The sequence below is a fragment of the Gossypium arboreum genome, chromosome 6 (assembly GCF_025698485.1).
Source record: "Gossypium arboreum isolate Shixiya-1 chromosome 6, ASM2569848v2, whole genome shotgun sequence".
Classification (NCBI taxonomy): domain Eukaryota; kingdom Viridiplantae; phylum Streptophyta; class Magnoliopsida; order Malvales; family Malvaceae; genus Gossypium; species Gossypium arboreum.
In genome coordinates, this window is record NC_069075.1 from 4,162,285 (window position 1) to 4,234,373 (window position 72,089).

Genomic DNA, 72,089 nt, shown 5'->3' on the forward strand with positions numbered 1-72,089 from the left:
GCCAAAACTTCAACTAAAGCTGGATCCGCAAGACCTGCAGATTTAGAGAAAATGACTAGCGAGGAAAGTATCCCACCAATCCCCGCTGTACCATTATTGCCTACAACACCCGCATCTACATTGAATTTAACAGCACCGCAGGGAGGAGGCGTCCAAATTACCCTCTTAGTCTCGTTCTTATGTGTATTTGGTACACGAAAGTTCTGAGGGGTACGAAGAAAGTCATCCAAGGAAACCCCGGTTGACCCCCACTTAGCACGGAACCACCGGCCCAATCGAATCAAGATGGACTCAAATAATTCTTGTTGATCAAGAACCTCTCCGGTGAACATCATCTTATTCCGAAAAATCCGTATACTCCAGATAATGGCAAAAAATGTCATCCAACACATTTCAATAATGCATCGAGGGAATGCACAAAAGGAAGAACGATGGGGCATCTTTAGGCCACACGGACTGCAGCTGCCAAACCACACGAAAAATAAATGCTCAGTCATTTCCGGTTCAAGGTGACAGAATGGGCAAGTTGTCACTCTATCCCACATCAATAACCATACAAAGAACTCAATTTTTGGGGGAGCATATCCTAACCATACTTGTTTCCAATATATTTATCAATGTGCATAATTAGAAAAATAGTTAAATGCATAAATGAGTAATTACATATTCGACAACACTATCATATCTAGAATTACACTGCTATAATTTTGTGCCTTGAAGAGGACTCGAACTTCCACACTCGAGATTTTGAATCTCACGTGTCTAGTATTTCACCACCAAGGCATCTTGAAAGTGAATTTTATTTCATGAATATGGTATCTATCTAGTGCGATGTATAGAATATACAAAGGTAAAGTGTTGGAGTATTTCTATTGATCGGTCATGTTGTATAGGCCCTAGTCGAAGATCCAATTGTTTCGATTTGAAGTATTCAGAGTATGTCTTATATATATTAAGATTAATAATGACATCAAAATCCTATTTTCTTTTCTTTTAAAAACATCAAATAGTTTTTTATACAATATCTAAAAGTACCCATAGCTCTTTCCAACCCTTAAATAGGAGGATAAACGCACTTCAACATACTCGAACTCACATCTTCCTCTACTAGAAATAATATTTGTAGAAGCCCAAATTGCCCGGGCCCATTTACACTTTAACCCACAAAACCCAAATACATTACAACCTAACCACTACCCCATACCCAACCAACATCATCAAACCCAAGCCCACCTAAAATAAAACCCAAACCCTTACAAACCCATTAGACCCATTTACAACCTACCCTCAGCCCAACACTAACCCAAAACCCAATTATCCCCTAACCCAACTAACCTAAACCCATAACACCAGCCCAAACCCGAATGGCCCACTAAACCTAACCCTAGCCCCCCACTTGCATCTGACCAGCGCCGAACCCCACCTGCCCTCTGACAGCACTGCAACACCGGCCACCAACTGGTCATGTCTCCACCGCTCGCCCATCCCCTGCAATCAAACAAGACAGAAACTAATAGAAAATAGATTTGTAAAGGCTATAAAAGCCATGAAAAAATGTAAAAGGGGGCTTTTTTTTCTTCGGCAGTTTAAAGAAAATAAGAAATACATCCAATTTTGTTTGAGCAAAAACATACCACCTTCATCAGTATCTAAACCCAAGGACCTCACCAAATTGAACAAAAGAGATCAAAGATATCAAAATCAAAAAGAAAATACCTAAAGGTGATTTTATCTTCTTTATTATTTTACTCTTATTTTTATTTTTATTTTATTTTTTCCCTTTTTCGAATCTATTAATCTATATATATATATATGCATCATAATAAAAAATATAATAAAAATATATATACAAAACAAATATTAAAAAAAAAATTACCTTGGCAAGACCCATGTGACATGATGCCGATTGGTCGGTCGGATTCCCCTTCCCCGCTCCCTTCTCTCTCCCTGGCCGGATTCCCCTTCCCCGCTCCCTTCTCTCTCCCTTCTCTCTTCCCTCTCTCTTCTTTTTTTCTTTCCCTCTCACCAAATGATTTTTTTTTGTTATTTTAGGCCTTATATAACCCTCCAAAACGACGTCGTTTTGGCCATGCCCGACCCATCAGACCCGACCCGCCAAGAGGATCCGCATGTTTTGTTTGAATGGGTTATTTATGTGCGCGGTCCTTCCGCTTTTTCAAGGTTTTGCAATTAAGTCATTTTTTTCTGTTTTCAATTTGGCCCTATAATTTTTCGCTTTTGATTTAGTCCTCGCTAATGTTTGCGTTTTAATGGGAAGGAATAATTGCTGTTTCGGTCCCCCTATGTTTTGTGCGCGCTCAAATAAGCCCTTTTCTCTTTATTTCCTTTCACATTTACCCCAAAACTTTGTTATTAGTTCAGTTTTAGTCCTTTTTATTTGTTTTTGTTTCTTTATTAAATATTACATTTTTTGTATTTCAATATTATTATTATTATTATTATTATTATTATTATTATTATTATTATTATTATTATTATTATTATTATTATTATTATTATTATTATTGTACATTAGTGTATATCTTCATGTATGTATATATATATGTAGTAATATTTTTATTACTTTATTTTAATATTTTTATTATAATAGCTTTTGTATTTCAATATTATTATTATTATTATTATCATTAACATTACTATATATTCTTATTAGATATATATATATATATATATATATTACTGTTTTTAATGACTTTATTTTAATATCATTTTATTATATTTACTTTTTGTATTGTATTACATGGTTATTATTATTATATTTATTAGTGTATGCCTCTTATCCCCGTATATATTTTTAGTACGTATTAATAGTCAATTTTTTAATATATATTATATGAATAATTTATATATAATATTATGTATATATTTTAATATTATCGTTATATATCTTTATACTATATTATTTCTAATACTATTATTTATATATATATATATATATATATATGTATAAGTATGTGTGTAGTGTACAAAATAGTTTTATTATTATTATTATCATTTCTAAGGTATGTATGTATTGTATATGTTCTATATATGTTATATATATTTTTAATATTACTAGTTATATATAGTTCTTATACATTTCCATGTACATATTTTTATACTATCTTATGTATATATTTTAAATACTATATTGTATATATATATATATATATTTTCTTAGTACCACATTATGTATATATCATGTATATATTTATTTTTACCCATATTGTATTTATTATTAATTTTAATACATTTATTTTATCATACGTATATATATACCTTTCTTATTTGTATTATTTGTGTATGTCATATTATTAATTTTGTATTTATTATTTCCCTATTGCTACTTATTATATTATTATTTGGTGTACATACATCTTTTACTATTATTAGTATAAATGTATTTTCCTTGTCCATAGTATTCCTAATATTATTGCATATGTTCAATTATACTATGTGTACTTGTATCTAGTACGTATATATTTAGTAATATTGTACATATATGTCTATTAGGCATTATATTTTCATACATCATGTATATATGTCATATATTATATTTTTGCATATTATCTTATGTATATATTACCTTATATTATTATTACTAAATGTACTTTATATTTGTTCATGTTTGGTTTTCTTTTAAATATTATTATTGTTTTGCTCTTGCTCTAGTATTATGTTAACATTTTTCATTGATAATGTCATTGTTTGCATCTTTGATTTATTTTAAATTCTTATTTCATGAATATTTTTTATGTTTAATTACTAATCGAGGCAATATATCGATTTAACATTAAGTCATAAATTTCATCGCTATATTGGATGGAATTTGTCGGCTCATGTTAAAACGGTATATCCTTCTCAAAAATCAAAGATTGAAAGTTCTTGTTTTTTAAATCAGATCACGATTGGAATTTAAATTGAACTAGTATTTTTGAAAATCAAGATAACACATGTTTATAAGATACCAATTTTGGGCATCGCGAGGGTGCTAATACCTTCCTCGCGCTTAACCGACTCCCGGACCCTACTTTACTCTGATTTTAACGTAGACCTAAACTCGACATTCTTTTGTTTTAAAAATAAATTTATTAGGTGTCCGATCACACCTATAAAAAGGACCGGTGGCGACTCCTGTAGCACCCCAAACCCGGCCCAGACGTTATGACCGGATCCGACATGCCACATCGAAGCATTCAAAACATTTTATATTGTTGATCCAGAAAAACTTACTTAGTGTTTTAAAAGATAATTTCATTATAGGTTAAAGTGAATGGAAGCTGTGCACCGGGTAGGAAACCGGAAAAGAGGTGGTGAGTCCATCGGATTGCTATACCAAGCTCCTTCGGATCCAATCCTAGACATGCATACCGCCATTGCCACACCTTAACGTCATGGATATTTCTAGGAAATCGATTTGATTAAGTCATTTTTAGGAAAAGTGATTAATTTTGGAAAATACTTTCATTGCGGAACCATTACTTGTTGTCGGGTTATTTTGAAATCAATTGTTGTTTTTGAAAACGCGCCCTAAAGGTATCCAATTTCAACAGTTAAAATAAGTAATACTTATCTTAGTAATACATATTAAAACCATCAAAAATAATTAAGCGGCCTTATTACATTTAAAAACCCAAACCTCAACGTAAATAATAGGATGTCCAGATCACCAGAAGAAAATCAAACTTTCGAGCGGGTGGCCACTCCGAATTCTCTCACGACTCAAGCCCACTATGGTTGGGGATTTCTGCGTAGATGAAAATAAAAGGGTGAGTTTGGGGAAACTCGATGTGTAAGGAAAACCCATTCAAAGCCCAAGTCACTCAAGCCCATTGGGCCTAAGCCCATTCAGTAATAAGTGGTACTAGGCGAGCCATTTTGATTACAATAAACCGGGCCTTAGCCCTTATTCAGATAACAATATGGCCCATAGGCCCATTTCAAAATACATGCAACATCAGAAACATATGCAAGCCCATTTGGGTAGCAGTGGTATCGGGCCGAGCCCTTTTCAGATTACAATAAAGCGGGCCTTAGTCCCTTATTCAGATAACGAAGACGCCCATAGGCCCATTTCAAAATACATGCAACATCAAGAAACATATGCAAGCCCATGTGGGAATAGCTCAACCCACCCATTTAACACTCTCCACGATTGCGGCCTTTGCTTTCGATTAACGAAGAATTGAGGCAAAGCCTCCAAGACGTGGACAAGCCACTTTCAGTACTTCCTCCGTCAATATCCCATCCCATGCATCGATAATAGCAACATGGCATGCAAGTGAATAACAACGATCGGACATGCATTTAGGTCAATTTAACCCAGGGGTATTTTGGTAATTTATCTACTAAGGGTAAAGCGTAAATTTTCACTTTTAAAGGTATTTCATAATTTATCTATTTAGGGTTTTTCATACATATTCCTACTTTTCACGTACTAACAGAATCACGTACTGAGGGTTCTTACCGAATTGGGCCCGTTGGCCCATCATTCCAATTTTGGCCCATTAAGCCCAAAAATATCGAGGGCACAGAAATCATGCACTTTGCAGTCCAAATTTTGCAGTTTACCAAAAACATTAATCGATTTACCTCACGAGCATTCGCACACTCGCAAATCTACAAAATACTGGTTTTCGGCATTTCGGCTTTTCGACTTTTGCCGATCCAGACTAAGAAAGAGGGTGTTAGTTACACACCTATTTGCGACGATATGTTGACAAGATCCACACACGAACCGCCTACAATTGGATTACTAACACGTTAATCTAACTATTCAAATACAAACTACATATTAACCCCTTACAATATTCGGCCAACCACACCTACAGATTATAGTAAGCTTATAAGAAATCAATAAACAACTCATTAACAAATTTTTGTCAATGTTTACCACATAATCATAATTTCACTGCAAGCTGTCTTCCTGAGCAACAGCCACTAAATCATTTATAAATGGAGCTACGAAACTCCAAATCAAGTGCTGTTAATTTTCCCTGAAAATAGACTCATATATCTTATATCCATAAAATTTTCAGAATTTTTGGTTTGGCTAATCAATACCAGATTTTTCTCAAAGTTTCGCATGTTTCACTGTTTGACTAATCTGACCACTCTTCATTACGAATCAAATTTCTCATTGTACAGAATTCAAAATATGTTCTCGTTTATTTCATTTGAAACTAGACTCAACAAGCTTTAATTACATAATTTATTCAGCTTCTAATTCATCTCCCACAATTTATAGTGATTTTCCAAAGTCACATTACTGCTGCTGTCCCAAGCAAATTTATTACCAAATTCACTCTTTCACACATAACTTGCATGCATGTTATTTAAACATGTATATCACTAATCAATCATCACATATCTATGATTTTACTTAAGTATAGTCTCCATTTCATCATTTTAAAGCACAACATGTTAGCCGATTTTTCCCTTTAGCATCTAAGGCACATGCATGTTCATTTGTTTGGCTCAACTTCACCTATCTTCCATTTTTCATCAAAAGAACATTAAACAACAACCATTTCCTTCATTTTAATTCATGACCAAATGCTCACAATACAACCAAAAACCAAAATATGCTTCAAGAGTTAAGGTAGAATCAAGAAGAACTCATGAACATCAAGATAGAAGCAAACTACCATGAACTTACCTTTAATTTTCTTCCCCAAGTGACCAAACATTTAAGAGCTTTCTCCTCTCCTTTCTCTTCTCTAACTTTAGGCTATGATGAACAAAGATAGACAAAACTTTGTTCTTTTCACCCCTTTTTCTTTTAATAAAATTTCATATTTCATCCATTTAATTCTTTAATACAAAAGATATGAAATTCCCATCATGGAACATTTACCTAAACCATTATCATGGAACATTTACCTAACCCATTATCATGGAATATTTACCTAATCCATTGTCATGGAACATTTACCTAACCCATTATCAATTTGTATCAATTTGTACCATAAATTATGGATATCAAGTGCTCATATTGTCTACAACAACATGATGGCTAGCCACTTCATGTAAAATGGAAGGTTTGTCATGCAAATTCTCCTATTTTGCACTCCTATTTATTTGGCCACTTCAATTTAGCCTATAGCATTTTCAAACATTTTCACATAGGTTTTATTTTATAATTTCACCCCTTTTTTCTTATGGAACAAAAATTAACTAAAATTGCCGAGTTCTATCTTAAGCTTGGGCCTTCTAGAGGCCCACTAACATAATTAAACCTATGCCAACATTTACAGAATTCCTGAAAATTGGGGCGTTACAACTCTACCCCCTTAAAGAAATTTCGGCCTCGAAATTTACCTGATCCAAATAGTTGAGGGTAATGTTGATGCATAGTCTCTTCTGATTCCCAAGTAGCTTCTTCCCTTCCATGATTACGCCATAGTACTTTTACCAACGGAACCGACTTCCTTCTTAGAACTTTAACCTCTCGATCTAAAATTTGCATGGGTTTTTCCTCAAAGGTCAAATCAGTCCTTACTTCAATCTCCTCCACTGGCATAACATGTGAGGGATCCGATCGATATCGTCTTAACATAGACACATGAAAGACGTCATGGATTCTGTCTAACTCTGGTGGTAACTCTAACTGATACGCTACTGGCCCTACCCGCTTAAGAACCCGATAAGGCCCTATAAACCACGGACTCAATTTGCCTTTCTTGCCGAATCTCAAGATCTTCTTCCAATGTGAAACCTTTAAGCAAACCATATCCCCAACCGCGAACTCTATCTCTTTGTGCTTTAGGTCCGCATACGACTTCTGTCTATCAGATGCCTCCTTTAATCGATCTCTTATCAACTTAACCTTACTTTCGGTATCTGCCACCAACTCCAGTCCAAGCACTTGTCGTTCACCCAACTCTGTCCAACACGTAGGCGTACGACATCTCCGCCCATAAAGTGCCTCATATGGAGCCATCTGAATACTTGCTTGATAGCTGTTATTGTATGTAAACTCCGCCAATGGCAAGTAGTTCTCCCAACTCCCATGAAAATCGATGATACAACCCCTTAACATATCCTCCAAAATCTGAATAACCTCTCTCGATCGTCCATCATGCGTGGGTGAAAAGCGATCTTGAAATCCAAACGTGTACCCAATGCCTCCTGTAACTTCTTCCAGAACCAAGATGTAAACCTAGGGTCTCGGTCGGAAATAATCGACACTGGCACTCCATGTAGTCGCACTATCTCTGCCACATACAACCTAGCCAACTTTTGCAAGGAGTAATCAATACGAACTGGTATGAAATGGGCAGATTTTGTTAACCTATCTACCACTACCCACACAAAATCTTTCTTGGTGGGTGTCAAAGGTAGCCTACTCACAAAGTCCATAGTAACTCTCTCCCACTTCAACAATGGAATTTTCACTGGTTACAGTAATCCAGAAGGAAATTGATGTTCAACTTTCACTTGCTGGCATGTCAGACATTTCCCCACGAACTCCGTTACTTCTCGTTTAAGTCTAGGCCACCAATACAATTCTCGCAAGTCGTGATACAACTTGTTCCCTCCAGGATGCATAGCACAAAGTCCTCCATGAGCTTCCTTTAATATTGTCTGCCTCAAATCAGAGTCCTTCGGAACACAAATTCTTCCTCGGAAACACAGAACTCCTTCGCCATTTAACCCAAACTCAGATGTTTCCCCTTCCTTAACTTGTTGGAAACGAGCGACCAAAGACTCATCGTTCAACTGCTTTTCCTTAATCTGATCCACCCAGGTTGGCCTCACTTGCAACTCAGCCAACAAACTTCCATCATCATACAGACTCAGACGAGCAAACATTGCTCTCAGATTAGATACAGCTCTACGACTTAGAGCATCGGCTACCACATTAGCCTTGCTTGAGTGATACTCGATTGAACAATCATAATCCTTAAGTAACTCAATCCATCTCCTTTGCCTAAGGTTCAGCTCCTTCTGAGTCAACAATACTTAAGACTCTTATGGTCAGTGTATATAATACACCTTTCTCCATACAAGTAATGTCTCCAAATCTTAAGTGCAAATATCACAACTGCCAACTCTAAATCATGAGTCAGATAATTCCCCTAATGAGGCTTAAGCTGTCATGATGCATATGCAACCACCTTACCCTCTTGCATTAACACGCAGCCCAAACCCACGTGTGATGCATCACTGTACACACTAAAATCCTTCTCAGACTCCGGCTGAATTAACACAGGTGCTTTATTCAGAACTTTCTTCAACTTCTCAAAAGCTTCCTGCTGCTTCTCAGTCCATACAAACGGTACTCCTTTCTTTATGAGTTTTGTCAGAGGTGCTGCCATCACAGAAAAACCTTCCACAAACCTTCTGTAGTATCCTGCCAACCCTAGGAAACTTCAAATTTCCGACACCGTCTTAGGTGGCTTCCACTCTAAAATTGCTTCAATCTTTCAAGGGTCCACCTTAATCCCTTTGGCAGAGACCACATGTCCTAAGAAGGTTACCTCCTCAACCAAAATTCACACTTCTTGAACTTCGCAAAGAGTTCCTTCTCCTTAACACTCAAAGACTATACGGAAATGCTCATCATGTTTCGCTTCAGTTTCAGAATATACCAGGATATCGTCAATAAAGACGACTACGAACTGATCTAAAAATGGTTGGAACACACGATTCATCAGATCCATAAACGCTGCAGGAGCGTTTGCCAGTCCAAATGGCATAACCAGAAACTCGTAATGACCATACCGAGTCCTGAATGCCGTCTTATGGATATTCGCCTCCTTGACCCTTAACTGATGATATCCAGATCGGAGGTCGATCTTAGAAAATACAGAAGCCCCTCTAAGCTGGTCAAACAGATCGTCAATCCTTTGGCAGTGGATACTTATTCTTAATTGTCAGTTTATTCAACTGGCGATAATCAATGCACATCCGCATTGTACCATCCTTCTTCTTCACGAATAGCACCGGTGCTCCCCATAGAGACACGCTTGGCCTAATGAAGCCCCTATCCAATAACTCTTGAATTTGAGCCTTTAACTCCACTAACTCCTTCAGTGCCATCCTATACGGTGCGATGGAAACAGGTGTCGTTCCAGGCAATAAATCCATTCCAAACTCAACTTCTCAGTTCGGAGGCAATCTTGGAAGCTCCTCTGGAAAAACATCTTGGAACTCCTTTACGGTCCTAACCTTATCCACTGTCAGTCTCTCCTCTTCTGACTGACTTACAAATGCCAAATAGGCCTCACAACCTTTCCGAATCCACTTTTCGGCTCTTAAAGCTGACACCACATTGGACAAATAATCCATTCGCTCACCTATCACTATAACCTCCTCATCCTTTATGGTCCTTAACACCATTCGTTTAGCAGCACAATCCAGGGTCGCCTTATGCTTAACAAGCCAGTCCATTCCCAAAATGAGATCAAACTCTCCGAACGGTAACTCCATCAGATCTCCAGGGAAAATCTTACCTTGAGTTTCTAAGGGTACATCCCTATACAGTTTGTCTACCCTAACCGAGTGACTCAAATGACTTAGTACAAATACTCCACTCACGATCTCCTCAGAGCAGTCCAAGTTGTCCATAATCCGTTCTGTGGCCTCCAACCAATATTCCGCCACATTCGGGGCTATACTAGACGCACCCCTAAAGATCTCCGCTCCGTTGGCCCAGAGTCGTTCAGAAATCGATCCTCGAATTTCGTTGTCCGAACTTATCCCGGCAACCCTTTCCAGAACATGAAGCATTACTTGTGATAGGGCATCATCCTCGGCACCGCGGTCATGAGACTCTACCTCTGTTGCCGGTGGTACCGGTGCATCCACCGCCGGCATATGTCTCGAAGACAAAGATCTCGCTCAAGCACTTTCTCGGCTCCGTCCACGGCCTCTTCCACGAACGGCTCTTGTACTCATATCGTATTATCTTGATTACGAATTTTTATGCATTAATTCAATATTCCAGTGTTTATTACAGATGTTTTATGAATCGACGATGAGTTCGAGTTTGTTTTCGTAGAATTGAAGTCTAGCTACAGTTTCAGTCTCTTATCAGATTTTCCTATGGTTTCAGTATCATCCTATCTAGAGTATCCTAGTAGGATTTCAGTACAAACAGATAAGTCAGAAAAATATCCAGAAGAGTTCAGAGTAATACTTACAGACTTGAGTCGGAGATTCGGAATGCCACCTTCTAAAGATCTAAATTTTGAAAATCGAGTTTTTTTTGCATTCTTTATAAAATTTTCGTTTTCAAAAATCTTTGTTTTTGTAAACCCATTCCACAGCCGTGTTGTTGCAACCTAGGCTCTGATACCACTAAATGTAGCACCCCAAACCCGGCCCAGACGTTATGACCGGATCCGACATGCCACATCGAAGCATTCAAAACATTTTATATTGTTGATCCAGAAAAACTTACTTAGTGTTTTAAAAGATAATTTCATTATAGGTTAAAGTGAATGGAAGTTGTGCACCAGGCAGGAAACCGGAAAAGAGGTGGTGAGTCCATCGGACTGCTTAAGTACCAAGCTCCCTTCAGATCCAATCCTAGACATGCATACCGCCATTGCCACACCTTAACGTCATGGATATTTCTAGGAAACCGATTTGATTAAGTCATTTTTAGGAAAAGTGATTAATTTTGGAAAATACTTTCATTGCGGTTATTTTGAAATCAATTGTTGTTTTTGAAAACGCGCCCTAAAGGTATCCAATTTCAACAGTTAAAATAAGTAATACTTATCTTAGTAATACATATTAAAACCATCAAAAATAATTAAGCGGCCTTATTACATTTAAAAACCCAAACCTCAACGTAAATAATAGGATGTCCAGATCACCAGAAGAAAATCAAACTTTGAGCGGTGGCCACTCCGAATTCCTCTCACCCAAGCCCACTATGGTTGGGGATTTCTGCGTAGATGAAAATAAAAGGGGTGAGTTTGGGGAAACTCATGTGTAAGGAAAACCCATTCAAAGCCCAAGTCACTCAAGCCCATTGGGCCTAAGCCCATTCAGTAATAAAGTGGTACTAGGCCGAACCATTTTGATTACAATAAACCGGGCCTTAGCCCTTATTCAGATAATGAGATGGCCCATAGGCCCATTTCAAAATACATGCAACATCAAGAAACATATGCAAGCCCATTTGGGTAATAGTGGTCTTGGGCGAGCCCTTTTCAGATTACAATAAGCGGGCCTTAGTCCCTTATTCAGATAATAAGACGCCCATAGGCCCATTTCAAAATACATGCAACATCGGTAAACATATGCAAGCCCATTTGGGAGACTACTCAACCCACCAACCACTACACTCCACCGTACCACCATACACTCCATGTGGGGAATAGCTCAACCCACCCATTTAACACTCCACGATTTTGACCTTTGCTCGATTATCGAAGAATTGAGGCAAAGCCTCCAAGACGTGGACAAGCCAGTTTTAGTACTTCCTCCGTCAATATCCCAGTCCCATGCATCAGATAATAGCAACATGGCATGCAGTGAATAACAACAGTCAGACATGCATTTAGGTCAATTTAACCCTAGGGGTATTTCGGTAATTTATCTACTAGGGGTAAAACTGTAAATTTTTCACTTTTAAAGGTATTTCAGTAATTTATCTATTTAGGGTTTTTCATACATATTCCTACTTTTCACGTACTAACAGAATCACGTACCGAGGGTTCTTACCGAATTGGGCCCGTTGGCCCATCATTCCAATTTTGGCCCATTAAGCCTAAAAATATCGAGGGCACAGAAATCATGCACTTTGCAGTCCAAATTTTGCAGTTTACTAAAAACATTAATTGATTTACCTCACGAGCATTCGCACACTCGCAAATCTACAAAATATCGGTTTTCGGCATTTTGGCTTTTCGACTTTTGCCGATCCAGACTAAGAAAGAGGGTGTTAGTTACACACCTATTTGCGACGATATGTTGACGAGATCCACACACGAACCGCCTACAATTGGATTACTAACACGTTAATCTAACTATTCAAATACAAACTACATATTAACCCCTTACAATATTCAGCCAACCACACCTACAGATTATAGTAAGCTTATAAGAAATCAATAAACAACTCATTAACAAATTTTTGTCAATGTTTACCACATAATCATAATTTCACTGCAAGCTGTCTTCCTGAGAAATAGCCACTAAATCATTTATAAATGGAGCTACGAAACTCCAAATCAAGTGCTGTTAATTTTCCCTGAAAATAGACTCATATATCTTATATCCATAAAATTTTCAGAATTTTTGGTTTGGCTAATCAATACCAGATTTTTCTCAAAGTTTCGCATGTTTCACTGTTTGACTAATCTGACCACTCTTCATTACGAATCAAATTTCTCATTGTACAGAATTCAAAATATGTTCTCGTTTATTTCATTTGAAACTAGACTCAACAAGCTTTAATTACATAATTTATTCAGCTTCTAATTCATCTCCCACAATTTATAGTGATTTTCCAAAATCACATTACTGCTGCTGTCCCAAGCAAATTTATTACCAAATTCACTCTTTCACACATAACTTGCATGCATGTTATTTAAACATGTATATCACTAATCAATCATCACATATCTATGATTTTACTTAAGTATAGTCTCCATTTCATCATTTTAAAGCACAACATGTTAGCCGATTTTTCCCTTTAGCATCTAAGGCACATGCATGTTCATTTGTTTGGCTCAACTTCACCTATCTTCCATTTTTCATCAAAAGAACATTAAACAACAACCATTTCCTTCATTTTAATTCATGACCAAATGCTCACAATACAACCAAAAACCAAAATATGCTTCAAGAGTTAAGGTAGAATCAAGAAGAACTCATGAACATCAAGATAGAAGCAAACTACCATGAACTTACCTTTAATTTTCTTCCCCAAGTGACCAAACATTTAAGAGCTTTCTCCTCTCCTTTCTCTTCTCTAACTTTAGGCTATGATGAATAAAGATGGACAAAACTTTGTTCTTTTCACCCCTTTTTCTTTTAATAAAATTTCATATTTCATCCATTTAATTCTTTAATACAAAAGATATGAAATTCCCATCATGGAACATTTACCTAAACCATTATCATGGAACATTTACCTAACCCATTATCATGGAATATTTACCTAATCCATTGTCATGGAACATTTACCTAACCCATTATCAATTTGTATCAATTTGTACCATAAATTATGGATATCAAGTGCTCATATTGTCTACAACAACATGATGGCTAGCCACTTCATGTAAAATGGGAGGTTTGTCATGCAAATCCTCCTATTTTGCACTCCTATTTATTTGGCCACTTCAATTTAGCCTATAGCATTTTCAAACATTTTCACATAGGTTTTATTTTATAATTTCACCCCCTTTTTCTTATGGAACAAAAATTAACTAAAATTGCCGAGTTCTATCTTAAGCTTGGGCCTTCTAGAGGCCCACTAACATAATTAAACCTATGCCAACATTCACAGAATTCCCGAAAATTGGGGCGTTACAACTCCCTCTTTATTTTAAAATCAAACTTCAATTTTCAAACTCTCAATAAATCGCCACAATTAGCGACCGAAAGCAAATTTTTACGTCGCTACAATATTAATACCAAATGAACTAAGAATCAGCCCATTTTTTAATTTCAAAAAGTGTCATTTAAAAATTAGTGGCTTAATGGACCCATCTTGGCCAATTTCATAAATTGAGCTTAGCATAGTTTTGCCGTCATGAGCATCCTCCATCCTTGATTATTCACTCAAAGGATCCCGTTGTCAAAATTTAATTTTATATTTTCCCCAACGTCGTGATATTATGATTTAAAAGGTGCTTGAAATATTTCATGGAACAAGTAGCATATCATCTAGTGCTAGCTAATGTTTATGAAACTAAAATTTGCAAAAGCCTATGCCTAAAGATTAGATTGCTACAACGGTGCATATCATCTAAGTCCCCATACTTCATTTTACATAAACAAATACCGGAAAATGAGGAAAACATTTCCCGTAAAATATTTTGTTTGAAACAAACACAGCCTAAGTTCATTAAGCTATGTTTTTTTCCAAAATTTGATGCACCAAGCATACTGTCATATGTGTAACGTTATATCAACTTATTTTTTTTCACATTTTACTAACTAAAATTCCAATTAATAGATTAATGACTGACATTTGTATCAAGACTGGAATTTTAAGATTTGAAAAGTATAGGGACTTAGTGATTCAATTGGAGAATATAGATCAAATCTACAACTGTGCACATGGTACAGAATTAGTAATTGAATTTAACTAAATGAATTTAACTGTTACTGTTTAGGTTAGGGCAGGGGCGAAGTCAAGAGGTGGCTGGCATGGGCCCCGGCCCCCCCTAAAATGTAAATTTGTTCTTTTGGCCATTAAAATTTTTTAAAGATTTTAAATTAGTAAAGGTAAAATTACACTTTGGCTCCCCCTAAAATTATAAAAATTTGATTTAATCCTTTACAAATTATAAAGATATAAACTATAAAAAATTAAAATTTTATCCGGCCCCCCTAAAAATTTATTCTGACTTCGCCCCTGGGGTCAGGGTTAAAATTTCAAAATTTAAAAAAAATAAAAACTAAATACAAAACTTTCACAAAATACAAAGCTAATAGCAAAATTTAACAAAGAAAACTCAACATAAAATCAAGTCAAACAGCATTTTGAAAATCAAAAAACACAAATTTTGTTTATTCAGATGTACACTATGACGTAAACTGACTCAATCCCATCTTCATTCTTTCTATTTTTATAATTACAAACAAAATTGCGACCTTTTCCCTCATAGTTTTTGCTTGTCCAATGTGCAAGAGGAAATTTGACTTTTAGCTATATGTTAAAACGTGACCACAACATTTTTTTCAAACAATAAAATTACTTCTTTTTTTTATATAAACGAATATCCGATATGAACTCTAACTAGAGTTTCATACAATTTAAGGCGATATTATTAGTGTATTATCTTTATAATACACTTTTTTACACATTTACTAGTAAATCTTTTTAAAATTGTAGGATCATAAGTTAATACAGTGGAACTTCAGTATTTAGTTTATTGGTTTTGGGTGATTATCTATAAACTCTTATTGTGAGTTCGAGTCTTAAGGATTGTCTATGTGTAGTTTGTGCGTGTGTGATAGTTAAAGACTTATTGAGTTATTCTCCTTCATGAATCGTACACAATTTTCAACAGAGTAAAAGATAAAACTCTTCTATGTAAAACAATACTTTCTGTTGTTGAAGAACCAAATTGACGTTCTCGAAAACGACACTTCAAAAATCTCCCCTAGATAAGCCAATCCCCTTCAACAAGATCCTACCAAAGAAGTGTAAGTTATATACATAAAAGATATGCAATAATAAAATTACATTTTCAACTTAAAATAATGTAATTTTGATTCCCATAAAAGAAAATCTTTGACTTTTTATTTGTTAATACTAACCACTAATTTATTTGTTAAATTAATATAACACCCTTTTACACCACCTAAGAGGTCAAGTGGCCTTTTCCCTAACTTTGGTATTAAAAGTTTTTCCTTAAAAGAAAATCTTGCATTTCTTCTTTCAACTCTTTTCCAACAAATACTTGCAAGAAATGTGTATATAGGGAGGAATCCATTTATATCAATGTAAAATTTAAATAGATTTTCATTTTTTGTAATTTTTATATAAATAATATTTTAACAATCAACTGTTATGTTTCATATTCTATTCATACAAACTATGCATGTCAAGTTTGACATAAATTAAAATTTTCGACTATTCATTTTATGTAAAAAAATTTCAACCATTAAATATATTAATATAAACAATATTTTATATCAATATAATTGAGATATCAGATTAATTAAAAATTAACATACATTACAAATACAAATATCTTAATAAATTCAACAGTTTAATCATTAAAATATTAATCATATAAAAATTATGAAAGAATATAAAATCACTTAGTTTTACATCATTTTTGCACATGTAGATAAACCCATGTCTACTTTTCAAACAAATATCTACAATATATTTTACTACTTACTATTTTTTTTTTAATAATTTCATTATAGGTTCTTTTCATATATGCTCTTTTTGATACAATGTCTAAAACTATCCATAGTCCCTCCCCAACCCATAAATAGTAGGATAATGCGTTTCAGCGCACTCAAACCTACGTTCTCCTATATTAACAACAATATACATACTAATCGTGCGAAGATTTAATCGAGTACTATTTACTATTTCTTGGTGAACGGGACAACTTTCTGTCTTCTTCAAATGTAATCGATTATAAAAATTATTGATTTTCCAAGAAAAGATAAGAAAAACAATTGACTATACATATTTTTATAAGAATTCAACATTGCCTTAATTTCTTGACATAAAATAAAGTGGACTAGTTTGTTTCCCAAGAATATTGCGTGTTAAAAAATCTTAAATTTACATTTGAATTTTATATAAATTTTGATATTTTTTAATATTAATTTAATTTAATTTTTATAAATTATTAATATAATTATTGATATAGTATCATTTTAAATATACATATTTAATATATAAATACTAAATAAAATTGAAGTTTTATATATACATTTAAACTACTATCAAAGTTTTATATATATAATTGTACCAAATCAATATTTATGTATCAAATTACAAATCGAATCAAAGTTCATTTACAATTTTAATATTTATCCCTAAAATTATTTATTTAAATATGATAATTGTTCTTATTTTTAGATGGTCAACATTTACATGTCAATTTTTTTTTATCATACATAGGCACTATTTTTATAATAGTTAATACATGGGGCGATAGAGGGTTCGCTCAACCGAGCTTTTCTCCATGAGGCGCACCAGTATTGTTTGTGAAAAAGAAGGATGGAACCATGAGATTGTGTATCGACTATCGTCAGTTGAATAAAATGACAATAAAGAATAAATATCCGTTGCCACGTATTGATGATTTGTTCGATCAATTAAAGGGAGCCTCAGTGTTTTCAAAGATAGATTTGAGATCGGGTTATTATCAATTGAGGGTTCAAGACTCGGACATACCCAAAACTGCTTTTAGAACGAGGTACGGTCACTACGAATTCTTAGTGATGCCGTTTGGGCTCACTAATGCCCCTGCGGTATTTATGGATTTAATGAATCGAATTTTCAGGCCATACTTGGATCGGTTCGTAGTTGTGTTTATCGATGACATTTTGGTCTATTCGAGAGATGAAACTGAACATGCTAAACACCTGAGACTAGTGTTGCAAATTTTACGAGATAAGCAGTTATACACAAAGTTCAGTAAATGTGAATTTTGGTTGAGAGAGGTTAGCTTTTTGGGGCACGTGGTGTCCGCATCGGGTGCCAGAGTGGACCCGAACAAAATTTCGGCCATAGTCGATTGGAAACCTCCAAGGAATGTTACTGAAGTTAGGAGTTTTTTGGGGCTTGCCGGATACTATCGACGATTTGTAAAGGGTTTTTCGATGATAGCTGCACCGTTGACAAGACTACTCCAAAAAGATGTTAAGTTCGAGTGATCGGAACACTGTCAAGAAAGTTTCGATCGACTAAAAACCTGTTTAACCGAGGCCCAGTGCTAGTACAGGCGGAGTCCGGCAAAGAGTTTGTCATTTACAGTGACGCATCCTTGCTTGGGCTAGGTTGTGTGTTGATGCAAGAAGGTCGAGTTGTGGCTTACGCGTCGAGACAATTAAAGCCGCATGAGAGAAACTATCCGACCCATGACCTTGAATTAGCAGCCATAGTGTTTGCCTTAAAAATATGGCGACATTACTTGTTTGGAGAAAGGTGTCATATTTATTCGGATCACAAGAGTCTTAAATATTTGATTCATGACAAATTAAATCATTATGAAATATATCCATAACATCTTGACTCAATAACAAGAGCATTATATTATAGATGTTGAGGATTGATGTAGCACCCCAAACCCGGCCCAGAAGTTATGGCCGGATCCGACATGCCACATCAAAAACGTTAAAAAAAAATCCATTCTAAGTCTAGAAAATCGTACTTAATGTTCAAAAGATTAATTCATTAAGGGTTAAAGTGAATGGAAGTCGTGCACCGGTAGGAAACCGAAAAAGAGGTGGTGAGTCCATCGGATCGCTAATACCAAGCTCCTTGGATCCAATCCTGAACATGCATACCGCCATTGCCACACCTTAACGTCATGGATATTTCTAGGAAACCGATTTGATTAAGTCATTTTTAGGAAAAGTGATTAATTTTGGAAAATACTTTCATTGCGAAAGGTTTGCTTGTTGTCGTGTTATTTTGAAATCAACTGTTGTTTTTCAAAACGCGCCCTAAAGCTATCCAGTTTCAACAGTTAAAATAAGTAATACCTATCTTAGTAATACATATTAAAACCATCAAAAATAAATAAGCGGCATTATTACATTTAAAAGCCCAAAACCTCAAACGTAATTAAAAGGATGTCCAGTTCACGGAAGAAAATCAAACTTTCGAGCGGGTGGCCACTCGAATTCCCTCACGACTCCAAGCCCACTATGGTTGGGGATTTCCTGCGTGGATGAAAATAAAAAGGGTGAGTTTGGGGAAACTCAGTGTGTAAGGAAAACCCATTTAAAGTCTAAGTCAGCTCAAGCCCATTGGGCCTAAGCCCATTCAGTAATATGATGGTGCTGGGCGAGCCCTTTTCAGATTACAATAACCGGGCCTTAGCCCTTATTCAGATAACATGATGGCTCATAGGCCCATTTCAAAATACATGCAACATCAAGAAACATATGCAAGCCCATTTGGGAGACTACTCAACCCACCAACCACTACACTCCACCCGTACCAGCCATACACTCCATGTGGGAATAGCTCAACCCACCCACTTAACACTCCACAGCCAAAGCAAGATTGCTCGATTATCATAAATTGAGGCAAAGCCTCCAGTATGTGGACAAGCCACTTTCAGTACTTCCTCCGTCAATATCCCAATCCCATGCATCATATAATAACAACATGGCATGCAGTAAATAACAACAGTCAAACATGAATTTAGATCAATTTAACCCTAGGGGTATTTCGGTAATTTTGCACCTAGGGGTATAACAGTAATTTTCCATACATAGGGGTATTATAGTAATTTAGTTGCTTTTAGGGTTTTTCATGCATATTCCTACTTTTCACGTACTAACAGAATCACTACCGAGGGTTCTTACCGAATTGGGCCCGTTGGTCCATCATTCCAATTTTGGCTCATTAAGCCCAAAAATATCGAGGGCACAGAAATTATGCACTTTGCAGTCCAAATTTTGCAGCTTACCAAAAACATTAATCGATTTACCTCACGAGCATTCGCACACTCGCAAATCTATAAAATACCGATTTTCGGCATTTCGGCTTTTCGACTTTTGTCGATCCAGACTAAGAAAGAGGGTGTTAGTTACACACCTGTTTGCAACGATATGCTGACGAGATCCACACACGAACCGCCTACAATTGGATTACTAACACGTTAATCTAACTATTCAAATACAAACTACGTATTAACCCCTTACAATATTCGGCCAACCACACCTACAGATCATAGTAAGCTTATAAGAAATCAATAAGCAACTCATTAACAAATTTTTGTCAATGTTTACCACATAATCATAATTTCACTGCAAGCTGTCTTCCTGAGCAACAGTCACTAAATCATTTATAACTGGAGCTACGAAACTCCAAATCAAGTTCCGTTAATTTTCCCTGAAAATAGACTCATATATCTTCTATTCATAAAATTTTCAGAATTTTTGGTTTATCCAATCAATACCAGAATTTTCTCAAAGTTTCCCATGTTTCACTGTTTGACTAATCTGACCACTCTTCATTACGAATCAAATTTCTCATTGTACAGAATTCAAAATATGTTCTTGTTTATTTCATTAGAAACTAGACTCAATAAGCTTTAATTACATAATTTATTCAGCTTCTAATTCATCTCCCACAATTTATGGTAATTTTCCAAAGTCACGTTATTGCTGCTGTCCCAAGCAGATTTATTACCAAATCACTCTTTCACACCTAACTTGCATGCATGTTATTTACACATGTATATCACCAATCAATCATCACATATCTATGATTTTACTTAAGTATAATCTCCATTTCATCATTTTAAAGCACAACATGTTAGCCGATTTTCCCTTTAGCATCTAAGGCACATGCATGTTCATTTGTTTGGCTCAACTTCACCTATCTTCCATTTTTCATCAAAAGAACATGAAACAACAACCATTTCCTTCATTTTAATTCATGACTAAATGCTCACAACACAACTAAAAATCAAAATATACTTCAAGAGTTAAGGTAGAATCAAGAAGAACTCATGAACCTCAAAATAGAAGCAAGGTACCAAGAACTTACCTTCAATTTTCCTCCTAATGACCGAATACTCAAGAGCTTTCTCCTCTCCTTTCTCTTCTCTAACTTTCAGCTATGATGAACAAAGATGGACAAAACTTTGTTCTTTTCACCCCTTTTTCTTTTAATAAAACTTCATATTTCATCCATTTAATTCTTTAATACAAAAGACATGATATTCTTATCATGAAACATTTACCTAACCCATTATCATGGAACATTTACCTAACCCATTATCATGGAACATTTACCTAACCTATTATCATGAAACATTTACCTAACCCATTATCATGGAACATTTACCTAACCTATTATCAATTTGTATCAATTTGTACAATAAATTATGGATATCAAGTGTACATTTTGTCTACAACAACATGATGGTTGGCCACTTCATGTAAAATGGGAGGTTTGTCATGCAAATCCTCCTATTTTGCACTCCTATTTATTGGGCCACTTCAATTTAGCCTATAGCATTTTCAAACATTTTCACATAGGTCCTATTTCATAATTTCACTCACAAATGACAAAATCAAAGCATGAAATTTTGTCAACATTCACAGAATTCCCGAAAATTGGGGCGTTACAATTGACTTGTATAAACAACGAAATAAGAACGAAAAGAGGAAAAGAAAATTGGGCACACAAATATTTATGTGGAAAACTCCTCCAAAGATAATAAAAACCACATGCAAATGAAGTTTCGACTTTTCACTAAATGGGTAAACAAACGAGAGTACAATATGGAGAAAATAAACCTAAATGTACGATGCGTACAAACTTAAACCCCAAAAACAAAGCTGTAACTCTCATAGAGTTTTCTCAAAAGAGGAACAAAATTCTCCCCATAATTACCACGAAAACTCTTACCAAAACTCATCTGCGGCTACATCTTGTCACCCAAAAAAAAAAGTTCTATAGTACTACATCTTTAATTGTCTTATAAAATTGGCCTCTTAAAACAGAGATACAAGGCCCTTTTAAATAGGCTAAGTTTAAAGGTCTAAAACAACTACAATATCCCTAAAGTAATCAGAGTTTGACTGGGAAAAAATATCAGAGTTTAATTGGGAGAAAAAATTTGATTTATGTGGAAAACAGGTCACCACGTCGCAACATCCTCATTCGTGTCGTCATGACTTCGTCCGTCATCGCAACGTGTTGCAACATCGGGAAGCTTCTTATTATGACGTCGTCGTCTGTTCAGCCAAAAATACGAGGCACACCCCACAATAGGCATGAAAACTTGAGTTTAATCCCAAACAACTCCATTCCCCTATCCTAATTATCAAAAAAATATCATTATCAAATATTTTCTTTCAATAAATATGTATAATTTCTTTTCTTATTACCTTTAATTTGAAACCAATACATAATATTTTCTTGGAAACAACTTCATACATAAAAGTCGTACAACATAGATTAGATGCTTTTCTCGCAAGTTTACGCATGAATTTGCATATCAAACTCTACAACTCAAATATTATAAGTTTGATCAAATGGAACGACTCATTCCACATTGAATACGGCCTATATCACATAATTTAAGTTTTATTCCGCTTTTAGTCATTTCAATTAATATTAGTTTTTATTGATGTACTGATCCATACTAGTTAGCACAGGACAAGTTGTTTTAGGGAAGTCAAAAAAAAAAATTAAGGAGTTAAAGTGTAATTTTACTACATATTAATTTGTAATTTTATAAAAGTTGAAAGGATTATATAGATAATTTTTTTATTGAGGGCAAAGCCACAGTTGATTTTGATATTTTAAACCAATTTTGAACATCTATTACTATATTTAAGTGTTTTACTGAATTGGTGTTACCCTCAATCATGTCATCAATTCAGTAACGAATTTACTAAAAGCCTGTCATTTTTAATAAGTAATTTATATTATTTTCAAGGCAATTCTATCTTTTCATATAAAATCTAAACAAATAATTTTGCATAATGGGATTTGAGCTCAAAATATTGATAACAATGCTCATGTCAATCTAACTAAAACTCAATCAATAATAATTTTTTAAAAATATCATTTGAGAACAAAAATAAATAAGCAATATCAGCAATTTAAAGAAAAAACATAGGTTTGCATTAGTGGATGTATGTATAATAAAATAAAATCTTCAAAATCAACTATAGTGGAATAATCTGGCATTAGTCAAGGTGTCTCCAACAAAATTAAATCTTCAAATTCAACTATAGATGGAATAACTTGTAGCTGCCAAAATGGAATTACTGAGCAAAGTAGTATATAAAAAGTAAACTGTGGATACATCAATAAAAATAATTTTTCAAGTTGCAATTATATTAAATATTGTCATTAAAATTAATTATTATAAATAATGTAATTAAATAATTAAGTTAATAAGCTAAATCAAATTCTCGTAATTAGTTTGATTGTAAAGAGATGTTCATTTAAAAAATTTATTTGAATTCGAGTTTTTAGGAGAACAAATAAAGGTATTTATTTAGACAGCATTCTTTGGATATAATGTTTGCCCATGTTTGTGGAACTTGAACTTGATGGTTGAATTATTCTCAAGATTCAATAAAATATTACTTAGGTCACTGTTACTTGCAAACTTAAACCAAAAATTTAGCCTTGGTTATGGCAACAATATTTATATTGTGAAAGGGCGTAATAGTTGTGATGGAAAGTCATAACACTTACATCTGTTTACCATTTCATTTTGATTCTTTCATTGAAGTCAATGCTTGGTTGAGAAGCTTCACTAGGGAGCATCAATGGCGGTTTTCAATCTACTCTTTGTTGTGTTTCCTTTCTTCTGTTTGTCAATAACCTCTCTTGCGGCGGACACCATTCGTGTGAATCAATCCATCAGAGATGGTGAAAATGAAACCCTAATTTCAACGAACGGGACTTTCGAGTTGGGATTTTTCAGCCCTGAACTATCGAGTAATCGTTACATAGGAATATGGTATAAGAAGATATCTCCAAAGAAAGTGGTTTGGGTTGCCAACAGGAACAACCCTATCAATGATACAAATGGAGAATTGTTACTTGCAGAGCAAGGAAACTTGATCCTTATGAATGCTACCAAAGGAACTGTTTGGTCTACTAATTCACCAAGCTTAGCTACTAATCCAACTGCTCAACTTTTAGATACCGGAAATCTTGTTGTCCAAGGCAATGGAAATGGAAATGTTGTGTGGCAGAGTTTTGATTATCCGGCTGATACATTTTTACCAGGCATGAAGCTCGGGATAAACTTGGTTACTGGCATGAATCGAAAGCTAACAACCTGGACGAGCATCAACGATCCTTCATTAGGTGACTACACGTTTGAGATCGATCCTGATGGACTGCCTGAGTTTTTCCTCGAGAATGATTCGGTGATGGTATACAGGACTGGATATTGGAATGGTATAACGTTTAGTGGGATAATCTTTCTAGGGCCGAATCCGGTTTTTACAATTGATTTTGTTTCCAATGAGAAGGAGATCTATCTCAAATATGAACTTAAAAATAAGTCGGTTCTTTATAGGATGGGTGTAACCCCAGATGGCACCATCGAGCGATTCATATGCGATGATCCCGCCCGAGGATGGAGGCCGTATTTGAACGTAATGACGGATACATGTGATCAATATAAAATATGTGGTGCATACGGTAGTTGCAACATCAAGAATTCCCCAGTATGTAGCTGCATGAAAGGGTTTGTGCCTAAGGATCCCAATGATTGGGAAAAAGCTGATTGGTCACACGGATGTGTCCGGAAAGTCCCATTGAGTTGCGAAAGAGGAGAGGATTTTCTCGAGTACCCCGATATCAAGTTGCCAGACTCGAGGAAGGCTTGGTACGACCGGACCATAGACCTTAAAGAATGCAAGAACCGATGCTTGAGGAATTGCTCTTGCACTGCCTTTGCAAATCTTGATGTTAGAGATGGAGGAAGTGGATGCATACTTTGGTTTGGTGATCTGATTGACATCAGGGAGTACGAAGAAAATGGACAGACTATTTATGTGAGGATGGCTGCCTCTGAAATAGGTACAATATTTTCAAATTTATATTTTATATACCACAATTAAAGTTGTCCATGGACTAGGTGGTCTATTCTACCCGGTCAGTCCAACTCAATTTGGATTAAGTTTGGACAAAAAAATTTGTCCTAGAGTTGGTACAGCCTAATTCAAATTTAAATTAAATGATTTTTAAACAGTTTTTTTATTTAGAATTAATATTAAAGTGTATAAATATTAATGCGGAGGATCAACTTACATAGTGTAAAACCAAAAGTAATTTTACACACTTCCGTAACTATTTATATAATTAATATTTTAATTATCTAATCGTTGAATTTATCAATATTATTGTACTTGTCATACTTGTAAATTTTCAAACCAATCCAATTTCTCTATCATGTCGATCTAAAATATTCTATATATTAATATATATTCAACGGTTGAACTTTTTACAAAAATAAATAGTTGGAAACTTTAAATATTAATCATATAAATAATTATGATTATGAAAGCTCGTAGAACTACTTTAATATTTATACTATGTAAGTAGATCCTCCTTATTTTTAATATTTATTATTTTTAAACAACGATATAAACTATTAAAGTAGGTCGGACTTGAACTTAAACTTTAAATTTTTTAAAAATCAAGTCTCAACTTGTTCGATCGATTCCATGATCGCTTCTATTCGAACATATAACAAAGATACCTTGTTAAAAATAATTTTTTGCATTTATTTTTAAAATCTTTTATGAGGTGGCATTGTTGATTTATTAAGTTTATCAAATATAAACTAATTTTTGCAATTTAAAATTCTTATATTGACCAGTTAATAAGTCAAACATTAAGAATGGATTTGAATGAACAATTTTTCAAAATTTTTGATGATTTTAAAATACACTAGATTAAAATATCAATGTCTAATTACACTGTTTAGATAAAAATTGAAAAAAAAAATATTTTAAATAAAAAATTAGAGAAACAAAACAGTTTGAATAAAATAAAATCAATATTCAACAAAAAAAATTACATAATGTTGGTGTACTTATGGGTCGGACCACTCGTCCAGGCTCGAAGTCCAGCTCAAAAGATGAGAGGATTTGGACAAAAATATAATGCCCGAAAAATAGGTTGGGTAAAATTTAAGGCTCGTTTTCTATCTGGGATGGATTTTGGGTAAGATTTTTAGTCCGAGCCTGCCCGTCCCAAATATTATTATGTTATAAAAATTATATTATTTATATATGTTAAATAATGATTATATATTTATACTTATATTAAATCACTAACTTAATTACAATTAAACCCATTACTCAAAGCCTAAAAAACTTACCACTAAACAACCCAACCCAAAATATAAAATTTTAAAATTATATTTAATAAAATAAAAATATTTATTATATTTATATGTATTTTTTAATATAATAAAATATTTATTATATTTATAGTAGTGTTTTTAATATAAATATTTTTCAATGTATTTTTAATGTGTTAGAAAACTTTTATTGTAGCGTTTTTTTAGTGCCTTTTTGTGTATTATATTTTTTTTAAAATTGTTTTTAGATAAAAACTAATCTAAAAAATCAAATCTGGACGGGCCAGTTTAGACCTAAGTTTATGTTTCTTAACTTGGATCAAGTTTGGGTAAAAAATAAGTGAGTTCATTTTTCTAGTCGAGTCGAACCCCAGCCTAAAAAATTAATCTAGATATCTTGCACGACCCAACTGACTATATATATACTAATGTTGAATGACACTTTAGTTTGATTTATCCTATTTTGCCCTTCGAGCTTTTGCTTTCAATATATATGTGTATTTTATTTAAGTGTCTAACATAAGTCAATCGATACTAAATAAAATTTATAAAATCGATTTAAACCTGTAATAAATTTAAAAATTATACATCATTTCAACTAAAATTTCATTTAGTGTTCTTTAATTAAATTTTTACAAATATAATTTTTACATAAATTTTTCCTCCATATCATTTATGTGTCATAATCTAATATATATAATACGAAAAATAATAATTTAAATTGGAATGGTTATTATGGCAGAGGCGTTTAATCTTTCGAAAGGACAGAAAAGGTTGAAGATGATTATAATCCCTATTACTACATCTGGTGGAATATTTGGGATTTGCTTAGGCATTTTCTTGATCATGAGGATGAAGAAACTTAATAAGAAAGGTAAACTTTCTCTTAAACACTAACACTAGTTTTGTTTGTATTTAGGAGAAAGGATTGTATGAAATAGGGACATTACATCATTTTGTATTCCTTTCTAAATATTTAATGATATTTTAACAATTTTTCCATGTCATTTGTACATAATTTTGGTAAATTTTTTTAATTCGAACCTCCAACCCCGAACCCCGAATTCAAACTCAAACTCAGAACTCAGAACCTTAAACATTGAATCTTGAACTTGGCCTTCTGGTTTAGGATTTAGAGTTTAAGGTTTGAGTTCATGGTTTAAGGTTTGGGGATTCAAGGTTAGGTTCAGGGTTCAGGGGTTCAAAGTTCAGGTTAATTACCAAACTTATGTATCAATGACATGGAAAAAAATTGGTGAAATGTCATTAAATATTTGAAAAGGGATACAGGATGACGCGGCGCCCTTGTTTCATACAATCCTTTCTCTTGTTTGTTTTGCTTTTTGAGTAGTAAGAGTATTACGGGCCGCAATTTATATCGCAGTCGTAATGATAATGTTATAACCAAGTTTGATTTTTCTTTACAACTCACATGTCATTGATTGGAGCAAATCATTGCCACTCACAACACAGTACTAATAAGTGATTTCTGCAATTTGATTTTTTAAGTATGAGATGAACACTCTTAATTAATAAATCAGATATTAAATTTTGAATTTGAGGCTACTTGGAATTAATTGTTTTGTGGTTAATCTTCTTTTGACTAATGATTCCTATGGTTTTTAGGAAGCACACAACAAGACCTAGAAGAGCAAGAAGACAACAATGAAAGAGGGAAAGGAGATTTAGAAGTACCATTATTTGATTTTCAGACAATATCTATAGCCACTAACAATTTTTCACTACAAAATAAGCTCGGACAAGGTGGCTTTGGAGCAGTCTACAAGGTATCTCTGTCCAAGAAAAAACAATTTTGTTTATCATTGAGATTGAATATCATTTTCCAATCTAAATTATGAATTTAAATTTAAAAAAAGAAAACAGTTTTTCAAATCAAACATTGATTTTAAATTGGGATTTTAGCAAATAATAATTAGTATATATAAACAATTTTAAATAATTTTCAAATTAAACCTTGATTTTAAATTGGGATTTTAAACAATTTTTTGACTTATCTTTTTTATCCCAATTTGGTACCTAAGTTTTTCAAATTGATACTCGAGTTTTCTTTTGTGCCGATTAAGTACTTGAGATTGGCTTTCAATGTTTAATTTGGTATTTCAGTTTTTTTTTGTCCCAATTAAGTATTTATAATTTTTTACTAGAGCAAATGTGCCAAACATTTATTAGGCCATATGATGTCGTTGAGCCTAATATTAAATTGAATATTAAAACCAAACTCAGATGCTAAACCGAACATTGAAACCAAATGATATATTAACCCAAATATTCATATTGTTTTATCAAAGAAACAATAGTCTAGAGATAAAAGGAGTTGCAAATGTTGGGATTCAATGGCTTGCTTATTTAAGACCTAAATACAATTTTTCTATATTTTTAACAAATAATAATTAGTATATATTAATGTTTGAAGGAACCAATCGAGGTCAAGGCTTCTGCTTGTTCCTTTGAATTCACCTCCATATATGATTGCATGAACTAAATATGATTAATTTTCGAATTTTACATAAGAATTTGCTCAACTTTGCAGGGAATATTGGAAAATGGACAAGAAATTGCTGTGAAAAGGCTTTCAAAGAAATCAGGCCAAGGAATTGATGAGTTCAAGAATGAAGTGTTGTGCATCTCTAAGCTTCAACACCGCAACCTAGTCAAGCTTTTAGGGTGTTGCATTGAGCCACATGAAAGACTTGTGATTTATGAGTTCATGCCAAACAAGAGCCTAGACTCCTTTATATTTGGTTAGTTTTATTTTTCTAATTTTTTTATTTATGTTTTTCATGTTAATTTTACGGTTTATGTAAATTAATCTTTTCAGGTTTTGATAATTACCTTTTCTAACAATATATCTTTAAGGTTTGAATTTGAGTTCCCTCCCTCAAAGTGTAATTTGTCTTACCACCGCATGGTGACAAATGTTGGAGCAAGAGGGCCTTTGGTCCCCCCCCAAAGTTTGAAAAAAAATTATTATGCCCTTTGAAATTTTTGAAAATTCTAATTAGGCCCCAATTTTCTTATTGAAATTTCAGTTAAGTTTTCTAAAAGTTTTGAAATTTTTATTTAAATCATTCAAACTTTTTAAAAAATCTCATTAATTCTTTAAAAAAATTTAAAATAGACCTCCAAAATTTTATGACACGTTTCACTACTGTCGTTGCACCTAATATTTGTTGGTAACTTTTAATTTTTTGTATTATTTTAAAATTGGTACAATACAAGTAACATGAATATTTATATTCCACCATCATCACAGTCACTGCATTCAATACTTGTTGGTAGGTTTTAATTTTCAGTAGTATTTTGAAATTGATACAATGCAAGTAACATGAATATTATATTCCGCAGATGAAAAGCAAAGGATATTGCTAGATTGGCCTAAGAGATTCCAAATTATCAATGGAATTGCTAGGGGACTTCTTTACCTTCACCAAGATTCAAGACTTAGAATCATACACAGAGATTTAAAAGCTAGTAATATATTACTCAATTATGAAATGACTCCAAAGATTTCAGATTTCGGCTTGGCTCGAAGTTTCGGAGAAGACGAGATTGAAGCTAACACGACGAGAGTGGTTGGCACATAGTAAGTATTTCAATCATATTTTCGTAAACCATGTATGTTATCGTTCTAAATTTCATTAAATCGAATAAAAAAATTTATGCAGCGGCTATATGTCTCCTGAGTACGCGATCGATGGCTTGTTCTCTATAAAATCCGATGTATTCAGTTTCGGAGTTTTGGTGTTAGAGATAATAACTGGAAAAAGAAACAGGGGATTCTCTCATCCAGACCACAAGTTCAACCTTCTTGGACATGTAAGATCAATTAATTGTCCCTTTAATTATAATTTGAGTCCCTCTACTATACTAAAAGTTATGAATTAATATCTATCTATATTAATTTGGCATAATTTAGTTTTTCTACTTTTATAATGTTATTAGTGTGTTTAAATTGATAACACCATAAGTGACATGATTTTCTTACAAGGCTAATATACTATTTGGTATCTGAGTTTTGCTTTAATATATAATTTGATACCTAAGTTTTTTTTCTCCCAATTTGGTACCTAAGTTTTAGTACTTGAGTTTTTCTTTGTCCCATTTAAGTACCTGAGTTTAGATTCAATGTTCAAATTGATACTTAAGTTTTTTTTGTCCCAATTAAATACTTGGTTTTTTTTTTGTACTAAAGCACATGTGTCAAATATTCGTTGGGCCACAAGACATCATTTGGTCTGCGTATCAAATTGAACATTGAAGCTAAAGCTAGGTATCAAATTAGGACAAAAAACTCAGATACCAAATTAAACATTAGAGTCAAATTCAGATACCAAATGGTATATTAACCCTTCTTAAAATTGTCTTACACTCATTCCCTGATATGCAAATTTATTATTGATTGAATTTCGTTGTGGCCTTCGTTATAAAAGGTAGAGGAGCTAACAACCTCTATACTTAGTGTCAAGATTCCTGTATTGTGTGACACGAAAGCTTGAGTTTAATTTCTATCATAATAAAGGGACTAAAAATAGAATTAAACCATTAATTTTCACTTTCATTATTATTTTTTAATAAGATTTTTCGATATTGTGTTCATCAGGCATGGAAGCTTTTAAACGAAGGGAGGTCATTGGAATTAATAGATGAAAAGGTAAGGAGTTCAAGCGAAATATCCCAAGTGTTGAGATCAATACAAGTGGGTCTCCTATGCGTGCAACAATGTCCAAAAGACAGACCAGACATGGCAACTGCAGTTTTGATTCTGAGTAGCGACAACATTCCTTCATTACCTCAGCCTAAAGAACCAGGCTATTTCGCTACAAGAATTGTCCACCATAACGGTGACCCTTCTTTCTCGACCAATCTCAGCCCTCCATCTAATTCACTGTCCATAACATTCCCAGGACCTCGTTAGTAATTTATCCAAATCTGCATTTTAGAATTTTGGGTCTTTTTAATAAATGCATATATATAATTATAACTTTTAATTCATTGATTTATTTAAGGTTTTTCTATATACCTCAAAGATATGAGTTCAAACTCTGATATTATCTTCCTCCTCTCGATGTTTGGGGTTTATGTTTTGTAGCAAGATGTACAAAAAAAAAAAACAGTACTTTTAAATGTAATTATATGTTACATAATATTCTTTTTGTCCAATTTTTTTTAATAATCTTATTATAGGTGTTCTACAACTAAAACACTTCATCGAGATCGTACAGAAACTTACAAGATCTCAAGTAAAATGTAATTCAACATCATCATCATTATTCTGAACGACAGAAGCCTCTATCTTCACTAAAAGAATGACACTTCAATGGCCTCTACGTTATAGTCCCAAAGAAGTATATTTTATACATTTATTTTCAATTAGGAGACAATTGTTATTATCCCATTACATCCTAATGAAACACTCGTATCTTTATACCTATCTCTCGACAATCACCTTATATATAGTAAAATATCATTCTAGTGGAACCCATGCCGAAGCTCCCCCTCCTCTATAAAATCCTTCTCCGTCACCAAGATGAAAGAATGCTCCAAGAGGCCTACTAAATCTATGTCAAATCCCTTCGAAGAAGCCTCCAAACTTATGAAACCCTCGGAAATCACCATTCTTAGTAGTTTTCTACACTATCAATAGTGCGAACCACCTCTACTTTAACGACTTTCTGCATCCCCTACAATGTGAACCATTATAACAAGTCATCCTAACTTTTATATTATAAAAAATTAATAATTTAAATGTAATTATATGTTCCATACTATTCCCTTTACAATTAAATTCTCTTATTTTAGTCAATTTTTTAAATGTTGACTTTTATTGTTTTAAAATTTTTAATTAATTAAATTTTATAATATATATACCTTCATGTCTTTGAGCCAAGCCTAAGCAAACACAAATGGGTCCATTAGGTAGCTTTAAGCCTAGCAAAGGCAACCAGCCCATATACATTGGCCAGGCCACCAAAGCACACCAAGGGGTCTAACATCATAGAGTACCATTACCCCTTCTCTTCTTATACATTGTTGAGATTTTTACAAATCTTCTCTTCTTATACATCATGGATCTCCATCTCACCCATGGATAAAATTAAAAAAGGGGTGTTTTCAGAGGCGAATTCAGAAATACTTTTAGGAGATAAAATTGATTTATAAATTTTTGAGATGTTAAAGTATAACTTTATCATGTATTAATTTATGATTTTATTATTTTTCAAGGGACTAGATAGAATTTATTTTCATTTGGGGGCAAAGTATAATTTACCTTATATTAATTTATAATTTAATCATTTATAAGGGACTAGAAATGTATTTCTTTTTATTTTGGGGGAGCAGTGTTTTCCCCCCTTATATTCACCCATGGGTGTTGTACAATTAAAACGCTTCGTCAAGATTACACAAAACCTACAATATCTCAAGTAGAATGCAATTAAACTTCATCATTAGTATTTCAAACGATAAAAACTTCTACTTTTATGAAAGGAATGACACATCAATGGCCTCAACGTTATAGTCTCAAAAAAGTTCATTTTATACATTTATTTTAAATTAGGGGACAATTATTATACCCCCAATACCATCAAATTATCCTATTACATACTAATGAAACACCCATATCTCTATAGCCATTTCTCTATAGCCATTTCTCTACAATCACCTTATATATAGTAAGACATCATTCCATTGGGACCCATGCCGAAGATCCCCCTCCTCTATAAAATCCTTCTCCGTCACAAAAAACCTATTAAATATCTGTCAAATCCTTTTAAAGAAGTCTCCAAACTCATGAAGCCCTCAGAAATCACCATTCTTAGTGGCTTTCTGCATCCCTTTAATGTGAGCCGCCATAACAAGCCATCCCAATTTTTATATTATAACAAATTTTATTCAATATTTTAAAAGCTAAAATATTACATAATAATTACATATTTTTAAAATCAATTCAAACCAAACCCATATCACTTAAAACAAAGCAATTTGCTTTCTAATTATATTTGTAAGTAAACTTCTATCTTCTAAATTCTTAATTCTAAGTCTTAATTTAGTTGGAAAAGTCAACCCATGTGAAATTTCTTTGATTGCTTCCTAAACCTAACATGGGGCCACCCCTAACCTATTTGATTTAGATATTTATAGATTTTTTAATTTTGTTTAATATTTATAGAATTTTTAATTTTGTTTAGTTTGTCTAATTATGTACCCAAAGAAAAAAAAACATCAATTGGACAGAATTTTTAATATTCAATTCCCTTAAAAAGAGTTAGGCACTTTATTCTTCACATGTTTGTTTATCATCAAATTGAATACATAAAATGATAATGTCAACTTAATGCGATCCATTAAATACTCTTCCATATATAGAAATATGAAAAAAAATTTCTTTGAGAAACTGGGGATGACATTTATTATATACTACTATGGTTCCTCATGTTTAATTTTGAGTTAACTATTTGTTTATATTAAATTATTGATTTAAAAATTTTGAAGATATGTCGATTAAGTTTTAGTTTGATTGGCATAAGTATTGTTGTTAGTATAGGAGGATGTAGGTTTGAGTGCACTGAAGCACATTATCTTTCTATTTATAGGTAGACTTGTTAATGGGTTAGATTATCCACCCAGACCCGAAGACCCACTCAAAATTTAGGAGAATTTAGGTAAAAATATTAGGCTCGAAGAATGAAATTGGACAAAAATTTAGACCCTTTTAAAATATGAGTCGAGCTTAAGGAGGATGTAGGTTTGAGTGCACTGAAGCACATTATCTTTCTATTTATAGGTAGACTTGTTAATGGGTTAGATTATCCACCCAGACTCAAAGACTCACCCAAAATTTAGGAGAATTTAGGTAAAAACATTAGGCTCGAAGAATGAAATTGGACAAAAATTTTAGACCCTTTTAAAATATGAGTCGAGCTTAAGCTTAAACATTTAAGACCCGAACTCGACTTGTCCCATTTCTTTGATTGCTTCCTAAACCTAACATGGGGCCACCCCTAACCTATTTGATTTAGATATTTATAGATTTTTTAATTTTGTTTGATTTGTCTAATTATGTACCCAAAGAAAAAAAAAACATCAATTGGACAGAATTTTTAATATTCAATTCCCTTAAAAAGAGTTAGGCACTTTATTCTTTACATGTTTGTTTATCATCAAATTGAGTACATAAAATGGTAATGTAAAATTAATGTGATCCATTAAATATTCTTACATATATAGAAATATGAATTTTTTTTGAGAAACTGGGGATGACATTTATTATATACTAATATGGTTCAACTATTTGTTTATATTAAATTATTGATTAAAAATTTTAAAGGTACGTGGATTGAGTCTTAACTCAATTGGCATAGACATTGTTATTAATGCAAGAGAATATGGGTTAGAGTGTGCTGAAGCACATTATCCTTCTATTTATGGGTAGATTTGTTCATGGATTGGACTACCCGCTCAGGCTCGAACGCCCGTCCAAAATTTGGGAGGATTTAGGTAAAAATATTAAGCCCAAAAAATGGGATTGGGCAAAAAAATTACACCTGTTTAAAATACGGGTCAGGCTCAGGCTTTAACATTCAAGGCCTGAGCTCGGCCAGACCTGTTCTTAAGTTTATAATACTTTATATTATGTAATTTAAAACACATTAAAAAAAACCTATACAAAATATATAATACTACTCTAATGTAAACATTAAAATAATGTTAAGATGGCTATATAAAAATTTCAATAAATAAAATGTATAAAATTATTAAATATTAAAATGATATAATATAGATAGTTTTAAAAAATAATATGGGCAGGGCTAAAATGAATTTGGGTTAGTCTTTTGTAAATATGAGCAGATTTGGGCATTTTTTGTCGGGCTGGGTTAGTCAAAAATAAAATATATTAATATCATGCTTAGGCATGACCCGGCCCGGCCCATGAACACCTCTATTTATAGGTTGGGGGAGGCTATAAATAGTTTTAAGACTTATATAAAAAAACAATAGATACGATCAGAATCTATTATGAGATTATTCAAAAAAATTGAAAGTTCAAATATGTTTTAAATCTTTATATATTTCATATATTTGAATTTTTTTAATTTTCAGAGCTTTAGTTTCTCAACATTGTTATTAAAAATGTTGGTTCTATTATTATCACTAATCAAATTCTTCTGTCAAATTCTTCTGTCAAATTCCAATTATGTTAAAAGTTTAAATTCTAAATTTTGTTATTTAGATTAACTAATGACATTATAAAAGTAAAGGATCAATTATGTAATAAATTCAAATTCTAAAAATTTAACCATTGCCTTATAATATAAAAAAATGCAAGCGAATCCCAAAAATTATGTGTCGAACTCTAACACCCTTAGATTTGTTTGGCCAGAGAATTTTGAACATTTGGAGATTTTAAAATGCTAATATTTTAGATTTGATGAATTCAAAATACTAGCAATTATAATTATTATTTTAAATAAATAATTATTTAAAAATAAAATTATTGGATTTTAAAAATACATATTACTCGTATATTTATAAGAATAATTATATTAAAAATAAATAATATAAAAATGTTTGATATGTGTATCATTATATTTATAAAATAAAATTTTAAAAATATATATTACTCGCATATTTTTATCTAAATAAATAAATTCACTTTTAGAATTTTAAGAACCTTATATAAATGAAATCCCCACACTGTTTAGGCATTTAAATTATATATAATCACAACATTATAGTTGAAAAATTAATAATATTAATTATTTAGATTAACTAATAATATTATAAAAATATAAAATTAAATTATAAAAATAAGGTTAGATAAACAATTTTAAAAATTATCAAAATATATAATCACAAAAAAAATCCTGCTAGTATTCTTTTGTTCGAATAAATAGTTTTTTTAAAGAGTATTGCAATTTAATGAATTTAAAATAATTATATTAAAAATAAGGTTAAAATATGTTATAAGTTCAAGTACTTTTTAAAATTTAGAATTTAGTTCATCTAATTTTTAGATTTTGAAATTCAAATCTATTAAGGAGAGCCGACTACTTTGAAAAAAGTCTTTGAAGTATCGTCTACCAAGCAATTGGTAGAACCCCAACAACTAAAGGTATTGTCTCTTGGGAAGATTTTGTCTCTCCATGCTTTGTAGAAAGCCAACATGTCGTAAGTGATTGCCCTAAAGGCTTAGTTGATAGAGTTGAGAGCACCTTGATCATATCTAGGGGTTTCCAAACAGTCAGTTCAATTATTAACCAAATTGAACTAGTATTAATTTAATTAATCGAAATGTATGATCCTTTAACCGTAAACTAAATCGAAATATTTTTTTTTTGTCTTGAAAGGTAATCTAATTAATCAAAATTTTATTTCTTGAAACACTACATGATTAAAAACACTACATAAGTCTTGAAATTTACACATAATATTCATTATTAAGTTTAGTTAATTCGATTAATTACTCGATTTTAAACTAAATTAACTAATAACTAAAATTCTAAAAAACTATTAAACAACCTTCGACTGATTAATCGAATTAGATCAATTTAATCGATTAAGTCGATTTTAACCAAAGTTTGAACACTCCTAATCATACAAGGGCATTCACCTTCCCACTAAGGGAATTTGAGCATGCATCTCACCTTTGATAAAATTTAAACCTCGAACTTATATTATATAAATCATCTTTCGAGAAAAACAACACTACTAAAAATATCAAGACTAAATTTTAAAATTATAAAAATTAAGAAGAGTTATGATATATTTTAATCGGAAAAAAAGTTCTCGGATCTCAAACCTATAATTAATAAATAGAATCATCAACCGACAGCAAAGGAGCGGAAGGGGTAAAAGGGAAATTCAAAAAAAAAGTGGTTTGTTTTGTTTGACATTGTTTTGTAAATGTTGGTGTTGGTACTTTTTAGGTGGTGATGGTCTCAAAAATAATGTAATAACGTGGCAGTCTCCTAGGATGTCCTTTTTGGTAAATGGGTCCGTCCTTTCCAACACACTCGCATCTTGTCGGCTGCCCTTTCCATTTCTCATTCCCTTTTTCTTTGTTTCTTTCTTTTCAATTTTTTTCATTTTAAATACAAAATAGGTAAATTATACTTATAGTCACTTAATTATTAATAAATTTCTTTTTAGTTATTTAATTATAAAAAGTTATAAAATAGCCACTCAACTATTAGTAAATTTATTTTTCGATCACCTAATTATGAAAAGTTACATAATTATTAGTAAATTTATTTTTTGACCACCCAACTATTTAATTTTATTTTTTTTGGTCATCAGCTGGCTAACAATAATGGTGTTCAAACGGTTAACCGAGTTGAACTAATATTAATTGAACTTTTTAATCCTTTAACCATTAGTCGAACCAAATTTTTTCAAAAAATTTAACTAGACCAAAAATTTTGATTAATTCAGTTGGTTAACCAAATTAATCAAAATTTATATATTTTTTGTTAAAACAAGTATAAAACATATCAAAAATAAATAAATTGATAATGTTCATTTGCTACATATAATTTGTATTATTAATTATTAAATTCAGTTAATTACCCATTTCAAACTGAATTAACCGATAATCAAACTTTCAAAAAATCATTAATCAACCGATTAACCAAATTAGATCGGTTCGGTCGGTTAATTAGGTTTTAACCGAAATTTGAACACCTCTAGCTGACAGTGATAGTTTTTAAAATTAGTATAATAGCAGCTTTAAGTATCAACATTTATACATTGGGTCAAATTAGTCATTTTTCTAAAAAATCTAACCCTCAATATTTACATATTGTGTGATTTGGTCTTTTTTTGTAGCTTTACTTTTCTTTGTGACTCTTTCACCTGAAAAGCTAAATAAAATAAATTTATAATCTAAATTTGATTGAAAGTATACAAAATATGAAAATGCTGAAAATCTAATATAATAATTTTCATCTTTTCTCGTTCTTTTAAAATTAACCATCGATGTCACAAAAAAAAATTCCCCCAAAAAAAACCAAATTACTAATTTTTTAAGAATTAAGACTAAACTGGCATAATTTATAATTACTGATGGGTTAAGTTACTATTATGCTAATTTTAAATGTTGCCATTATTAGTCGGTTGGTGACAAAAAAAAGACAAAATTAAACAGTTGGTGACTAAAAAAGAAATTTACTAAGAGTTGGGTGATTAATAATGTAGTTTACCCATATAAAATTTTACAAATACAAATATAACATAAATTAATAATCACAATAAATACTAAATTTTGTCACACTTACTATATGGGTGAAAAAATGAAAGTTATGTTCATAAAAAAATTAACAATACTTAGACATCTCGTTTTTAATTATTTTATTTAAGCATTTCATATAAAAATAGTGAAAGAAAAAAACATCACTATATTAATATTCATTACTTTATTAAAAATCAATTTTATGTAATTTTCCTAATCGAATTAGTGTCGAGTTGACCCATGATACCAACTCAGTCAAGCACATTATATAAGTATAGATATTGATCTAATTATGAATTTCAGTCATCTACTTTTGAAAAAACTATGAAGTTAGTCAATTTACTTTAATTGTCAATTTTAATCATCATATTTTACAGAAATTGATAAATTAGTCCAATTGAATAACATTATTAAACTTTTCAGTTAAATCATTAGTCTAAAATTAATAACTCGATAATTTATATGCAAATAATTAACAAAAGTTACAGATAAACCATTTGTATGCAACATATTTAAAAAAACTAGCGATTCAAGCTTATGTGTTCATCGATAATTCGACTAACTCTTCAGTTTTGTAAACTATAGTAGCATTTTAACTCACTTCCACTACTAGCATTAGCTCAATGGTTATTGTTGTTGTTGCAACTTCAAGTTGTGTTACATTCTTCCAATTTAATCCGTCACAGAATTGAGAGGTTTATAGATAATTTAGAAAATACTCGATATATCATTTGGTATTTGATTTCGACACTTATAATTTTATTATTTTCATAAGGATTAAATTATAATTTTATTATTTTTGAGAGTCAAAGTACAATTTTACTATATATTAACTTAAATTTTACATATTTTCATTTATGGGAGGCGCTGCCTACCTCCAGACGTTGGCCCTAGTCAATTATAATTTTCTTTATAGATTAAATTAAATATTTAAAAATCAATCTGGTTATTTTCAAGTTTGAAAATGTACAATATTTTTAAATACAAATACTACATTGAATAAAAATATATATAAATATGACTTTGAAAAAAATTAAACTAAGTACTAAATTAGAGGTGATTATGGTCGGGTTGGGTTCGGCTAGGCCTTAATAGAATTTTAGGTTCGGTACAGCTTAAAATTTTGCTCAAGCCCGGCTCGGCTCGCTTATATTAATTTTTATATTATTATTTTTATATAAAACAAAATTAAAAATATAATACATCAATTATACTAAAAATATTAAAATAAATGTTTCCCAATAAATTGAAATAAATTTTAAAAATTATTTATACTTAAATAACACTAAGATTAGTACAACTTAACAAGTAAATACCTCTAAAATAGTAGCAAAATTAACAATAAAATAATAATTATACAATATCCAAATAATAATAATAAAATAGCAATATAACAATGAAACAACACTAAAATAGTGACAAAACTATAGGGAAAACAGTCGAGATAGTAGGAGTTTTTTTTTTTTTTTTGGTCCAAACTCATTTTTCGAATCCATACTTTTATCTAAATCCTCTTACTTTTCGAACGAGTCTCGACCCATGATCAGATATATACTAAATGGTGGATTAAGCTTTTAGGGAAAAAAAAACATATCATGTGAGATCTAAAAAATAGAGAATAAAGAATAAATGAAGTTAAAGTAGTTAAAGTCATTAACCTAAAAATAAAGAATAAATATGTAGGAAAAACCTATTAATTTAAAAAAAATTATTATAGTTTCTTATTATATCTATTTTTTTATACAATGCCTATAATTACTTATAGTTCATCCTCAACCCTTAAAAAGTAGGATAATGTGTTTCAGCGTGATGTCAATCGAGATAAGACTCAATCAACAAAAATCTATTAATTAATGAAAAGACAAATGAGGACAAATATATATATTTTTTATTTTTATAAATATATTATGTTGGTATATTGGTAAAATATTTGATTTGGTTTGCAAATTAAGAGTTTATTATATATATATATATTATAAGGTTGGAAAAGTATATAACAACTAAAATATTTGTTAGTGTACCAAAGAAATGAAAATATATATTAAAAAAAAGGTGAATTGAGGTGGCAGTGTGTTGTCAATCTTGTTAGCAACAACTCCTATGATTAATTGGTACTCTAGTGTCTACCATCATCTTGGACTTTATTGGATTCCTTACTAATTATTTAAATAAAGGTGAAAAAAAAAGGGGTAAATTATATCCAATAATACTGAATTATTAATAAGTTTATATTTTAATTATTTAATTTTAAAAAAATTGTAAAATGATCATTAAATTATTTGAGTTGTTAGAATTGTCGATGCATGGCCTTCTTCACTCTCACCCTCAACACCAACCAGATGGGTAAACTTCCCTCCTCTTCTACAGTTTGGGTTTTTTTTTTTACGAAACAACTTTGAACATCATGAATCTGCAAACAAAAATTTAACTAGTTTTCTTCTCCGACACCGACATCGACCATCAGATGCACTTAGATCTGAGATATGTTCTTCTACTCATCGATGGATATTGTTCCATCGTATTGATTATCACTGAACTTTATAAAAAAATTTAACAGTCTAATGACTTAAATGAAAATATTTAAATACTTCAATAATTATTTTATAATTTTTAAAATTATGAGTATAAACCTTTGTAACCTATGACATTGCCCATTCTCCAAATTTAGAATAAATAAAAATAATTATTAGCAGTGAGGAAAATATCCTTGTCATTAAAAAATTAAAATAATTTTATATTAATATTAATAATTTAAAATTGATTTTTTAGTATGTATATTAATATACTATATATTAAACACTTGATTGAATTCATATTATGAATTAATCGAACATTAATTTAATTGGATAATAACTAAAATATCATAATTTATAAAATAAATTGTATTATCCGGAGATGATTTTATCTTTTCATATCAATTTATATAAGAAAATAGGAAAATATACATATATAATATGATTTGAACTCATGGCATTAACATTTTTACATCCATATTTTATCATTTCAATTAAAGTATCGTTTATTTTTATTTCAATTTTTATAAATTATTTATTACATAATATTTATGTTTCCACCTACATCGTGATTGTGTCCTAATCCAAGGGCTCCCTACCCCAAATTGAAAAATTATGTTTTGGGGTAATTACTTGCATAATTTATTATTAATTAAAATTAATTAAATAAGTTGATGTGAAATTAAAGTATCTTAATTCAACGTGGAAGCATGAATACGGAAAAAAAAATTAAAAAAAAATGAAAAAGAAAAAGGTCACGGTGGTTGTATTGTAGAAATAAATTAGACTACATAGTCCCACCATCATCATTTATGTCTCTATTTTATGTACACCTTATTCCCTTTTACTATATGACCAAATGCCCCCCCATTATTGGTTCTTATTAATTAATTAATTAATTAATTATTAATTTATTTGAGTAGTTTTCGATAGGTAAAAATACAGTAGAAGTTTTTGTATTAAGAATCGGGTTAGATTTTGTTATTTCTATTTAAAAACTGAATAAATTAGTCCATGTACGTTAGATAAAAAAGTAAATTGGTCATTATATTAAAATTTTTATTTATTTTTACTGTTAAAAACTAGTTTTTAGACACATTATGTAATATGAAGTATTGGTATGACTAACAGAATAACTATCATGAAATAAATTGAAATGTTGGCGGTAAAATTGTCATGGAAGCCATTGTACTAGGTATGAGATTGCATTTTTCCCCCTCTATTAAAAAATTGAGCAAATTAGTCCTTAAACATTAGATAAAAGAGTAAATTAATCATTTCTGTTAAAGAATTAATTCATTTCTACTATTAAAAATTAGCATGACTAACAGAATAACTAAACAGTGATCGTGATGTGCCACAGCCCACATGTACCGTAATGCTAAAGTACATGAACCAATTTTTAATAGTAAAAATTGATAAAAATTTTAACAGAATGACTCATTTACTCTTTGATTATACAGGGACTAATCTACTCATTTTTTGAATAAAGAAAATAAAATACAATTAAATTCTTAGTACAAGAGCCCGCATTGGAATTTTACCTATATAGTCAAATTTAAACCCCAAGTCTCAACTTCTTGTTTTGGGTAATCGGTTCATCGAGTGACACATGTCACCATTGGACAAGGAGAAATTTCCGCTTAAATTTTAGTATTTCACAATTTCTTTTCTAATTTTTATTTATTTAATTTAAATAAAAAATATATATTTAGAACTCTTCATCTCTTTATAATTCAAACGTACGCGGATGAGTGTATGACCGGCTGCTGCTCTTTCCCTTTCCTCTGTTTCGCTCTCACGTCTTCAATCATCGTGGGTGGTTTTTTTTTTTCTTAATTTATTTATTTTGGCGTTTACTTTTCGTTAAGAAATATATTTTGCATTTGTATATTTGCATGTATTATATTATATATATATATATATGATATTAGATCGTTTTGTTGATGATAGTAATAATCCTCTCTTCCTATTCTTGTTTTTCTTTTAAATTTTTTTCTTTTGGCTACCTTCAAACCATTTGAATGTTCGTTTTATTTCCATTTTCAGGTAAAATTCTTTGTGTTTTCTGCCATTAAAGGCTGCTTTATCTTTTCTTGAGAACGATCAAATTTCGTCGATGGGTTTATTTTGTTGTTTGTTTTCATGGGTGATTTGGGTTTCTAACTTGATTTTTTTAACTGGGTTTGTTTTTTATTAAGGAAAAAAATAAAATAAAACGATTGATTATCAAATTATATGTTTTATTGTTGTGTTAATATTTATTTATTTTAATTCTAGTGCCTTGAATAGGCATGCTCTGACAAAGAATAAAAAACGAATTTTTATTTCTATTTTTGTCATCTATTTGATTTTTATTTCTATTTTTTTTTTGTAGTTAGAGACTTTAGAATTGGGGTATGAAGAAATTCCTGGGTTTTCTTTTTGTGGTTTTAATTTTTTTTATAATAGTAATAATAATTTTGTTAGTCAACATTTTGTGCTGTTTTTTATTGTTGTTTTATAAATTCTATGGATGCAGGGCCCATTTTTTTGGAATTTTGTTTTACCTTGTTTTTTTTTCTTTATTTTGGTTATTGGATCTCTTAATGTTTCAGAAATTTGTTAATTCTTTTTTGTTATAGTATTTGCAGCAAATTTGGCAGAATATTTCCAAGTAAGGGTGTTTGGTGGATCACTGAAATTTAGACATAAATTCAGGTTCTTGCCAGTTTGAACACAATTCCTAGGAAAGCTATTTCCAAATGCTAAATTTTGCCAGAGGAAGAAGCCAGACAAGGTCAACCAGATCTATGCCTTTTGCTGGTAACATTTTCTCTCTTCTTCAGTTCTAACCCAATTTTCTTTGTTTAGTTTTATGATTTATACTGTTTTTCATCTTCTTCTTGTTCATGCCATTGTCTTGGGACTTAATCCTGCCATTTTCATTTAGAAAGCTTTAAATTTGGAAAAGAAAAAAAAATTCTTATGACAAACCTCTTGAAATTTCATTTTACCTTTTTACTTCCAAAATCCTACTAACAGTTTGTCACTGAATGTAGAAAATTGTAATTCTTTTTAAGTTTACAATTTAAAATATGCTTAAGTTATTCAGAATTTGGAAGTTGATTTGCTTGTATCTTAATGCTTTTACAATGATTTCTCTGAATTCAAAATTGTTGTTTGTGTTTTGCATGTAGGCATGGAATACCATGATCCCAAAAGGAAGAGCAATTTTGTAGGAAAAATCCTTATGGCTGCTGCCCTTACAGCCGTTTGCATCATCATGCTCAAGCAATCTCCGACATTTGGTACTCCAAGTCAGGTATCTTCTTGGTTCAATCTCTATTTCTTCAACTTCCCTCTTTATTCTGCCGTGGTGCCTGCTATTTGTTCACTCTAGAATATCAGTTATCAAAAGACTATTCTGAATGTTTGTCATGCTGGTTTTTTGTTAACTTTGATAATTGAATTATTGCTATTGTTTTTTAACCATTTTTTAAGGTAGTTGTTATGTATGGATGTATTTTTTCTGGGGTTACAAGAGCAGTCATATCAGGACCCTATGCCATTCTTCTTAAGGATTCATTCTTTCTTGCTGTTGGATTAGTTTAATCAAGCTGTCAACTTGATTATGGATGTGTCGTTTTCCCTTTGCATATGGTTAATATCATCTTCACTTCTACATGATGAAAAATTATAGTTGCTGCTACTTCATATGGAAACTTGAAATCAGTACCGTACTCCTGTTGTTTCTGTAGGAATGGCTGTTTTTAGTTATATAACTTTTCAACTTCTGACAATTTCTTTTTTCATTTTTGACTTCTTTCCAGTTCTCCCGACATGAAGAAGGTGTAACTCATGTTCTTGTAACTGGTGGTGCTGGCTATATTGGTTCACATGCTGCTTTACGACTTTTGAAGGAGTCATACCGTGTAACTATTGTGGTATGTTTTTGGTTTAGGAATGTAGCTATCTCCTTTTGTAATCTTTCACAGCCTGTGCATAATTATCTGGATTTTAAAGGAAGAACTTATCTCCTTTGTAGGACAATCTTTCACGTGGAAACATAGGTGCCGTTAAGGTTCTACAAGAGTTATTTCCAGAACCAGGAAGGCTTCAATTCATTTATGCTGATCTGGGGGATGCAAAAGCTGTATCCTTTTAGTGAAATTTATTATGATTATTTTTTTTAAATGATCAAATTTAGGCTTTAAAACATGGATATGGTTTATTGTTTCCTTGATCCTATGTTTTAGGTAAATAAAATATTTTCAGAAAATGCATTTGACGCTGTAATACACTTTGCGGCTGTTGCATATGTTGGGGAGAGTACACTTGATCCTCTCAAGTAAGTCTCCTTTTTGATTTATGATCAGCATAGTTAATATAGGTCAGATGAGCTGTGAAGTAGGTTGCTCAATCTGCTGTTTTATGCTAAAAGAAAACTGGTAATTTGACAAGAGCTGATTTAGTTGAAGAGCTTTAATGTGTCCTTTAGTGCTCTGAATGAGTGCAGGGAGTATATACTTCATTTGCGTCGTTGATGGGCGCCCTTTTTTCCCACCTAAGCTTGTAGCCTTGTTTACGAATTACATGGCTGATATTCTGTTCTCTAAGGTCAACTCAATTCAACTAATTAAGTTTTGTAGCTGCAGTTGCCATGATTTATGAAAGCACTTGAAAGGAAGCTAAAAACTTTCTCGTCACTGAACTAGCAGTTTAGAGGAGCTATTTTGGGGCGCTAGATTTCCGAAGGAAATTTAATTTGGATTCATTTTGTTTAGGTGTATCTGAAGATGAGCTTGTTTTACCAAATATGCTTGATAACATCCTGACATCTATGTAGAAGGCCTTTAGAATTGTCTACTGCCCTTTCTTTCTCTTACCTAACTGTTCAAAATGAAAAAGAAATTGACCTTGGAATGGAGGTCCGCTTGTTGTATCCTTTATATGTGCTTTCTTCTAATCAACTGTGCTAGTCAGCCACAACCTTTTTGCTACTTTTCAGTAAACTACCGGCACTGCCACTGATAGCATCATCTACATGTCCCTTTCTATTTTCATTAACTCCTCCATGACAAATCATGATGTTTTCACACGCTTGTTTTGAGGAAAATGCATCAGCATCTGTTGTAACTTTTCTTTTGAGTATTTAGGGAGAATTGAATACATCAATGTCGATTAAGATTGGCTCCTAAATCTGTGGTTGTGAAATGTTATTGCATGATTGACTACTTAAATATTATTTGAAACTTCTCAATCTGTACTATTTAAACTAATATGTTCTCTACGGTGTGTTTGGCCTTGATGTGCAGGTATTATCACAACATTACTTCAAACACCTTGGTGGTGTTAGAGGCAATGGCTGCTCACGGTGTTAACACTCTGATATACTCTAGTACATGTGCCACATATGGGGAGCCTGAAAAGATGCCAATCACGGAAGAAACCCCACAGGCAAGTAAACTTGATTTTATGCTTAGTTATTTCTTGAATTTTTTGTTTGAGGCCAATAAACTAGAGGACAGACCTTTATCAACTTGTTTTCAAGGTATGTATGGTTATAATGCAAGGCAACTAACATTTGTTTTGAACCAACTCAGGTTCCAATCAATCCATATGGAAAAGCTAAGAAGATGGCAGAAGATATCATCTTGGATTTCTCCAAGAATTCAGACATGGCAGTTATGATCCTAAGGTTTGTCTATTTGTTTAGAATCTTGATAATGCATTTTAGTTTTTCTTGACACGGTTTTCATACTTACTCCTTTGTTTTCTTTATCTAAACATGCATAACTTTTTGAGCTTAATGATATCACTTAAGTCTTCCAAGTCTTCAACCAAAACTAAGTATTTATATTTGCTTGTAGATTCTTATGCTTTTTTGTATACTTGGAGGGAGTTAATTCATCATGTTGTGATATTTTTGCCTGCTAAGACTAGCATATATAAGACACATACTTTGAACGTTTAAGCTGCATATGTAAGTAATTGTAACAAGGGCAATCTGTAGTTCAAGATTATAGGTCAAATAAGCTTAGAATGTTGCTTATTCAGATGGTTATGATTAACAATATGGGATTCCTGAGATTTATAGACCCCAAAGAACTTGTATCATGCTCAATGTGTAGGGATCTAACCAGAAATTCCTGGTAGTCCAACAAATTTCCATTGGTTACAAATTCATATGTTTTTGGTGAACATCTTTCAGATACTTCAATGTGATTGGGTCAGATCCTGAAGGAAGATTAGGTGAAGCTCCCAGACCTGAGTTGCGTGAGCATGGACGAATTTCAGGTGCTTGTTTTGATGCAGCTCGTGGTATTATGCCTGGTCTAAAGGTATTCTATTTCTTTTACCACTTTTCTCATCTTTAGTGATTGCTTTGTATTTCTAGCTAAACTTGTGGTCAAAAAGTGAACAATATAGTGCAGCTTATATACAAGTTTATAACTAGAAATACGACTAGCTATATTTCTAGTTATTGCAGTTTGAGGGACCTTAGCAAGATATTGAACATAAAAAAATCGTGGAGATCTTACTGAAAGTTCTGCTGTTAATTTTAAATATCGAGAGCAGCAGCAGCACTTTTTTAAGGCTCAAGCAATCTATGCAGATGTAAAATTGGATAATTGTGAGAGTTTTACCCTCTTCAAATGGATGGCCTAATTTGGTCTCAATCAAATTGATAATGGGCTCTGTGCGAATAACAAATAGAGATGTTCAAAACAAGTATAAATAATTCTATGGTTCAATAGCTGCCATGGAAATTTTGATGAACATTTATAATGTGTTCATTTCATCTTTTCCTTGAAACATGTTTGCAGATAATGACTTTGCAGAAGCTGATGTTTTGGGTGTATGATATGTATTTATATATATATATATATATATATTCCTGCTGAGATCATCAGCTTTGCAAGCATTTTTTTAAATTCTTTAGGCTGGTTTTTTAGCTCATGAAAGATTTCAAAGACCTGGACTGAATGATGATCTGTCATTTCACATGCTCAACAATGATGCTTCTTTTTTATGTGAAAAAGGTCATCTAATGTATTTGATAAAATGAACTGTGAACTTTTTTGTCACAACTGTACTTTTCAATCAAGTATGTGCTATTTGATGTTTGTTTTATACTCATTATAATGTCATCACACCTGTCGGTCCACATGTTTGCAATATTTTCTTTATCTTCAAAATGATTTCACTGCAGAATGGGAAAGATAAAGTCTTGATGTGTTTTTGTAATTTGGTATTGATTCATCACCCAAAATTTCCATGAACCACTTGGGGTGCATCTTTGATAATCCAGTTTTTTGGCTTCTTGTAGGTCAAGGGAACAGACTATAACACACATGATGGGACTTGCATACGAGATTATATCGATGTTACTGACTTAGTCGATGCTCATGTTAAAGCTCTTCAAAAGGCGCAACCCAGTAAAGTAGGAATCTACAATGTTGGCACTGGAAAAGGTAGATCGGTAAAAGAGTTTGTAGAGGCCTGTAAGAAAGCAACAGGGGTAGATATAAAAGTTGATTATCTTCCCCGCCGACCTGGTGATTACGCCGAAGTATTTAGTGACCCAACTAAGATCAGGCGTGAACTGAACTGGACAGCTCAACATACCGATCTCGAGGAGAGTTTAAAGACTGCATGGAGATGGCAAAAGGCGCACCGTGATGGATATGGAGCCTCTTAAATGAGGGACTTTCATGATGTTCACAACATTTTATAGCAAACGACTAGTGCAGATCTCAGATGGCGCTGACTTCAGCAGTGTTTCTTCTGTTCTATCCGTTGCATAGAAGAGGGGAGGAAAATTTTTTGAGATAAAAATGATTTTCCATTGCTATTACATTATTTGATCATATGTATTTGAAGCCAATAGTGATAGTTGAATAACATGATGGCCAGGCTCAGGTATAGCTTTTATTATTCATTCATTTGCTCATGTTATATTTGCTTCATTCATTAACCAGTAGGTTCAATAAGGCTGCCATTGTGCCTACAGCTAATTAGCAAGCCCATGGAGTCTTACAAAAACTTGAATATTAATGAAGGGGATTGAAAAATAAATAAATAAAAGAAAGAGAGCTTGATGTACTAATTTTTTTTATTAGTACATATAATGATAATTTTTGGTATATGGAGTTTGAGAATTATTTGATATATGTACTTTGGAAAAGTTTGATTTGCCTTTTCAGGCTTTTAGATCTTAAAAGTTTGATTTGTTATCCCATTTTTTAGGCTTGAGCTCGGTCTAGCTTGATTTTTTTTTCTTTAATTTGTAATGTTTTATATTATGTAATTTATAACACATAAAAATTAAATTTTAATACTATTATAATGTAAACATTAAAAAAAAAGAGTTAAGATCACTAGCTATAAATTTTAATAAATAAAAATTAAATATTAAATTAAAAATAATATAAATATATTTTAATTTTTTAAAAAATATAGATAGGCTTAAAATGGGCTTTAGTTAGTTATTTACAAAAAGGGGTGGGTTTGAATAAAATTTCAAGTCCATATTTCGAATCAAGTTGAGCCTGAGTAAGCATAAAGTGTTAGTATCATGCCTAGACCTAACTCAGCCTGACTTGACCCATGAACACCTCTAATCTAGACTAGGGGTGAGTACTTGATCGAGTCGAGTAAAAAAATTTCGAGTTAATTGAGTTGGCGAATCTTATTTTAGGAACCGAACTCAATTTGAATTTTTTTGGAACCAAATCGAGTCAAAAAATTTTGAGTCAAGTCAAGTCGAGTTAACAGATCCTATTATTTATACTCAATGTTGCGTTTAACATCGACCTATTATTTAACTAGTAAACTAATTACAAGATTATTTAATTACATAAACAATATAATGGTTTTGCCTTTTTAACTTGATAGGTACATTTATCAAAACGACATAATTTTGCCTTTTAATTTAATGATTTTGACTTTTAACTGTAGAAAAGATAAATATTTATCAAAACAACGTAGTTTTGCCTTCTTATTTGGATTTTCGGATAACTCGAATTGTGTAATTCATATTCGAGTTAAACCAAAAAAACTTGATTTTTTATTTAAGTTGATCCGAATAACTCAATTAACTCAAACAACTCGAACTATTTAATTCAAAATTTAAAATTTTTATCTAATTTTTTTTAAATTTAATCAAATTAATAGATCTACCATGAGATTTGAGAACGTAAACCTATAAACTATAAAAGGATTTTGAGAAATAAATTGAAGTCTCACAGCTCAATTCATAAATATAAAGCCAGGCTTATAACTGTAGCGACGTAAAAATTAGCTTTAGCTTCGGTCGCTAATTGTGGCGATTAAAAACTTGGAAATTAAAGTTTGATTTAAAATAAACCGGGAGTCGCCACCGATCCTTTTTCTAGGTGTGATCGGACACCTATTAGATTTCCTTTTTTAAAAACGAGAAAAAGGCCGAGTTAAGGTCTACGTTAAAAAGCCAGAGAAAAATTAGGGTTCGGGAGTCGGTTACGCGGGAGGAAGGTATTAGCACCCTCGCGACGCCCAAAAATTGGTATCTCATAAACAAGTGTTGTCTTGATTTTCAAAAATATGAGTTCAAAGTAATATTCAATCGTGATCCGATTCAAAACACGAAAACTTTCAATTTTTGATTTCCCTTTTTTGAGAAGGGTATACCGATTAAACACGAACCGACGAATTCCACTCAACATAGCAATGGAACCGTCGACTTGGTATTAAACCGATATGTTGCCTTTGATTATCGAAATTAATTTAGAAACAAAAACGTGATTTTTTAAAACGTGTAAGACAAAACGAATACAGAAATAAATAAACAAATGAAAGGACTAGGTATACATATTTAAGCAAATGACAAACATAACAAAAAATATTAAAACAATAACCGTGCATGCAAGATTAAATGTAATAATAATATTAAATACGAGAATACAATGAATATATATACATGATATCAAGAATATATACACAATATATTTTGCACACACATATATAAGTAATAATAGTGTTGGAAATGTACTACATATATTATTTGAGCTAGTAGTGATAAAATAAATAATTAATAATATTGGAGTATATACATGGTAGTAAATAATTAAAATATATATATACGTATAGATAATTTCAATGTTCAAAACATATTAATATTAGTAGTAATAATATTACATAGAGATGTACTTATATATATACATAAGAGACATATACCTATAGAATAAAATACATAAATAACACAATATTTAATATATACATAATACAAAAAGGTAGTGTACGTATGATAAATATAGAATACACATAATATATACATATATAACAAAGCACACACTCAGTATATTACAATAGTAATAGTATTGAGACACGAAGAGAAAAGTATGATATAATTGAAACACCATATTCAATAAAAGTAATAAAATAATGGGAATAAACCTACATACAAGAGTATATATATATATATATATTTAAGCATACATATAATAGTATCAATATTAGTAATAAGTATAATAATAGTATTGAAATATGAAAACAAGTAGAGCATTAAAACACCAAAATAAAATAACTAGAAAGAAACTAAATATGAACGCATACATACAGACGCATACAATAAGAGTATATGCCAATATATATAGTAACAACGATGATAATAATAATAATAACAATACTAATTATAAAAATAACAAGGACATTTAATAAATATACGAAAATAAACGGAGAAAGGACTGAAATTAAAATAAAAACGAAGTTATAGGGCCAATTTAAAAAAGAAATAAAGTGGAGGGACTTAATTACAACACGCGCGTAACTAGAAGGGTCAAAAGCACAATAAATCCATATGTTAAAACGCTGCTAGCGTGGGGACCGAATGAATTCGAGGCAAAACAACGGGGCCGAATTTAAAGTATAAAAAACTTGATTATAAAACGTTGAAAAAGCGGAAGGGCCAACTGCGCAAATAGCCCCTCCCTTAAAAAACACGCGGATCCCCTGGTCGGACGGGTCGGGTCAACCCGACCCTCATCAAAACGCGTCGTTTTACGCTTTAAGGGGGTCCAAAGCGGTGCGTTTGGACCCTATATAAGTCAAATTTTTTGTTTTGTTTTCATTTGAAAGAAGAAAGAAAAAAAAGAAAAGGAGGAGAGAAAAGAGGAACGGGAAAGAAGAGAGGAGGGGGGGAAGCTCGGTCATGGGGGCGGTCACCGGACGACCACCGGAGGTCGGCCGGCGTTGGCGGCGGCCACCGCGTCTTGATGGCGGAAAGGTAAAAATCTTATTTTTATTCTCATTATTTTATTGTATTTTTTGATAAATATATGTGTATGAATTCGCCAAAAACGAAATTAGAAAAAACAATCACCTTAGATCGGTTCGATTTTAGCTCCGATTTGTTGATTTTGTTTTTTGTGTTGATGTCTACCTCTGACCGGTATTCTTGTTATATCTACTGACTTTTTCGAAATATATGTGTATTCAAAGATCTAAAAAAGGGGGGGTTTACAGTGTTCTATTCGGCTTTTTATAGCCTGTTTTGTTACATATTTTGTTATTATTTTTTTGCTATCTGCTTCTGCTTTGCTTCTGTTGTTTTTGCAGGGTATGGGGCGTGATGGCCGAGGTCGGGCGTGCTAGTGGGGTTCGTCGCCGGTCAGACGGCATGGGGCGTGGTGGGTGAGTGGGGTTCGGCGCAAGTGGGCAAGTGGGGGCTAGGGTTAGGTTCAGTGGGCCATTCGGGTTTGGGCTGGTGTTATAGGTTTAGGTTAGTTGGGGTTATTGGGTTTCTGTGTATTGTTTTGGGTTTGTAAGGGTTTGGGGGTTATTGAATGGGTTTAGTTAGGTTTAATGGGCTTAGGGTCTAGTTGTTGGGGTTAGCTAAGTCCTATTGTAATGTATTTGGGCCTGAGTCTCATAAACGGCCCAAAATTGGCCTATAACAATAACCATAAGCTTTTACATTAAAATATAATATAGATTGTAAATTGAGTGTTAGCTCCATTAGTATAGATATTATTGCTAATGCAAGAGGACACGAGTTCTGTTGGGGATCGACCCGATTAAACAATAAATAAATAAAAATAGCGAAAAAAATTGAGAAATTGAACACACAAATTTAACGTGAAAAAACCCCTCCAAAGAGGATAAAAAATCACGGGTAAAGATAATTTTACTATAGTGGCAAAAGAACGAAGATTACAAAAGATGGAGATGAAAACTAAACTCGAAAACCTGAAAACAAAGAACTCTTAAAACGTAAACACAAAATTTTCTAAATATATTATGAGTTCTAATATCTAATGATTTTTCTAAGGTTGTAAAGAGTCTATTTATAGGCTAAATTCATAAGTCAAATAATAATAAAATAATCGAAACTAATCAGAGTTTGATTGAAATAAATAAACAGAGTTTGATTCAAACAAATAAATAGAGTTTAACTGAAAGATTATTTCTCAAATTTGATTGAAATAGGAGTCATACTCACCAAGTTCAAGTACGTTGAAGCGTATTATCTTCCGATTTTTAGTTTGGGGAGGAAAAAGACAGATATGATCAGAACCTATCATAACTCGCTGTGAAAAATTAAGGGAAGTAAATATAATTTTTGGCACGAGGATCTATAAGCTAATCTCACTATATAAAAAAAGACTATAACATTTTGAAAAAAAAAAAATATTAATTTTTTTTATAAATTTATAAAATAACTAAAAAGAGGTCTAGAATGAATTGGGATAAATTAGTTGTCCAGATGCATTTAAATGGATAACCATCCATCTAAGTTCATTTACGATGTAAAAACTTTTTATTAATTTTTATATTTTAAAATTTTATATATTTTTAATTTCAAAATAATAATATATATAAGATGATATTTTATAAAAAAAGTAATAATATGTAAACTTGTTAAAAATACATGTTAAATAAATCTGAAGAATTGAGTCTCCAATATCTTGAACTGCAACTCAATTTTTTCTTTTAACAAAACTCCTCAAACTTTATTAATCAAAAATTAGAAAAAGACAATAAGATAGAAAATCCCAATATATTTCAGAAGCAAAATAAATTGAACTTTTGGCAAGTTTTTGAGCTTTAATATTTCGGGCCTCAATCTCAGTTGCCCTTTTTAACTATTATTTTGTGAAATCAAATTGATTTTATATTCTTATTAATAAAATATTTTCCAACATAAACTCCATTTACAAGAAAATCAAACAAAGTTAGAATAAATTCCAAAATTAAATAATAATTATGTTTAATATCTTATGCAAGTTCTTTTATAAAATTTTAAAAAATTTATCTTTTCAAAATCCACTTAAAATAAATAATCTATCTCATTTATATTCATTGTTTTTAGTTTTTAGAATGTATTCACACAAGTAGATGTAGTAGGTTCTGTTACAGAAAATGTTATAAAAATTGGATTAATAGTCAGATCAGTTAGATTATTGGTGATCAAATTAATTCAGTTGGATCAGTAGGTATTGTGTAACGACCCAAAATTCGTGAGCATCAGAAAAGTACATTATCGGGCCTCCGTCTTAGTAAACCGAGTTAGTAAATAATTATTAGGAGTAATTATGAGTCTAATAGTGTGTTTAATTAGATTTTTATTTAGTGAATTTAGCTTAATTTAAAGTAATTAGGAAAAAGGATCAAATTGAATAAAGAGTGAAAGCTTAATTATAGATTTAAAGAAAGTAAAAAGGCTAAAATGACAATTAAGCCATTTATATGAAATGAGGCGACATATATGCATTAAAATGTAAGATTTTTGTTTTAATTATATATATATATATATATATTAATTTATAATATTATTAATTTATAACTTAAATAAGTAAATAAACCAAAACATGCCAATTATATGGTTATAATTAAATATATGTGTAAAATACAAGAAAATATACTTGTAATATATTTGTATATTTTTTAAATAATAAGTAAAAGATATCATTGATGATTATTATTTAATTGATATTATATTAGTGAATAAATTAATAAGTTGACAAATGTAGGGAATGAGATGATACATGTCTAATAATATGTATAATACAATTGTAATAAAAGTATTATTTATTAAGTAGATATTTATTATTTTATAAGATTTTTGGTATGAAAAACAAATTAGATAATGGCATTTGTAATAATATGAATATATATATATATATATATTTGTATTATAATTATGTATTTACTTAAATTTTAAGTTAAAGATATTTATTAATTAAATATTGATATTATAAGATTTTTATTTGTTAAATAAATAAAAGAAGACAAATGGATGGAAATATTAGTGTACAAATGTACAAAGATACATGTATACAAATGTATTAATTATATTGTTATTAAATAGATATGTTATAATTATTAAATTAACTTAAATATAAATATAAAATAAAGCACTAAAGCATAAATAAATAAATAAATAAAGAAGAATGAAACAGAGAAAGCCATTCGAAAGTGGGAAAGAAAAAGGAAGAAAAGAAGAAAGGGAAAATTCAGCTTTTAAAGCTTGAAGTTTAATTGGTAAGTTTAATCAAGTTCTTTTTTTATAAATTTGATATTTTTGGAATCCTAGAGTGAAATACTCTTGGATTTAAGTTGAAATTTTGAAAGTTAATAGATTTTTGAGTAGGGTTTATGTTGAACAAATGATGGAATTGGGGGTTTATTTGATAGAAATTTTGATTGGAATTGAACAAAGGATTGAATTGTAAACTAAGCTATAAGTTTTGAGTTTTACGGATTAAATTGAAATAAATTTAAAATTATGAAAATATGATAAAAATTAAATAGTTATGTCGAAACCATTTTTATCTTTGGAAAAAAAGGATCGATTTAAAAATGTAAATGGAGTCACCACCAATCTTTTTCGAGGTGAGATTGGGCCACCTTAAAATCAATCGTTTTAATAAAACATTTGGGCCTATTAAAACAATAATTCTTTTGGTCTGCTAAGTTTGAGAAAATGGGCTCGGGAGTTAGTTACGCACGAGGAAGGATTAGTACCCTCGTAACACCCAAAAATTTGTACCTATTTGATTAGTTGATATCTTGATGTCGAAATTTGAAAAGATTTTAAAGTACGATCCTTTTGTTTGAGGGAAAAAAATCAGAAATATTATTCGAATAAAATGTGAAGACCTACTCATTTCGAAGGAGAGAATGCCACACCCAGTAAGTTAGGGTCTAACATTTCAGACCTTCGGAATTAAGTTGGTCTTCGGTTTAAAAAATTCATGTGTGGAGGTTTAAGAGAAGGGTATTCGGTCATCCGGGACTCATGAATAATTAGAACTCAGTAAGTTAAAGCTCAATCTCTCAGAACTCTCAAATACCGAATATTGCCTTGATTTTAGAAATTACTATCCTCAATATAACGCAATGCCACACCCAGTAAGTTAGGGTGCAACGTCCCGAATTTCCAAGGATAGGTTTTTTATTCGAACCTCATACAATTAAATTTGAGAAGGGTACTCGGTTATTTAGATTCAACGAGAAAAATCAGAACCCAGTAAGTTAGGGCACAATCCTCCCGAGGATCCTAAATATCGAATATTGCCTTTATTTTGAAAACAATCGAGGATAAATCTTTGAATAACATGAATTTGGGCGGTTGAAACTTAACAAAAAATGATAACATGCAATATGAAAATAGCAGTATAATAATAAACTTGACAGTATATATATATTAACCCCTAGAATATAGTAAATGCAAGGAAAATCAACAATAACTATAACAATAGTAATAAATATAATAACGTAACAAACATAGCAATAAAGCTATTAACGATGCGAAAATGCATAATAGAAGTGAAAATAATATGTCAAATGATGATGTATATATATAGCGATAATAGTAAAGTTAAAATAGCAATGCTAAATTAATGAAAGTGAAAATAATAAATAATAATAATTTAGCATAAAAATATTCGATTAAAAAACTATGGTATATAAAAATAATAAAATAACATAGTAGGTCTATTAATAATTATATTAGGAAAACTTTAGCGAAAAATATATACATATAAAAATTACAAATAGGAATAGTAAAATAATGGTAATAAATGAAAAAATAATAAATATGAAAAACTATATTAAAATAATTAATTTTAGTAAAATATATACATATAATGAAAAGTTAAGTATAATTAAATAAAACTTTAGTAAATATGTATATATAGTAAAATGATAGTGGTGAATGGTAAAATAAAAAAATGGAAAAACTATATTAAAATAATTAATAAAAAATGTATAGAAGAAAAATAATAATAACAATGTGATACTTTAAAATAAATAGTACAGAAGACAATAATTATTGGTAAACATAAATAATATAGCCAATGGATATAAAAGATCAAAATAATTAACTTTTAAAAAAGGATTAATAGTAATTATATAATAGTTTAAAATAAACTGTAAAAAAAAAGATTATTAGGGAACCAAAACAATATACAAGTAAAATAATAGATATAATGGATAACAAATATAATAAAAATAATAAAATAAATGGTAGGATAAAAAACTAAAAATAATAGGATATAATGAAATAAAATAAAAGAATAATATTACAAACAAAAAATAATTAATTTTGTGCTAAAAGTGTTTAAATAATCAAAATGAGGCTTAATTGAAATTAAAATTGGAGTTATTGGGCCAAGATCGGAATAAAAAAAGGGTTAGGGGGACCGAAATGTGACGCGCGTCAATGATCGGGGACCGAAATGGCAAATGTCCCAAGCCTTTTAAACACAGCGTTTCAGCTTGTACCAAATTGAATCGACGCGCAAATATTCGAGGCCAATTTAAAAAAAAAAAGAAAAGAGCACAAAAGGGCCCAATCAAGTGACCACACAACAGGGGAGGACCTAATGCGCAATAAAACCAAAAAATGAAATGGAGCTATTCCCCTTGCAATTAAAGGCAGAATAAATGATGGTTGTCTGCCATTTAAAACTAAAATTAAAGAAAACCCCTCCCCATTTCTATTTGCTGAAAATCAAATTTCACCCCTTTTCTTCTGCTAGGGCCATGACCCACGCCCATCATCGCAACCTTCAACCGCTGCCGCTCCACCACTGGATTTGGTGGCCAGTAGCACGCACGGGAGTCCAGGTAAGCCCCTCCTTTCTCTTTTAAAACTTTGTTTGATTATTTTCAAAAGTAAGAAAAAGAAGGGAAAAAAATGTAGATGCACAACAAAGGGCTAAAAACCTTGAAAAAAAACTATAATCACCTTTGATTCTATTGGATGGCATTAAAAGTTTACTCAGAAATCTGGTATATTTTTCTGTATTTCGCTTGATTCCGACGGAAAAAAACCTCCCATTTTCATTGTTTACAATGGCCTTTTATAGCCTAGAAATACAATGAAAATATTCTATTGTTGTGTCTTTTCTTGTTGTAGGTGTACTCGCGGATATATCGAGAGTATGAGGCGTGAAAAAGAGGGACTGCTGGTGGCGCACGACTCGGAGGTGCGAGTTGGCTTGCGGCGCACCGACCTGCTGCTGTTTAGGGTTTGCTGGTACCTGGGTCAACTGATTTGCGTGTTGGGTTATTTATGTACTGGGCCTAGGGTTTGGTTTAAGTGGTTAATGGGTTTGTTTTTATATTTTGGGTTCTAAATATTTGGGTCTGGGCCGGGTATGAATTGGGACCAACAAGTTAAATGTGAGTTTGACAAGAAATTGAGTAGCAAAAAGGTATGAATTGAGAAAGAAAAATATATAGGTTTAGTTAGGATTAAATTTGAAATTAAAGTAAAAGTTAGATAAAAATTTGAGCAATTAAATTGTGTTGTGTTAATGATTGTGAAATTATTTTAATTGTTTGTAGCTAATATCGAACCTAAAGCATCGGCCCAAAAGGGAAAAGAAAAGATTGTCGAGGATTAAATCAGAAGAGAATTCTAGTTTGTATCATTATAATTCAAACTTTATCATTATTATGTGTTTAATTTACTAATTATGTGTGGTATGTATTTAAGGTAAGTGTTTAGTAAAATGATAAATTTATGATTGGGTACTGAAATTGAGACTGATACTGAACTGAATTATGGAATACTGAATATTGTTTTGAATACTGAATTGAATTGTGAAGTTACTGAATATTGTTATGTGTCTTGCATTGAACTATGAAATTATGAAGTGATGAATTCTTGCAATCTTGTGGAAACCGATTGAAATAAGGAATTATATTTGATCTTGAATCGAGATGGAAATTGTCTTGAAAAGTGAATTAAATACCTTATTAACTAGTCGGGCTAGTCGGATATAGTTGGCATGCCATAGGATATGGAAGAGTACGGGTTTTTGCCAGCTTACTAATCAGGCACTTATGTGCCGACTCATCGTTATCGTTACCAATTCGACACTTTGTGTGTCGAAATCATTACCTTTTATATTATGATTTAGCACTTTGTGTGTTGAATACTGTTACTGTTACTGCTACCGTTATTGATTACTATTTGGTACTATGTACCGTTAAGGCACAATGTACCGTACTAGTGTGTTGGTTGGAATCCGTGTATCCACTGAATCCGAGTCAAGTTAATAGGGACAAATGAAATAAATTTACTGATAAAACTAAATTTGAATGATATGACATATGTGAAAGGTGAGAATTGAAATAAAGAAATAAGAATAGTATATATATAATCAAATGACAACATAAAAAGATTGAATTGTTCATTAAGTGATGATAATTGTAATGTAAAAGTATGTGTGTGATTTAATGTATTTAATTATAAATTGAATTATAGTGATACCACTGAGTATATGCATACTCAGCATACGGTTGTTTCCGTGCGTAGGTTGTAGAAGTCAAGTACTGAACCAACATCCAAAGCCAGACCCGATTTCAGTAAACTTTTGGTGATGCATATTTTCTTTTGGTGATGTGGCATGTACATAAGATGTGTATAAAGGTTATTATGTTTTGAATATAAATAATTAAAAATGTTAGCATTACAAGTCTAAGAATTATAATGAAAGAAGTTTATCCATTTCAATTTAATTAGTACATTGATAAATTTAAATTGATTTATATTGATTGAGTTTGATTAGAAAGTATTTAGAATAGAAACTGAGTATGTGAAATGAGTTGGTTGAATTGGTTATGTTTGAAATGGATACAGTTTTAATTGCAGGGGGTTTTATGTAAAAATAAGCATAAATGCTGTCGAAATTTAAAAAAAAAAAATCCAGAGTACTTGAATGAGTCCCATTTCACTTTTAATACATGTTTTAGACTTTGAAAGTTCATTACAGGGACTTAATTATTAAATTATACTATGAATGTTATTTTATTTGTAAATTATTCGTAAGTTGTCTGATATGTCCGGTAATGCCTCGTAACCCTGTTTCAGCGATGGTTCAAGGTTAGAAAGTGTTACAATTGTTGGTATTAGAGCTAAGGTTTAGCCGATTCTTGGGCTAAAATCAAGCTCGTAAATAAGTCTAGAAGTACATGTCACATTTAAGTCGAAACTGAGTCGAGTTTTTGGATGCTAATATATTTATTTGATTTTGTTTTATAGATAAAATGTCAGATGAAAAAATGGATGATGTTGAACAGGAAATGTACACTGGAATCGAGAATTTGAAGAAACTGAATCTGCTACACCTAGTGTGAATCCGTTAGATAATCAACCTTCTAACGTAGGAAGAGAAAGAGATGACTCATAACTGTTAAGAGCTATAGCCGATGCATTACAGTGTGTAGCAGGAACTGTACCTACTATTACATCAGTACTTACTGTCAGACGGGCCCTGATTAAAGAGCTACGGAAATATGGTGCCACAGAGTTTTTGGGATTGAGAGGAATTGATCCGTCTACTGCTGAAAATTAGATGGAATCAACAAAAAGAGTTTTGCAACAATTAGATTGCACCCCCCGAGAGAGTGATATGTGTTGTATCATTGTTACAAGGAGAAACGTATCTCTGGTGGAAATCTATGGTTAGGCATTTGGCAGATGATCAGGTAACTTGGGATTTGTTTCAAAAAGAATTTCAGAAGAAGTATATTGAGGAAATGTACATCGAAAAAAAAGTAAGAGTTTTTAGTGCTGAAACAAGGTAATATATTAGTACTGGATTATGAGCGAGAGTTCTCTAAATTGAGTAGGTATGCTTCAGAATATGTTACAATCGAGGCTGATAGTTGTAAACGATTTCTCTGAGGATTGCGAGATGAAATCAATATTCAATTGGTAAGTCTCAGAATTACTGAACTTGTTAATCTAGTTAAGCAAGCGAAAATGATAGAACAAGTACTGGGCTTGGATAAAAAGTCAGAAATGGGTAAATTAGCTGGGAAACGTATGAAAACTACCAGTTCTAATCTATTACTGAAAAGATTCAGAGAATCAAGACGTGGTTAGAGAACAAGCTCTCGGTCTGATAGGGGTGACAAAAGCAGAGGAAAACAAATTACTGTCTCCACCGGTAGTGTAAAAGCTCCGCCCCGGGAAAGTGAAAATTCTAAATGCGATTATTGTGGGAAAAGACATTTTGGTGAATGCTGGAAGAAAATCGGAGGATGTTTCTACTGTGGCTCTACTAAAAACTTTGTTAAAGATTGTTCAAAAACTCAGAATAGTACACCTGCCACATCTCAAAGACCGGTATCAACTGCCAGAGGTAGAGGAATGTCCAGAGGAGGTTCTGTTTCGAGGAGAGGAGGAGCTGGTAAAGGCAGTGATATAGCTACACAATAATCTGAAGCCAGAGCTTCAGCTAGAGCTTATGTAGTTAGAACCCGGGAAGAAGGCAATACTCATGATGTGGTGACAGGTATATTTTTACTGTATTCTGAGCCTGTTTATACTTTGATTGATCCTGGATCTTCACACTCATATATTAATTCAAAATTAGTAGAGTAGGGAAAATAAAAAACAGAAATGTCTAAAGTCTCAATAGAAGTATCAAGTCCATTGGGGCAAACAATATTAGTTAATTAGGTATGCCCGAGATGTTCGCTAATGATATATGATAAAACTTTTCCGGTAGATTTATTAATAATGCCTTTTGGGGATTTTGATGTTATACTGGGTATGGACTGGTTAGCTGAACATGGGGTAATTTTGAACTGTTATAAAAAGAAATTTAGTGTTCAGACTGAAGATGGTGATAGTGTTGATGTAAATGGAATCCGTACCAATGGGTTAGCTTGAATCATATCAGCAATTAAAGTTAATAAGTTGATTCATCAAGGTTGCACAACATATCTGGCATATGTTATTAATTTTGATTCAGTCGGAAGTTAGTGTAGTCAGATTTGAACTGTATGTGAATTTCCTAATGTATTCCCTGAAGAGTTACCTGGATTACCTCCTGATCGGGAAGTTGAATTCATGATCGAAGTATACTTGGGTACAGATTTAATGGCAATACCTCCATATTGTATGTCACCTACTGAATTGAAGGAGTTGAAGGTACAACTGCAAGATTTACTAGAACGAGGTTTTATACGACCTAGTACCTCACCGTGGGGAGCTTAGTATTATTTGTTAAAAAGAAAGATGGTTCGATGCAGTTGTGTATTAATTATCGACAATTAAAAAAGGTAACAATCAAGAATAAATATCCGTTACCACGTATTGATGATTTATTTGATCAATTGAAAAGAGCTTTAGTATTTTCAAAGATTGATTTAAGATCGGGCTACTATCAGTTAAAGGTGAAAGAAAGTGATGTACCAAAGATAGTATTTCGTACAAGATATGGTCATTACGAGTTCTTAGTGATGCCATTTGGGTTAACAAATGCCCCAGCTGCTTTTATGGATCTTATGAATCGAATTTTTTAGCTGTACTTGGATCAGTTCGTGGTAGTTTTTATTGATGACATTTTGGTATATTCAAAGTCCGAATCTGAACATGAGCAGCATCTCCGAATTGTTTTGCAAACATTACGAGAGAAACAATTGTATGGGAAATTGAGTAAATGCAAATTTTGGTTATCAGAGGAGGTATTTCTTGGTCACATGGTATCAGCAGATGAAATTAGAGTTGATCCAAAGAAGATTGAAGTAATCGTCCAGTGGAAAACTCCCAAAAATGTGTCAGAGGTACGTAGTTTTCTTGGATTAGCTAGGTATTATCGAAGGTTTGTGAATGGATTTTCAAAAATAGCTTTACTGATGACAAATTTATTCCAAAGAATGTTCCGTTTATCTGGAATGATCAATGTCAAGAAAGCTTTATGAAATTGAAGCTTTATAAACTTCTTTCATTATAATTCTTAGACATTGATCATAAAGCTTCAATTTCATAAAGCTTTATCATTTACCTTAACACTATCACCATCTTCAGTCTGAACACTGAATTTCTTTTTATAACAGTCCAAAATTAGCCCATGTTTAACTAATCAGTCCATACTCAGTATAACATCAAAATCCCCAAAAGGCATTATTAATAAATCCACTGGAAAAGTTTTATCATACATCATTAGCGGGCATCTCGGGCATACTTGATTAACTAATATTACTTGCCCCAATAGACTTGATATTTCTATTGAGACTTTAGACATTTCTATTTTTAATTTCCCCGGCTCTACTAATTTTGAATTAATATACGAGTGTAAAGATCCAGGATCAATCAAAGTATAAACAGGCTCAAAATATAGTAAAAATATACCTGTCACCACATCGTGAGCATTGCCTTCTTCCCGAGTTCTGACTACATAAGCTTTAGCTAGAGCTCTGGCTTTAGATTGCTATGTAGCTATATCACTGCCTCTACCAGCTCCTCCTCTCCTTGAAACAGAACCTCCTCTGGACATTCCTTTACCTCTGGCAGTCGACACTAATATCTGAGATGTGGCAGGTGTACTATTCTGAGTTTCCGAACAATCTTTAACAAAGTGTTCAGTAGAGCCACAGTGGAAACATCCTCCAATTTTCTTCCAGCATTCACCAAAATGTCTTTTCCCACAATAATTACATTTAGAATTTTCACTTTCTCGGGGTGGAGCTTTTACACTACCGGTGGAGATAGTAATTTGTTTTCCTCTGTTTTTGTCACCCCTATCAAAACAAAAGCTTGATCTCCAGGTAATGGATTAGAACTGGTAATTCCCATACGTTTCCCAGCTAATTTACCCATTTCTGACTTTTTATCCAGGCCCAGTACTTGTTCTATCATTTTCGCTCGCTCAACCAGATCAACAAGTTCAGTAATTCTGAGACTTACCAATTGAATCTTGATTTCATTTCGCAGTCCCTGTAGAAATCGTTTACAACTATCAGCCTCGGTTGGAACATATTCTGAAGCATACCTGCTCAGTCTAGAGAACTTTCGTTCATAATCCAGTACTGACATATTACCCTGTTTCAGCACTAAAAACTCTTACTTTTTTTCTTCGATGTACATTTCCCCAATACTTCTTCTGAAATTCTTTTTGAAATAAGTCCTAGGTTACTTGATCATCCGGAAAATGCCTAACCACAGATTCCCACCAGAGATACATTTCTCCTTGTAACAGTGATACAACACATATCAGACTCTCTCGGGGGTGCAATCTAATTGTTGCAAAACTCTTTTTGTTGATTCCATCCAATTTTCAGCAGCGGACGGATCAATTCCTCTTAGTCCTAAAAACTTCATGGCACCATATTTTCGTAGCTCTTTAATCGGGGCCCTTCTAATAGTAGGTATTAATGTAATAGCAGGTACAGTTCCCGTTACACGCTGTAATGCATCGGCTATAACTCTTAACAGTTATGAGTCATCTCTTTCTCTTCCTACGTTAGGAGGTTGATTATCTAACGGATTCACACTAGGTGTAACAGATTCAGTTTCTTCAAATTCTCGACTTCTAGTATACATTTCATCATCCATTCTTTCATCTGACATTTTATCTATAAAACAAAATCAAATAAATATATTAGCATCCAAAAACTCGACTCAGTTTCGACTTAAATGTGGCATCTACTTCTAGACTCATTTACGAGCTTGATTTAGTCTGAGAATTGGCTAAACCTTAGCTCTCATACCAATAATTGTAACACTTTTTAACCCCGAACTGTCGCTGAAATAGGGTTACGAGGCATTACTGGACATATCAGACAACTTACGAATAATTCACAAATAAAATAACATTTATAGTATAATTTAATAACTAAGTCCCTATAATTAACTTTCGAAGTCTAAAACATGTATTAAAAGTGAAACGGGACTCATTCAACTACTCCAGAATTTTTTTTTAAAAATTTCGACAGCATTTATGCTTATTTTTACATAAACCCCCCTGCAATTAAAACCGTATCCATTTCAAACATAATCAATTCAACCAACTCATTTCACATGCTCATTTTCTATTCTAAATACTTTCTAATCAAACTCAATCAATATAATATCAATTTAAATTTATCAATGTACTAATTAAATTGAAATGGATAAACTTCTTTCATTATAATTCTTAGACTTGTAATGCTAACATTTTTAATCATTTATATTCAAAACATAATAACCTTTATACACATCTTATATACATGCCACATCATCAAAAGAAAATATGCATCACCAAAAGTTTCTGAAATCGGGTCTGGCTTTGGATGTTGGTTCAGTACTTGACTTTTACAACCTACGCACGTAAACAATCAGTATTTGAGTATGCATATACTCAAGTGGTATCACTATAATTCAATTTATAATTAAATACATTAAATCACACACATACTTTTACATTACAATTATCATCACTTAATGAACAATTCAATCTTTTTATGTTGTCATTTGATTATATATATACTATTCTTATTTCTTTATTTCAATTCTCACCATTCACATATGTCATATCATTCAAATTTAGTTTTATCAGTAAATTTATTTCATTTGTCCCTATTAACTTGACTCAGACTTAGTGGATATACGGATTCCAACCAACACACTAGTACGGTATATTGTGCCTTAACGGTACATAGTACCTAAATAGTAATCAGTAACGGAAGCAGTAACAGTAACAGTAACAGTATTCAACACACAAAGTCCTAAATCTGTAATAGTAACGATAACAGTATTCGACACACAAAGTGTCGAATTGGCAACAGTAACAGTAGTCGGCACATAAGTGCCTGATCAGTAAGTCGGCAAAAACCCGTACTCTTCCACATCCTATGGCATGCCAACTATATCCGACTAGCCCGACTAGTTAATAAGGTATTTAATTCACTTTTCAGTACAATTTCCATCTCAGTTCAGTATCAAATATAATTCCTTATTTCAATCAGTTTTACAGTATTGCAGTAATTCATCACTTCAGTACTTTCATAGTTCAATGCAGTTCACATGACAATATTCAGTAACTTTACAATTCAATTCAGTATTCAAAACAATATTCAGTATTCCATAATTCAGTTCAGTATCAATCTCAATTTCAGTACCCAATCATAAATTTATCATTTTACTAAACACTTACCTTAAATACTTACCACACATAATTAGTAAATTAAAGACATAATAATGATAAAGTTTGAATTATAGTGATACAAACTAGAATTCTCTTCTGATTTAATCCTCGACGATCTTTTCTTTTCCTTTTTGGGCCGATGCTTTAGGCTTGATATTAGCTACAAAAAATTAAAATAATTTCACAATCATTAACACAACACAATTTAATTGCTGAAATTTTTATCTAACTTTTACTTTAATTTCAAATTTAATCCTAACTAAACCTATATATTTTTCTTTCTCAATTCATACCTTTTTGCTACTCAATTTCTTGTCAAACTCACATTTAACTATTTATTTTTATCATATTTTCATAATTTTGAATTTATTTCAATTTAATCCGTAAAACTCAAAACTTATAGCTTAGTTTACAATTCAATCCTTTATTCAATTCCAATCAAAATTTCTATCAAATAAACCCCCAATTCCATTCAACATAAACCCTACTCAAAAATCTATTAACTTTCAAAATTTCAACTTAAATCCAAGAGTATTTCACTCTAGGATTCCAAAAATATCAAATTTATAAAAAAAGGACTTGATTAAACTTACCAATTAAACTTCAAGCTTTAAAACCTCAAAATTCCCTTTCTTCTTTCCTTCCATTTTCTTTCCCACTTTCGAATGGCTTTCTCTGTTTCTTTCTTCTTTATTTATTTATTTATTTATGCTTTAGTGCTTTATTTTATATTTATATTTAAGTTAATTTAATAATTATAAAATATCTATTTAATAACAATATAATTAATACATTTGTATATATGTATCTTTGTACATTTGTACACTAATATTTCTATTCATTTGTCTTCCTTTTATTTATTTAACAAATAAAAATTTTATAATATCAATATTTAATTAATAAATATCTTTTAACTTAAAATTTAAGTAAATACATAATTATAATACAAATATATATATTCATATTATTACAAATGTCATTATCTAATTTGTTTTTCATACCAAAAATCTTGTAATTTTAATTATTTATCTAATAAATATCTTTAACTTATTAATAATAAATAATAAATATCTACTTAATAAATAATACTTTTATTACAATTGTATTATACATATTATTAGACATGTATCATCTCATTATCCTACATTTATCAACTTATTAATTTATTCACTAATATAATATCAATTAAATAATAATCATCAAGAGATATCTTTTACTTATTATTTAAAAAATATACAAATATATTACAAGTGTATTTTCTTATAGTTTACACATATATTTAATTATAACCATACAATTGGCATGTTTTGGTTTATTTACTTATTTAAGTTATAAATTAATAATACTATAAATTAATATATATAATTAAAACAAAAATCTTACATTTTAATGCATATATGCCGCCTCATTTCATATAAATGGCTTAATTGTCATTTTAGCCCTTTTACTTTCTTTTAATCTATAATTAAACTTTCACTCTTTATTCAATTTAATCCTTTTTTCTAATTACTTTAAATTAAGCTAAATTCAGTAAATAAAATCTAATTAAACACAAAATCTAATTAAACACACTATTAAACTCATAATTACTCCTAATGATTATTTACTAACTCGGTTTACTAAGACGGAGGCCCGATAATGTACTTTTCCGATGTCCACAGATTTTGGATCGTTATATATTGTTACTGAAAATGTTGTAAAACCGTTAAATATGAGATGTCATCTAATCGTTAATGGGATTTGATCTTCAAGATTAATTATTTTTAGGTACATATTACTTCAATTTTTGGAGTGCAACAAAACTTATTGATTGTCATGTATATTTGTAAAATGAACTAAAAAAATAAGCATATTTGTAAATGAAACAGTGTCTTCTAAGATTGAAAACAAAATCATGGGAAGTTATGATTTCACATCAAAATAAATTGTTTGATACACTTGGGAATACATGATTTGCCCATCTAGTTGAATCCAAAGATGTATAAACCTTTCTATACATTTACAATATTTAAAAGGTTAAAAAAATGGTAATGTATAACATTAACAATGGTCTATAGCAGGTAAATATAGAATAGTAAGTTTGTTGTATTTGATGAAGCAATGAATTTGAATGGATTATACTTATATCTAATAAACAAACAAACCCCCACACCATCCATCCATCCATCCTATAATATAAGCTCTTTAAAAATTAGCTGAAAAAAAAATACCTTTTGGGTTAGTTCCTTTTGGATCAACACAACTCAAGATCCTTTGTGTTTCATCTTCTCAACCATGTGACGTTTCTTTTCGCCGAGTTTTTCCCCCATTTTCTTCCTAAAATCACGCAATTTTGCCCTCCTCCCCAGCTTCGGCCCCCAATCATTGTCATCAATGTCCTCGGTCGGCGTTTCTAACTCTTTCAAAGACCTGCTATAGAATGCGGGGTATGAAGTCTCAGCTCTATTCTGTTGCCCTGATTCATGTAGTTCATCAGATGGATAAGGAACTCCTAGATCTTGCAATGACCTCCAACTTCCACAAGGAGAAAGCGTGGGGCACGAGCTTGATGATAGTCTACCTGAAGATTCCATTGATCCTCCCTGAAGCAAATCCTTGCTTTCTAGATCATAATGTGAGTCTCTCTCTCTCCCACTATTTTCATTTGCTCTCGATTCAGTAACATGAGGACCTGGAGCTTCACGCGGTGTTTTAATATCAGAAGATGATGACGAGTCATGATTGAGCCATATATATGGGGCAACATTTCTAGGGATCCAATCATCTTTTTCTGCCATCATCCATGGAATGTATGCACTTTCACAGTTTGGAAGCACCATAGTTTCCCGTATAGCAGCCTACACAGATGATGGAGGCATAAGCCAAAACTCACTAGTCAGCTTTCATGGGATTAGTGCTGAATCCAGCAATATAACTTATGCTTGTGGCTAACAGATATTATGTTCACTATAGCTTGAAAAAGTCGTGACTGGCTTTGTAAGATGATGCATGCAAGTCATCAAAATAATCTATACAAATAATTGAAAGGGCAAGTTTGCCCCCAAAATATGCATAACAATAACTATACCATCTTCAATCTCAATATCCAAAATAATATATGAAAAATATTTCACGTTTAAAAAAATGGACTAGCAGTTCCAAAAAGATATGATATTATGGTAAAAGTACCATAAAGGCCCCTATATTAGAAGTCAGATTGCATTTTACCCTCATTTACTTAAAAAATGGGCAAATTAGTCTCTATACATCATATCAAAGGGCAAACTAGTTCTTTCTGTTAAAAGTTTTATCCATTTCTATTATTAAAAACTGACGCTAACAAAATAATCATATAGTTACACATGTCGTGCCATGTGTACCTCATTCTGACATACAATGACCAATTCTTAATAGTAGAAATTAATGAAACTTTTAATAGAGTGGCCAGTTTACTTTTTGATAAAATGTACAGAATAACTAGACAATTACACATGACGTGCCATGTGTACCTCATTCTGACGTTCAAGGACCAATTCTTAATAGTAGAAATGAATGAGATTTTTAATAAAATTACCAAGTTGCTTTTTGATAAAATGTATAAAATAACCAAACAGTTGCACATGGCATGCCAAGTGTACCTCATTCTGACATGGATTTTTAATAGAATGACCAATTTGTTTTTTGATATAATATACAGAGACTAATTTGCCCATCTTTTGAGTAGATAAGACAAAATGCAATTTGAATTTGACTCTTAGTACAAGGACATTCATGTACTTTTAGCAAAATAAGATATGTAGTAAACACTAAAAAATGGCATTGTGGTAAAACAAAGTACTCCAAGAACTTCCTATTTGCTTAACTAACTGCATATCTTCTAAAAAGATAAATAGTTGGATAAATTTCAGCAATGAAGTAACAAAAGTTTTCTCTTAAAACACTAGGGAACATAAGGTGTGTTAGTCAAACAGTCTGATCATAAGCCTTTTTCTTTTCTCTGCATGGGAGGGGTGGAAAACAAATCTATTTATACTAATGTCTACTGCTTAAATGAGATCAACATAATGGAAAAAAGAAACTATAAAAGTAAATAAAATTACAGTAATAAATAGAAAATTTTAAAAAGAAAAATACACGTGTAAACTTTATTAAGCAAACTAAAGGAATAAAAATGAGATAATAAGATATATGTTTGTCTTAAAGCAATATGTCACTATGTAAATATTAAGTTCATACCTTAAATCGGTTGATCAAGAATAAAGCAATGTGTCCATTAGTAATCTTGTGATCCCCGATAGAAGACTCCAGGACAAACTCTATATCAGGCATTGATGTGAAGCCAAACCATAACTGATCAGAAGGAGGTGGCCTTATATATAAACGCAGTGTTCCTCGAAGGGATGCAACCCGTACTGACAAAGTCAAAGGCACCTCCAATATGAAATATCTATTAGTTTAGGCACCAAAACACACGCACACATACACACATATTTCTTTACAGTAACAAATACTATTGACTAATGTTAGTAGCGACATACTAAAAAGCATGCTCAATTCATTATAACATAATGAAACATCCATATAGCAGCAGTTTATTGCTTACGTTAACCTGTGATAGAGTTCATATACGAAAACCAGCTAAGTTTTGTTAAGAACATAATGGCATGACAAATCACCATGTTAATAATATCTGAACTATCCACTTGAGATCAAGGGGCTGAACCACAGGTCTCAACAACAACAAATTAATCATATTTTTACTTCAGCAAATATTTTGCCTACTTTCTAACATACATGATCTGAGGTTTAAAGACAAAAATTAAAAAAATCCCACCAAAATTCAAGAATCATTGTCCTATTGTAAGGAGTATTTGGTTAAAAATCATATCATTTGATGGTTTACTCATCTTCTTTCTTGTATATTTTATGATTTTCTGCTGGCTAATAGCCCCACTAGTCAGATTCAGAATCTTAATTTTCAAGCATTGCAAGAAATCAGCCTTCATTGCCATTGATCAGAAACCCCAGAAGTGCAAACTTCCACACAAAAGTGCTATTGCCCTTAAATTACCATTCACAACCACCTAACTGCCCCATGGCTGCTTCAAATTTGCTCATACTTTTTAAACCATTCCATTCATAAACGCCTGTTTCCTACAAAATCAGGTAGAACTAATCGCTCTCATGACTCCTAAAATCTAATCCAGTAGCAAATATACTAACTGCGGCCAGAAATAATTTCAGCCAGCCTGCCCTCCAAATA

At 31.7% G+C, this 72,089-nt stretch overlaps 3 protein-coding genes and 1 long non-coding RNA gene across 9 annotated transcripts in view; 2 read left to right on the forward strand and 2 right to left on the reverse strand.

Annotated features, from left to right (window-relative positions):
• Nucleotides 1-19,523: 19,523 nt before the first annotated feature.
• On the reverse strand, nucleotides 19,524-21,572 carry LOC128294220 (uncharacterized). Its single transcript, XR_008284533.1, has 3 exons — nucleotides 21,392-21,572; nucleotides 20,435-20,476; nucleotides 19,524-19,551 (listed from the first exon to the last, which is right to left on the reverse strand). It is a non-coding gene; the product is annotated as an uncharacterized LOC128294220 (long non-coding RNA).
• A 2,467-nt stretch (nucleotides 21,573-24,039) lies between these two features.
• Nucleotides 24,040-31,848, forward strand: LOC108485096 (G-type lectin S-receptor-like serine/threonine-protein kinase At4g27290). Its single transcript, XM_017788948.2, has 7 exons — nucleotides 24,040-25,405; nucleotides 27,436-27,567; nucleotides 28,320-28,480; nucleotides 29,245-29,455; nucleotides 30,060-30,297; nucleotides 30,380-30,530; nucleotides 31,315-31,848. Exons 1-7 carry the CDS (start codon nucleotides 24,139-24,141, stop codon nucleotides 31,627-31,629), a joined length of 2,475 nt encoding a protein of 824 aa, XP_017644437.1. The 5' UTR covers nucleotides 24,040-24,138; the 3' UTR covers nucleotides 31,630-31,848.
• Nucleotides 31,849-43,142: 11,294 nt separating this feature from the next.
• On the forward strand, nucleotides 43,143-49,573 carry LOC108483988 (UDP-arabinose 4-epimerase 1). 6 transcript variants are annotated; one of them, XM_017787575.2, is made up of 10 exons: nucleotides 43,143-43,268; nucleotides 44,078-44,258; nucleotides 44,633-44,757; nucleotides 45,266-45,379; nucleotides 45,481-45,588; nucleotides 45,692-45,783; nucleotides 46,751-46,892; nucleotides 47,039-47,133; nucleotides 47,647-47,776; nucleotides 48,766-49,573. In XM_017787575.2, the coding sequence occupies exons 2-10, from the start codon at nucleotides 44,198-44,200 to the stop codon at nucleotides 49,135-49,137; spliced, it is 1,239 nt and encodes a 412-aa protein (XP_017643064.1). In that variant the 5' UTR covers nucleotides 43,143-43,268; nucleotides 44,078-44,197; the 3' UTR covers nucleotides 49,138-49,573. The 6 variants fall into 6 exon arrangements, with proteins under 6 accessions (XP_017643064.1, XP_017643066.1, XP_052885628.1 ...); XM_017787577.2 differs by having other exon boundaries at nucleotides 43,148-43,268; nucleotides 44,087-44,258; XM_053029668.1 differs by having other exon boundaries at nucleotides 43,168-43,268; nucleotides 44,154-44,258.
• Nucleotides 49,574-68,719: 19,146 nt separating this feature from the next.
• Nucleotides 68,720-72,089, reverse strand: part of LOC108484175 (uncharacterized) — a 10,647-nt gene continuing 7,277 nt past the window's right edge. Inside the window, exons 6-7 of the mRNA XM_017787868.2 lie at nucleotides 71,063-71,257; nucleotides 68,720-69,684 (exon numbers count right to left, since the gene is read on the reverse strand). Coding sequence (XP_017643357.1) covers nucleotides 69,091-69,684; nucleotides 71,063-71,257 — 789 coding nt within the window. The 3' untranslated portion in view covers nucleotides 68,720-69,090. The remainder of the gene's footprint in view (nucleotides 69,685-71,062; nucleotides 71,258-72,089) is intronic.

Coding starts and splice junctions, on each gene's coding strand:
- LOC108485096 (XM_017788948.2), top strand. CDS start 24,139: ATGGCGGTTTTCAATCTACTCTTTGTTGTGTTTCCTTTCTTCTGTTTG. Junction 27,568..28,319: donor GAAGAAACTTAATAAGAAAG/GTAAACTTTCTC, acceptor TATGGTTTTTAG/GAAGCACACAACAAGACCTA. Junction 30,298..30,379: donor ACGAGAGTGGTTGGCACATA/GTAAGTATTTCA, acceptor AAATTTATGCAG/CGGCTATATGTCTCCTGAGT.
- LOC108483988 (XM_017787575.2), top strand. CDS start 44,198: ATGCTAAATTTTGCCAGAGGAAGAAGCCAGACAAGGTCAACCAGATCT. Junction 45,380..45,480: donor CATACCGTGTAACTATTGTG/GTATGTTTTTGG, acceptor TCTCCTTTGTAG/GACAATCTTTCACGTGGAAA. Junction 45,589..45,691: donor ATCTGGGGGATGCAAAAGCT/GTATCCTTTTAG, acceptor CCTATGTTTTAG/GTAAATAAAATATTTTCAGA.